This window comes from Hordeum vulgare, chromosome 4H (assembly GCF_904849725.1).
Source record: "Hordeum vulgare subsp. vulgare chromosome 4H, MorexV3_pseudomolecules_assembly, whole genome shotgun sequence".
Classification (NCBI taxonomy): domain Eukaryota; kingdom Viridiplantae; phylum Streptophyta; class Magnoliopsida; order Poales; family Poaceae; genus Hordeum; species Hordeum vulgare.
In genome coordinates this window covers 128,194,052-128,266,140 of record NC_058521.1, presented here as the reverse complement: position 1 = coordinate 128,266,140, position 72,089 = coordinate 128,194,052, and positions in this window count along the sequence as shown.

The window sequence follows — 72,089 nt, the reverse complement described above, 5'->3', positions numbered from 1 at the left end:
CTGTCTTGTCTGGCTTGCATCTTGTGATTTGTAGCTCTTTTGAGGTTGGTCCAATGGAGTTAGTTGTACCCCTTGTGTTTCTCTAGCTTGCTGTAAATTTTCATGCCATTTGGAGCCCTGTAGCTATAGGTTTTGCTGCTGTCAATATTGCTTCAGATTGAAAACTGCACTTTGATGAGGTGTAATTTTCACTAAGTCTGAAATAGTGTGTGAGATGCCATTTTGTGTCTTCTTTCCCTAGTGCTCCTTGCTGCCATGCTAGTTGTTGTTTGTTGTTTGTAGTAGTGCTTCTTGCCCTCTTCCGTGCCATGCCTTGCTTGAGCATATCGGAGTTGAGTAGCCGTAGTTGTGTGTTGTAGAAAATGCTATGTGTCTGATTTTGGCAGATGGTAGTCATTTCTTGTTTTGCTCGTATTTTTTGAACCGTAGCTCCGATTTGATCGTGTCCTACATGAAACTTGCTTAGAATCTCGTGTAGTTTCATGTTCTCTTGCTATTTGTATGTTTTGAAGTGCTCGTGACCGTCGTTGCACACATATTGCATTCATGCCATCTTATCTTGCGGTGCTTGTATCTTTTGAACCGTAGCTCCGTTGGAGATGTTCTTTATGTGTAGATTGCTTGCCTTGACGCGTAGAATCACGTGAACCTATTTGTTTTGCTGTTTAACAACTAATTAAATGCATTAGTTCAGATCTGGACAGAATTGTAAATTAACATGTGAGGTCGTCTCGGAGGTGCTATATGTCATTTCCGACCTCATTTAAAATGCCTAGATAGGTAGATTATTTGCGCTTCACCTCTTGCCATGTTTAATCACATTTAAGATTGTCTTGTATCTACTCGGGATAGAACTAAATAATTAACGTGGAGTTTCGTCAATATGCAACTCGTTGCATATTGAACTTCACTTAATGTGTAGTGTTTGGTTGTGTGATTTGTCATGCCGTGTCTTGCATGTATTCAGTAGCTCATGCATCATTTGTCTTGCGCATCGTGTGGTGAATATCGTGTGTTGATTCTTGTTTCCGGTTTCCTTCGTCTCGTTAGAGTTCCGCAAGCGTGTCGGAAAGTGAGGACTCGTTCGACTACGTCGGTTCGTCTGCTTCACGGAGGCATTCTTCTTCCAAGCGGGATCTCAGGCAAGATGATCATTTCCCCAGATACCATTACTATCATTGTCATGCTAGTTTATCGCTTGTATCGTTTATGTCTCGTTGCCTAACACCTGTTAAATTTCAGCCTCTCAACAATGCCATGATTACCTTCAACCTGTTCGACCTAGCGAACCACTGATTGGCTATGTTACTGCTTGCTTAACCCTGTTGATAGCGTTGCTAGTTGCAGGTGCAGATGCTTCCATGTGAAAGCATGGGTTCCTTGTTATATCACCATATTAATGCTATTTAATTTAATGCACCTATATACTTGGTAAAAGGTGGAAGGCTCGGCCTTTCTAGCCTGGTGTTTTGTTCCACCTTTGCCCCCTTAGTTTTCGGCTACCGGTGTTATGTTCCATAAATGAGCGCTCCTAACACGATCGGGGTTGTTATGGGGACCCTCTTGATAATTCGTTTTAGATTAAAGCTGGTCTGGCAAGGCCCAACATTGGTACTACATTTGCCTAATCACCTAATAAAATTGCATAGGGACCTGCCGGCACCCGCGGACTATTTTAATCAACCCCCGGGCCAGTGCTCCTCATGAGTGTTGGTCCCACCTGAGCGATGTCCGGCGCCCCTCTGGTCACCCGGAGGTTTAGCGATCCCGACGTCTACCTCATCTGTCGTGTTCTAAGAATGAGGTACGCGACTCCTATCGAGATTGTCGACATGTCGTGCGGCCTTGCTGGATTAGTTTTACCTTTGACGAGATATCTTGTGCATCGGGATTCCGATGATGCTTCGGGTAATCTCAGAGTTGAGGTCTTCCACTAGGGAATCCGACGAGATCGCGAGCTTCGTGATTGAGGATTTCTATGCGGCTTGTGGTAATTTGTGATGGACTAGTTGGAGCACCCCTGTAGGGTTAAATCTTTTCGGAAAGCCGTGCCCGCGGTTATGTGGCAACTTGGAAGCTTTGTTTAACACTGGTTCTAGATAACTTGAAGTTAACTTAATTAAAATATGCCAACTGTGTACGTAACCGTGACTGTCTCTTTCGTGAGTTCCTTCTCCGATCGAGGACACAGTGGGGTTATGTCTGACGTAGGTAGGTGTTCAGGATCATTCATTTGATCATCCGTAGTGCCCGTCCGTTATGCGTAGATCTTCCCCCTCTTATTTCTTGTACTCGTAAGTTTAGCCACCAAATATATGCTTAGCCGCTGCTGCAACCTCACCACTTAACCATGCCTCACCCATTAAGCTTTGCTAGTCTTGATACCTTTGGAAATGAGATTGTTGAGTCCCTTGTGGCTCAAAGATTACTACAACACGAGTTGCGGGTACATGTAAAGGTTACTTGACGCGAGCGCGTTGATTGTTCATTTGGAGTTGCTTCTTCTTCTTCTTCTTCATTGATCTAGGATGGGTTCCAGGCCGGCAGCCTCAGATAGCAAGGATGGACGTCGTTCTTATTTTTCTCGTTTGTTTTCGTCCGGAGTCGGACCCTGCAATTACTCTTGATGAATATGTAATGTACTGATGTGACTCTGATGTAGCTTATGGCGAGTGTAAGCCAACTCTTTATATATCTCTTCTTTTCAGTACATGTACTTGTAACGATATCCATTTCTTGCGACACGACGAGATGCGCTTCTATCCCTCACGAGGCCCTCGTGCCAAATTGAGGATAGGGTCGCATCTTGGGCGTGACATGAGTAGTGCATCTTAGGAGCCTTACTGGTCGCAAAGCCACTCGGCCCTAGGGTGCCGGGGCTTTGCCCCGTAAGGAGCAGCCTTGGTAACGGGTTGAGCCTCACGGTGGCAGGGAAATGTGCGAGACTGGGACCTGCAGACATAGAGTGCCAAAAGGGTCTTCACCTCATCCCACTCATGAAACATGAGTTGCAGAGGAAGAACTACACAAGGGACCGACACAAACCCACGAGCTAAGTGCCTCGCAGGCCCTGACCGGGACCCTCTCGCTTTACGACAAACTAACGGTAAATTAAAAACATGCGCACTAACGAAAGGTTGCAGGGCCTAAGGATTCGACGGCAGCAAGGAGCGAGTCCAACACCCAAGCACACGGCGGCACGAGAGGTGCCTCGGGAGGGCATGACTCCTAGAAGGTCACACTTCCCTCGTCGTCCCAAGCCATGACAGGTGCAGCGACGGGCCCTAAGCTTTGCAGCCCGGCCGCAACGACCACCAACATGCAAGCCATCAGGTCAGGAGCAAAAAGAAAAGAAGAGAACATCAAAGGTAATGCCGGAAAAATCTTAATACCCGACATGGCAGAGTTGTTGATCTGCTGTTACAGGGGCAGGCAAACACAAGCTTGGGGCACTAAGGGGAGGGGCTGCTGACGTCACCCATGGCGCCGGCTGGACCGGTGTCTTGACCACCCTCCTTGCTCGAGGCAGGCGCAGGGACGTACCACCCCACTAGGGCATCCACATGCGGGCGGACCTCATCCCGGAGAATACGGTGGGACTCAACAGGCGCCGGTTTGACAACGCACCGGAGGTCGAGCACCGGAGCAAGCCGACGCAGGTTGGAGAAGACGAGTGTCAGGGCAAGGCCTAGAGGCTCGCGCGCGCTAGACGCGCCCTCCTCCTCCACGCGATGGACGCGAGCCTTGAGTGCCTCGACGACCTCCTGGAAGAAGACGAGGTAGCCCCCGTCGCTCCTCACATTAGGCAACGCCGGGGCCTTCCCCGCAAACCGGCGTGTGACGGCGGTCGCCTGGTCGGCGATGTCTGCAAATTGCAGGGCGCGCTGGGAGCAACTTGCACGACGTCCGCCGCCTCCCGAACCTGCTGCGGCCGCCTCCCGGACCTGTTGCTGGAGCGATGCTAGCTCCTCCTTGGCCTCCGCCTCGCCTTGGTGGGAAGCACTAAGGGCGGCCTGGGCGGTCTCAAGCCGGGCCCAAAGCTCTTCCACCTCCTCTTGGAGCTCGCAGAGCTTTGGCCTCTTGGAGGGGGGCACGCTGAAGAAGAAGGAAGATCAACCACAGGGCAACAAGTGAAGTAACAAGCAAAGGAGACGCAACAAAGGACTTACTCATCAGCCATAACCCAGCGGTGGCGGACGCGCGTAGGCCGTGAGGGCCCTCCGTTGCTTCCCCTGGGGGCGAACGTAGGCATAGGAGGCGCCGCACGCTTCCCCCAGCCAGAACCGTCTCCGGGGGAAGCCATGAAGACGAAGGGCGAAAGAGAGAAGAGGTTTTATCACGGCAGATGGATGAAGCAGAGAGGAAGCTCGAGGTTGCGGTGCCCCCCAAGGGGGCTGGGCAAATTTATAGGCGATCCCTAGCCACCAATTATCACGGGAACGTGGGCGTCGCATGCCCCACGAGGGCCACGAGGTGGGCCGACGAAAGCGCTGCTGCCCACGTCGCCTCACTAGTCCACCGACCCGTCACATCCGTGAGGGCCGTTGGGTGTGGTCAAGCCACACCCATGCCAATCAATGAGCAACATGATGGCCTGTGCGACTCTTGGGGATCGCACCGTCGTGGCTTGGCACCCCCCGGGCGCCTCAAGGAGAGAGAGCATCGCCACGCAGCTACGAGACACGTGGGTCCCCTGACCCGCAGGCAAATGGGCCCCATGATGCTTTGGGCCATCTTCGAGGCTTTGCCGAGAAGTCAACCCACACACGCCTTGGGCCCAGGGGCTACTGTTGGCGTTCTAGGAATGCGGGTACCCAGACCTACCTGCCTGCGGCCCAGGGCGGGCCCACTTCATCAACACAAGATCGACTAGCACAACACCCACTACTGGAAAATAGTTTTTTGCCATCTGCCTAGTCTTTGCCGTCTGCTAGCTGATGGCAAAGAGTGTCTTTGCCGTCAGCTTCAGCAAAACAGACGGCAAAGCACTGGCTGATGGCATAGAGTGTTTTTGCCATCAGTCACATCTTTGTCGTCTCCTAGCGGACGACAAAGAGTCCGGAGGCAGACGACAAAGATGTAGATGGGCCCACCTGACCGCGTGGTGGTTAGGTCAAATTGGAGTCCCTTATTTGCCGTCTCCTAGCGGACGGCAAAGAGTCCGGAGGCAGACGGCAAAGAGTCTAGACTCTTTGCCGTCCGCCGGTAGACGACAAAGCGCTAACTCCGTTAACGGCTCCTCCCCCCCAACCCCGCCCCTCTCTCTCTTTGTAACGGCTCACCCCGTGCGCCCCTCTCTCTCTCCCAATCCCCGACGCTCACCGACCGCCGACACCACCATCGCGCCACCGCCCCCATCGCGCCGCCGCCCCTGTCTCCCCCGCCGCTGCCCCTATCGCCCCCCACCGCCTCCCCTGTCGTCCCCGCCGCCACTGTCGCGCCACCACCACCGTCCCGCCGCTGCCCCACCTCACCCCCGCTACCGCTGCCCCACCACCGTCGCGCCGCCGCCCCTGGCGCCCCCGGCGCCGCCCCGCCACCCCCAACACCCCGGCCCCTCCATATCCGCCCCTCCCGGTGAGCCCCCACACCCCCACCCCCCCCCACCCGCATTATTTTTTAGTAGTTTTAGTAGTTGTTATTGTTAGTAGTTTTAGTGGTAGATTTAGTTAGGTTAGTAGTTTTAGTTAGGTTAGTTAGTTAGCTTTGTTAGTTAGGTGGAGGAGGAGAAGAGGAGAAGAGGAGGAGGAGGAGGACGAGAAGAGGAGAAGAAGAAGAGGAGTAGGAGGAGGAGGAGGAGAAGAAAAAGAAAAAGAAGAAGAAGAAGAAGAAGAAGAGTAGAAGAAAAAAAAGGAGAAGAAGAAGAAGAACATGAGAAGAAAAAAATAAGAAGGAGAAGAAGAAGAAGAAGAAGACGAGAAGAAAAAAATAAGAAGGAGAAGAAGTAAAGAAGAAGAGAAGAAGAAGAGAATAAGAAAAAAATAAGAAGGAGAAGAAGAGAAAAAAGAAGAAGAAGTTGATTTTTTATTGTTTGGTATTTAGTGGTAGCTAGATTCTTTTTTAGTTACTTAGTGGTAGATTCTGTTTTTGTTATTTTTTTTCTGTTTAGTGCTATCTAGGTTTAGCGATAGGCTTAGTTAGCTTGTTTAGTTAGGTTAGTTAGTTAGTTAGCTTAATAGAAATAATAGGAAGAAGAAGAAGAGGAGGAGGAGGAGAAGAGGAGGAGGAGGAGAAGAAGAAGAAGAAGAAGAAGAGGAGGAGGAGGAGAAGACTAAATAAGAAGGAGAAGAAGAAAAGAAGAAGAAAAGAAGAAGAGAAGAAGAAGAGAAGAAGAGAAGAAGAATACCTTCTCCTCCTCCTTCTGCTCCTCCTTCTTGATTTCTTCTTCTTCTCCTCCTCCTCCTCTTTCTTCTCCTCTATCTTATTCTCCTTACCTTATTTTCCCCAACAATGAGATAATTAACTCATTTAGCTACAAAATGGCATAAAAACCTTGGTTAGCTCATGAATATTATATTCTTAACTTGTTTTCCTCTAAAATGACATAATTAGAATATTTGTGTTGATCGGGTGGATTTACATGTGATAGTTGTCTCGTCGCTGTGAGGTCTGCTGTGCCAAGACCTTCCCGTGTGTTGTACGAGCTCCGCCCCTGCATTAGTGGGTCAGTACAAATTTCATCTCCTCCCCGCCCCTTCATTTACTGTGGCTCGGTTTCCGGATGAAACTTTCTAGATTTAGGTAATTAAATTAATTTATCAGTATGCGTGACCAGTATGCGTCTCCCGTCCGAAAGGGCGACATCTATAAATATGCATGTCTTTGCATATTTATAACCACCATCCTTTCGAATTGTCCAACATTATCCATGGACATCCCGAGTATGTGTAGATTGGGTTCGTTTTCCCGTATGCTGTGCTCTGGATCCGATGCGGAATTTCGTCAGTGCCTCCCTGTTGTTCTCCGGATGCACATCCTCTCAGTTTATTGCGGAGACGTGTATCACGAGAACAACGGGGAGGTGCTGCCGAAATTTTGCGTTGGACCCGGAGCAGAGCATGGGAAAATGAACCCAATCTACACATACTCGGGTGGGATTAGGACCTATCTTTACCTATTAGCGTGTAGGTTGCGTGGACGTAATAAAAATGGTGAACCTGATTAACCGATGAATATAAATGCTAAACTATATATAAATATATTTCTTCTATCTTTGTAGCTAGGCAAGATGAGTGATCGTGCGTGGATGTATACCGGTCACCCTAGTCAAAAAGAGATGACAAAAGAATGGTTTGTAAAAACAAAGGAATTTGTGAAAGCCGCATTCGCAAATGGCCAGGAAAGAAACTATTGCCCCTGTCCTGGATGGACAACTATAAAAAGACGACAAAGGCTGTAATGATTAAACACCTGCAGAGGAGGGGTTTTAAGCCTAATTATATGGTGTGGACATTTCATGGTGATTCTATACAACGCACAAGAGCTGAGGTGGTCCGTCGTTGCACGGACGAGCATGGTACCGGGATCGAAGACATGGTGCAAGACTTTGATGATGCTCGGGATTCGGAAGATGAGATGGAGGAATCTGCAAAGGCCTTTTATGAAATGTTGGAGTCTTCAAAACATCCTCTCCATGAGCACACTGAGCTCTGTCAGCTGGATGCGATTGCACAAGTAATGGCTCTGAAGGCTCAGTTCAACTTGGGAAGAGAATGCTACGACGCGATGATGACACTATTTGGATGCTTCCTACCCAAAGGCCATGTCATGACTGCAAACCAGTACCAGTCGGACAAAATACTTCGTGTACTTAAGATGCCCTATGAGAAGATAGATGCATGTGAGAAAGGACGTGTCTTATTTAGGAAGGAGTATGCACACTTGGACTATTGTCCCAATTGCGAGTCTTGCAGGTATCTTGTGGTAGACAACGGTATGGGTGAGAAGAGGCAGAACAAAATCGTAGTTAGTGTTCTTCGGTATATGCCAATCGTACCAAGACTTCAACGTATTTTCATGGTCGAAGAGACAACCAGACAGATGACATGGCACAAATTGGGCAAAAGAACCGAACTAGATGCGGATGGGAATAAGATACGCTGGCAAGTCATGCATAGAGTACATGTACCACACATGCATTTTGAAGTTATCTTTTCTAGCGGCATCGTAAGTCCTGACCATCAGTTCAGAAAAGACAAGAAGAACTTTACCAAAGGTAAAGATGTCAAAAACTTGGCACCACCTTTGTTGACAGGCCAACAGATCCTAGATCAGTTAAAAACCCTCGAGCCTGATCCAGAGCGTCCACGGTATTTCAAGGGGTATAATTCAAAACACGCCTGGACTCACAAGCCATGCTTCTGGGATCTGCCTTACTTCAAAGACCTCCTTCTTCCACACAATATCGACATGATGCACACTGAAAAGAATATCGGAGGGGCTATTTTTGGTACATTGTTCGACATAGATGGGAAGACAAAGGATAATACTAAGGCTAGAGTCGATCAAGAGACACTATGTCATAGACCGTTACAAAACATGCGAGAAGGCAAAGGAAAGCAGAAGTGGTCGAAGCCAAAGGCCTGGTTCAATCTTGGAAGGCTAGCTATGAGGGAAATTATCTTGTGCGTCAAAATGCACTTGATGTTCCCCGATGGGTATGCAGCGAATCTAAAGAGGGGAGCGAGTCTTGAAAAATTAAAAATCTTTGGTCTCAAGAGTCATGATTGGCACATATGGCTAGAGCGGGTAATGCCGGTGATGTTACGTGGCTTTATTCCCGAGGATGAATGGCTAGTACTGGCGGAGCTGAGCTATTTCTTCCATGTTCTTTGTGCGAAAGAATTGTCGCCTGGCGTGGTAGAAGACATGGAGGAGTTTGCACCGGAGTTGTTGTGCAAGTTAGAGAAGATCTTTCCACCGGGCTTCTTTAATCCAATGTAGCATTTGATTTACGTCTACCGACCGAGGCAAGATTGGGTGGGCCCGTGCAAGATCGTTGTTGCTATGCAACTGAGAGGATGCAGAAGACCCTTCGAGCTAAATGTAAAAATAAGCGTGGAATTGAACCATCGATGGCGGAGGCATTCATTACTGAGGAGGTGGCAAACTTTGTGACAGCACACTACGAAGCCAAAAATCATCATTTGCATAATCCGAAGCCTCGGCACAATGATGCATACCCTAAAAAGGTGGGTCCAACCTCAGCCTATTTAAAGGGAAGCTCGCACCAGCCGGTGCTTCGAAACCAATAACGTTGGATGTCGAAGAATGGCGGAACATTTCGTTGTATATCTTCAACAACCTAACAGAAGTGCGGTCGTACATCGAGTGAGTTCTCGGCACATTTTCCCGTAAATTCTAATTCATTTGAACTGCTCTTATTCCTGGATATTTCAAACAGCCATTACGTCGCCAAATTCTCGGATGGAGCGGTGATCGAAAATGATTCCGTCGAAGAGTATGAGCTTCTGTCAAAGACAGGCGGCAGCTATCCCGGTTTCATCTCTTGGTTCAAACAAATGGTAATTATCAATAATGGACCATTTCATTTCTTGGCCTAACTTGCGGCTAATGCAACAATCGTTTCGTATTAAACTTGTAGGCTAATTAAGAGTCTATGGACGCCGAATTGAGACAAGTCGCTAATGGTTTTGACTATAAGGTCCGTTCATTTGAGAAATACAACATCAACGGGTATCTCTTTCGTACCTTTGGCAAAGAGTTATCTATGGCTGACCGGAAATCTACAAATTGTGGTGTCTCTGCTATCGGCGAAGGTGTTATCGAGTATTATGGAAGAGTTGAAGCAATTTATGAACTTCAATTCTATGGTGAAAACCACCGAACGTCGTGGTCTTCAAATGTTATTGGTTCCAGCCGAAGGAGACTAGAAGGACTCATGAACATATAGGACTAGTCGAAATCAATCCAAACACCCATTTAGATGTTCCTAATGTCTATATTACGGCTCAACACGCGACCCAAGTTTTCTATCTACCGTGGGCATGACAAACAGATAAGAATCTGGAAGGTTGGTATGTTGTTTATGAAGTGCCGCCACATGTCAGACCACCTCTCCCAAATGAACAGGATTATGAACCTCACATTAACCCAGACACATATGATGGAGAATTCTTCCAAGAAACACGTATTTCCAAGAAACATTTCAAGAACCACCGTGCTTCACCCAAGAACATGGAAGTAGACAGCGATAATGAATCCGACTCCAGCCCTGAGACGGAACCAGAAGACCTGGAACTCGTAGAGGTTACTGATGTGGATGACCTGTCAATGCTTCAACAATTAACGAAAGGCCTTTCACAACTTCACGCCGTTGAACCCGACGAGCACGTCATTCATGAAGACATGCGTGATAGTAATGATGATGATGCATTTATTGATGATGATTATTAGTTTGTAAGATTCACAACTCAAATTATATATTTTTTAATATTTATTATTCATGTACATATTCTTTTAATCTTTATCATGGTAGGTCAGCAGGTGTTGAAAGATGGTGGGCGCTGGTCCAGATCGATCGACGGGTTCTTCCCAGGCGCCCCGCACGAGGGGTGGTACTTCCCTTCCACCCCTATCTCTCCGTAGAGCCTTGGCAGACAGTCTGTCGACACCACCTGTGGGTTCTTCTTTGTCGGCGGCATTGCCCACTAGGAGAGGTGCTGGTCGGGTAGGGAAGAAGGGGAAGGGTACAGGGAGAGGTGGTGGCCGCGGAAGATCCAGGAGGACTGTTGAGCCGTCCTCGCCACCACCACCAGCTCATTCACCCAAGCATAGGACTACTATGGTCGACCTGTTTGTGGAGGAGGCTATGGGGACTCCGTTCCAGGAGCCTGGTGTTGACGGGCATTCGTCCCAAGAGACTCCGGTCCAGGAGCAGCCTCGGGTCGAGGTGCATTCGGCCCACGAGACTACGGTTGCCGAGGCTTCACCCGACGTGGAGAGGCCCGGATGGGAGACCTGGCCGGATCAGACCGAGTTGCCGGATTGGACCGAGGGTCCGGGTGGCTCAGGGGGTGGGGATGGCGGGGATGAGCTTACAGATAGTGAGGGCGATGTGCAGGTGGACGGGGCCACCGTGTACAAGTGTGGTAGTACACGTCTCCCGGTCGTGTCGGCTACCCGCGAGCACAGGCTAGTGATTAAACCTGAAGGAGATAGGTAAGTACATTTACTCTTTTTTTATCTTTTTCCTTCAAGTTTGTTCAAATATCTAATGTGTTGGCCTTATCATACTGCAGGGGATGGGTACACCCTCTTGGAGTCCGCAGGCCGAACTCCGTCCTTGGTGTGCTTTGCCGGACAAATTTCCCGGGCTTTGTCATGTTGCCTGGTGAGGGTCAGGTTCCTACACTAGGATTTTCCTGGGAGCACTACCAGGCTGCGCAGGCCCCACCGGAGGAGATTATAGATGGTGTCTTGTGCCACACAAGAGCCGAGATGGTGATCAAGAGCTTTTGGGTAAATTATCCTTTTACACAATCTAAAATTAACAATATAGCTAATTATTGTACTAATCGGTGTTTTCACGTTTGATTGCAGACCTTCTGTAGGTGTGAGGATGGATATGAGGAGGAGGCAGCCAGGGTTCTCGAGGCCGAGTGTAGGCGGTTACTACAGAACTTACGCCACGAGGCTCGGCCACAGGCTATTCGAGACTACTACGCCACGCGTGGTATTAAGAAGCAGAAGAAGGATTGTCGCGGAAAGTTTCTGAAGGAGCAATACATGAAGGTAATTACCTATTCTTAAGTCCTTCTACATAGTTTTCTTGATTTCATTGATAGGCGTAGCGCTCAAAATTCTTTCTAATAACTTACAGGTGCCCCCGAGATGTTGTGCGGATAAGATGGATTGTTGGGAGGCGTTGGTTGATGAGTGGTGCACAGGCAGCTGGCGAGCCATCCACGAGAATGCGAAGGATCGGCGTAGCCAAATGGTTGGTGTGCCACACCATCAAGGCAGCGCCAACTTACTCCAGTTCGGACGAAACTGGGTATGTGATTTGCTTCATGATTCATGGAATTCATTCTTCATGCTAATATTTTGTTCCTCTCTTTTAGGCGCATCACAATAAGACGGAGATGCCACACTTGTACGACCATTATGGCATGGCCCATACTGCCTCGTACAAGAAGACGAAGGCATTCTATGAGCCTGACCTGGATGATCCCAATAACTTCACCAACATATCATCCCACCAGAAGCTCGTGGCATACAGGGACGCGGGGAAGGCTACGAAAGGGGATGACTTTAACCCTAGCCAAGAACCTTTGGATCCAGAGCTGGTGATGATATCTGGTGGCGGGATGCCCCATGCCTTAATAGCCATTGGAGATGGGATAATACGTTGTCCACTCACTCTCCCGGAGATCAAGGCGCGCCAGTGGAGGAGTTGTCCTGAGATAACGCGTCATCCACGGCCAGTCGATCTTGCCATCGAGGTTAGTTGTACGGACTAAGAACACTTTCATCCATTTCATTATGTGTGTCACCATAGATCATTACTCTGGTAACGAGGAATGGTGTTTCAGGCTGCTCTTCAGAAAGAGAGATTGGCAAACCAGGCTGCTCTTGAGAAAGAGAGATTGGCAAGCTAGGCTGCTCTTGAGAAAGAGAGATTGGCAAGTCAGGCTGCTCTTGATGAGAGGGACCAGACCACGACACGATTGATTGAGCACTACAAGGAATATGCTAATACACGACGCTATTTTTTCGTCGCTACATCGTCATGGTTTTTAATTTATGACGATCTCACGACGAAAAACCAAGCGTCGAAAACGGAGCGTCACAAATGAACAGCAGCGATGTTTTGATCGAAATCGTCGTAACTTTTACGACGATTCCTGGATCATCGTAACCTTCACGACAATCCTAAATCGTCGTTGGCAATTAAGCTTAGTCCTACGTGGCAGTCCTACGTGGAAAAATTACGGCGAAATCAAAACGTCAATGTTGAAATCAGCCCGACCCATTTCAATTGATCACATGGGCTGATTTTATTTTTTGGGCTTTTCTTATTGGGCTTCTTTTTGGGCCTTAGCCTATTTACAGCCACTTTAGTATTTTTTAGAATTTTTTTTATCATTATAATTTGGGCCCTGGCCTTTTAGTGCCCAAATACATTTGGTCCAGTTTCAGTATTGGCCTTTTTTCATTTTTGAATTCAGCAACTTTTTGTTCCGGAACTTGGTTTCATTTCTATTTGTTGGACCTTTTCAACTCAATTATTTGTCCAATATTAAATCCAATACTATTTCATATTAAAATCAAGAAAACTCCAAGTTAAATTAAAATCATCCATCATATAACATCACATAATACATCTTCCAAGTTTACATAACACAATAACTCATCTCATGAATACATTTCCTTACATAGAAATACAGCAAGAACGGACAAAATTGCACAATAAAACAATGGCACATCTCTACTGTCCCAAACCACGCAGGTGTGTTGGGCGCCTGCGATGACCATTGGAATCGGCCGGGATCACCCATCGTCGGTGGCGGCACCACAGTGGCAAAGACAACAAATCAAGAGTTTCGATAGTACATCTGAGTTGTGCTCCAAAAGGATCTTGACAATACTGGGAAATCCTCTAATAGTAGCATCCGTGAGTTGTGTCCCAAGTTCTGACATAGCATGGACATTAGCTCCCCTCGCAAGAAGAAACTTCACTATTTCATAGTACCCTGAAGAGAAGAAAGAAAAAGGTCCTAACATTATTACGAGTACATGAACAAAATCGTTTTAGCACAACAAAGTTTCAATAACTAGTGAGGGAATGATTTTTGTTGGTTCACATTTCTCCGAATAGGAATACCATAATCGGTTAACACAAGAAGGCGGTAACATACTAAATACGTATCTGAGAGCAGAAAATTAGGAATCACTCTTGGTCCTCTAACGGTTCTTCTCTACCAGTAACTAAAATTACATCTATGTCTTGTGGAAGCACTTCAAAGTGTCTAGAAGCTAAACAATCTGCTTCTTGTTTTCTCTAATCTAGAGCAAACTTATTTCAATACATAGGAAGAAACTCCATGAAAGCCAACTATCTCTCCTATGAAACGGCTAACTCACAATTAAGATTGATCGCTTTGCCGACGGCGTTGAACATGAGAAACAAATAAGATCGGGCCACTTCTAATTTATGGCAACAAGAAAAAAGATTATATTAGGCTAGCTTAGCTCTTCATAAAGTAAACCCACTTTTACGACCATGGTAGGTCCAGCACAAAAACAACTTTGAGAAAGGAAAACCTCAAGCACAAAACAAGGGAGCCCAACAAGTGAGAATGGAACCAAGACATATTCCAGCCCAACAAGTAGTGAAGTTCCGTTTCATACCATGAACTACAGCCATATGAAGAAGGGTGATTTTTTCACGTTGTTGATGCAGATCAGTGCCATGATCCAGAAAGGTACCTGACAGCGGGAAGGTGCCCATACATGATGGCATGTGACACGGGTGTAAACTCTAGCATTAAGACACACACAATCCATCTGAATCAGTTCATGATCAGGTCATAAAACTATATATGCTTTAGGAGCAGGAAACTAGGAAAGGCATGCACAAATTATTACCCGAGCGGTGTCAGGCGTGTCGACATCCATCTTCACCACCTCGACAAGATACCTATAGATTGGCAGCCTGCGCCGCCGCCCGCGGCGTGTAGCGCGTTCATGCCCATGTAGGTGGTGCTGGCCACTGTCTTCCGGATCCCGTTCCCCTTCACTTCCAGCTCCTTTGCAATCTCTTCATTTCACACACAGAAAAGGGGACACTTTCAGTCAGGAATAGTGAGAAGAACACAGTACACATAGAGTGCAGTCAGAGTCACAAAAAGGGGACACTTTTAGCTATGAATCAAGACCAGAACATAGTAAGTATACTAGTATATACTATGCTGCAACCAAAATAAAAAAGAAAGCGGCCAATCAAAACGTAGCACATACTATGCTCGTGGTTCTTCACAAGTTGGTCAGAAACCTTTGATTTAACTGCAAGAAGTATCAAGCCCCGGCAGACTCCAACCTGAATGACGAGCGAAATCGACATCCTAGAGCCGTAATCCGCGGCTAGAACGGAATCGAAGTGCACGCAACGATGAAACCCTAAGGTCGTGGCCAGATCTAGCGAGCTGTGATTAATCACCGTTAGGAGGACGGCAGGGAGGGGGAGGGGAGGGGAGTGGGGATTCGGTCCTTACTCTTGATCTCGCTGACATCGCCGTTGTGGGAGGCTTCGGGGAACCTGGCCTCCAGCGGCCACCGTTCGCGCTCTGCACGGCAAGCGGAGCGGACAATGAGACTGCCGATTGGTTTGGGTTGGGGTTGGGTGAGTGTGTTCATCGGTTATCTTCGCCGTGGAGGAGCTCATACATGCGAGGCAGCGGCCATTCCCGCATCCCTATCCTCACCACTCCCTCTTTCTCTTCGCCGGCGGCTGGGGCGACGGTGGCGGTGGCGGTGGAGGACGGGAGCTTCCGGAGTCGTGAGGGGCTCGCGAGAGGGTGTGATCGGATCTTGGCAGGGTGTGAGTGGTACGGGCGCGAGGTCGGGGTGGGTGGCGGAGGAGGGCTCACGGTGAGGGAAGGGGATGGGAGAGAGGAGGAGGGCGTGGGGGAGGCCATGGACGGCGGGGAGCTCCCCCGGAGTGAGGTGGCGGTGGCGATCTGGAAGGAGGATGTGGCGGCGGCGATCTGGAAGGGGGATGTGGCGGCTGCGATTTGGAAGGGAGGAGGAGTGGTGTGAGTGGGAGAGTGGCTAGGGTTCGCTGCGCCGGGTAGAGAGAGGAGCTCGCAGTGGGTGGGTGAGAGTATACCTGGCCAAACGGGCCGGCCCGGCCGAATCGTGCCCGGCACGGCACGGCACGCCTGGGCCCGATTATTATGCGGGCCGTGCCGTGCCGGCCCATGTGCCTGGCTGCCAGGCCCAAGCATGGCACGCGTGCTATTCGGGCCGGCCCGAGGTACGTTTGGCCCATCTCCTCCCGTGATTTTTTGCCACCTCCCGCGCGTTTTCGCCCAGGTCCTGCCGACTCCCGCCCGCTCCCGCCCATCTCCCGCCCATGCCGGCCGACTCCCGTCGAGAAGCCCAGATCCCGCACAGACCATCGCTCCTAATCGTGTCGGGCCGTGCTAGCACGCGGGCTCGGGGTGGCAGCCCGAGCACGGCTCATGGCGTGCTCGTGCCTGGCCCGTGGCACGATTAGGCCGTGTCGGGCCGGGCCCGTGGCGTGCCTGACCTACGGGCTGTCGGGCCGGCCCATCAGCATGGCCCATTTGGCCAGGTTTAGGTGAGAGAGTGAGCGGGTGTGGGCCATTGGATCAGGAAGTATCCGACGGACTTTGATGCTTGACGCACGTGACATGTTTATAGACCAATCAAAACGAAGTAGAGGCTATGAGTATTTAAAATGAGTTTTTTTATGAAGGACCTACCATATATTTGTTTTAAAATTGGACCAAATCATTTTTATAAAATACTAGGACACATTTAATATGCAACTGAACAAATGATTGGGTGTCAAAAGTTTTGATCCACCTCGCGTGAAAAAGATAAATGTTCGTCGAATCAGCTCGAAGAGGGTCAAATTTGAACTTCAACTGCATCATAATTTGCCCTTTATTTTTTACAAAAATCATTTATGGATACACAAGTATCTATTTCATCATAGAAACATCAAAAGTTTTCCATGATTCAACCACTAGCTAAGAACGGTCATACCCGTCGTTTTGATCACATTTTGAAATGGCCATGAAAATTCAAAACGAAATCAAAAAAATGGAAAACCTTTGCATTGTGTCATTATATGTGACAAATTTGTCAGGTAAAATAATAAACTTGTAATATGGCATTTATTTTGAAAAAGTGTTCTTAAAAATGGGCTATCATGTGTGACGATTCATGGCTTTCAAGCCAAATGATCAATCTTATGGCCACATTCATGGCATAGTTTGTTCAAATGATCTCATACTGTGCACATGGGTGCGTATTGGAACGGCAAAAAATGTTCCCTGAGAAAGTTTTCATTTTCTTTGGATGGAAATTTCATTTTCCATTTTTCGAGTAACCAAAATTAGTTTTTTTGTGAAGGACCTACCATATATTTGTTGCAAAATTAGACCAAATCATTTTTTTAACATATTAGGACATATTTTATATACAATTCACCAAATGGTGGGGTGTGAAAAGCTTTTATCCACCTCTCGTGAAAAAGACAAATGCTCGTTGAATCAGTTGGAAGCGGGTCAAATTTGAACTGCAATTGCATTATAGTCTTATTTTTATTTTTTCCAAAAATCATTTCTAGGTACACAAGTATCTATTTCATCAGAGAAACACCAAAAAATTTCGAAGATTCAACCACTAGCTAGGAACGGTCATACCCGCCTTTTTGACCGCATTTGGAAATAGACATGAAAAATTCAAAAAAAAAATTGAAAACCTTTGCATTGTGTCATTATATGTGACAAAGTTACCAGAAAAAATAATAAACTTGTAATACGGCAATTATTTTTTAAAAATGTCTCAGAAATGGGCTATCATGTGTGAAGATTCATGGTTTTCAAGACAAATGATCAATCTTATGGCCACATTTATTGCACAGTTTGTTCAAATGATCTAATATTATGCACAATGGTGCGTATTGGAATGGCAAACAACGTTGATTAAGGAAGTTTTCATTTTCCTTGTATGTAAAAATCATTTTCCATTTTTCAAGTGTCCAAAATGAGTTTTTTTGTGAAGGACCTATCATATATTTGTTTCAAAATTGTACCAAATCATTTTTCTAAAATACTAGGACACGTTTAAGTTAGAATTGACAAAATGGTTGGGTGTTAAAAGCTTTTATCCACCTCTCGTGAAAAACACAAATTTTCATCGAATCAGGTGGAAGAGGGTCAAATTTGAACTGTAGCTGCATTAGAGTTTGATCTTTATTTTCCCCAAAAATCATTTATAGGTACATAAGAATCTATTTAATCATAAATACATGGTGTGGTATCTTGATGTCAAGGTTTGAAAGGTGGTCGAGGGCCCCAACTCCAGAGCGCGTAAACTTGCATGCCACGCACGTGCTCACCGCCTGACAGTTGTGTTGCCACACGCTCGGGGTGGAATAGGCATGTACGGTAGGTTAGAAAATCCCTCTGTAGGTGTTTGGAAGAAGAATACAATAGAAGAAAATATCATGAGGAGACCAAACTGAGCTTAAACATGAAATAGCAGCCAAGTGTTTGATTAGCGGTGCGGGAAATGCACATAGAAAATGGGCCTAAATTTGGATGAGGATGATCATCTACTAAGGACACTCTTTTGGCAAATTTTTAGCTCAAATGGATGAACCTAGGTGACACTTTCTTTGCAAAGTACCACAGTGTGCAAAAATATGAATGTTGAAGCTGAGATCAAATGAATGAATGTATTGAGCTGAAATTTGGTGTATGATGCTAATTTAGGCATATGAAGGCAGTGTAGTTTTTTTATACCATTTGGACATGTTAAAGTGACACTTCCTTCACAATGTGTTAATCTAGACAGAAAATGGTAATTGAAACTGGGCTCACATACAAGATTGGATTGAGCTCAAATTTGCAGGAGGATGATAACTCGGGCACATTAAGGCACTGTAATAATTTCATAAATTTTGGATAAACAAAAATTGTACTTCCTTCACAATGCTCTCTACTGAACAGAATATTAGGAAAAATATTGACGGAAACTGGCAGAATTAAATGAGCTAAAATTTGGTGGAGTTATGTTATATGGTAAGTTCTATTCCGTGGTAAATTTTCATCAACTATAAAGCAATATAAAATGTAGTTGCTTCACAAACTGAAAATATTACTAGAAACAAAGATTGGATGCTGAGCTCACATGGATTGTTACATGTGGCTGAAATTTTATGGAGAGCTATGGTTTTGGCATATAGAAGATGTGGAAAAAATTCAAATCATCACGATATTCCTAGCTAGTACTTGCTTCACAAAGTTGTGACCTGAACACAAACTTTGGAAATTTGCTGAGAAAGATTTACTAGGAAAATGATTATGAAAGTTTTCATGAGGCAAATATTTGGATAGGAAAGAGTTCCCAACAATTTTGAGGGCAATCAAAAAAATCGAAATAGCACTTCCTTCACAAAGTGTTATTCTGAACAGAATAGGAAAATGAATATTGCTGAATTTTTTTTGAACTATGGAAGGAAGGGTTTTCACATATTTGAGTAATATATGGTCCAAAGTATTTATGAGAATTTTTCGAGAATTTTTGGAATGATAGAATAGTAGGTTGCTTCACAAATTAGGCGGGTTTGGCACGTGACATAGAATGGACCCACGAGTGACATGTCAACATAGTTAGAAAATGTTACGACATTTTTATAATCGTCGTAAATGTTATGACGATCTCATCTTATGCGGTTACGACGTTTTTGACTCACATCGTCGTAATTTATATGTAGATTTGATCCCCTCAAACGGTTTACGACAATCTCGGATGAAATCGTCATAGATTTATGATGAATTCATCAACGGCGTCTTAAAAAATGTCATGTATGAGCATATTTCTTGTAGTGGAGGAGGAGAGGTCCCGGAATGAGGCGGGTCAACGGGCCCTGTACGAGCTTTTTGTGGTAAGTTTTTTTCACATTAGCCAAATCATGTGTGTAATGTCTGTTTCATTACTAACTAATACGACCCACTCTTCACGGTCTGTGCGAGAAGAGCGGTCAAGTCCCTCCGCCGATGCCCGTCTTCTCTTCGATTGGCACGGTGAGTTTCATTACAAACTAGTATTAGTAATTGAGTGTCATCATGATAACTGAGACATTGCAAAATATCTATTCTGCAGAATAACTCCCGAGCGACATCGCACGACCCTTCTCCAGGTGTTTCTCCTCCTTGATGACCACTACGGTAAGTTTCTCTTCTCCTCTTTCATGTTCTCCTTGCCTTACTTTCCCCAACAATGACATAATTAGCCCATTTAGCTCCAAAAAGACAAAGTTAGCTAATTTAGCTCCAAGAAGAGGAGAAGAGGAGAAGAAATAGGACCTATGAAAAGAAAGAAGAAGAAGAAGAAGAGAAGATGAAGAAGGAGGAGGAGGAGGAGAAGAAGGAGAAGGCCAAGGACCTTCTAGTCCTTCTCCTCCTCCTCCTTCTCCTCCTTCTTTATTTCTTCTTCTTCTCCTCCTCCTCCTCTTTCTTCTCCTCTTTCATATTCTTTTTGCCTTAATTTCCCCAACAATGACATAATTAGCCCATTTAGCTCCAAAATGCCATAATAAGCTCAAAATGGCATAAGAACCTTGGTTAGCTCATTAATATTATATACTTAGCTTGTTTTACTCTAAAATGAGATAATTAGCCCATTTAGCTCCAAAAAGACATAGTTAGCTAATTTCGCTCCAAGAAGAGTAGAAGAAATAGGAAAAATGAAAAGAAAGAAGAAGAAGAAGAAGAGACGAAGGAGAAGGAGGAGGAGGAGGAGGAGGAGGAGAAGGAGGAGAAGGCCAAGGACCTTCTAGTCCTTCTCCTCCTCCTCCTCCTTCTCCTCCTTCTTCTTTATTTCTTCTTCTTCTTCTCCTCCTCCTCTTTCTTCTCCTCTTTCATATTATCCTTGCATTAATTTCCCCAACAATGACATAATTAGCCCATTTAGCTCCAAAATGCCATAATAACCTCAAAATGGCATAAGAACCTTGGTTAGCTCATTAATAATATATACTTAGCTTGTTTTCCTCTAAAATGGGATAATTAGCCCATTTAGCTCCAAAAAGACATAGTTAGCTAATTTAGCTCCAAGAAGAGGAGAAGAGGAGAAATGAAAAGGAAGAAAAAAAAGAAGAAGAGAAAGAGAAGAGAAGGAGAAAGAGAAGAAGGAGGAGGAGAAGAAGGAGAAGGAGGAGGAGGAGGAGGAGAAGGCCAAGGACCTTCTAGTCCTTCTCCTCCTCCTCCTCCTTCTCCTCCTTGTTCTTTATTTCTTCTTCTTCTCCTCCTTCTCTTCTTTCTTCTCCTCTTTCATATTATTCTTGCCTTAATTTCCCCAAAAATGACATAATTAGCCCATTTAGCTCCAAAATGCCATAATAACCCCAAAATGGCATAAGAACCTTGGTTAGCTCATTAATATTATATACTTAGCTTGTTTTCCTCTAAAATGGGATAATTAGCCCATTTAGCTCCAAAAAGACATAGTTAGCTAATTTAGCTCCAAGAAGAGGAGAAGAGGAGAAGAAATAGGAAAAATGAAAAGAAAGAAGAAGAAGAAGAAGAGAAGGAGGAGGAGGAGGAGGAGGAGAAGGAGGAGAAGGCTAAGGACTTTCTAGTCCTTCTCCTCCTTCTACTTTATTTCTTATTCTTCTCCTCCTCCTCCTCTTTCTTCTCCTCTTTCATATTCTACTTGCCTTAGTTTCCCCAACAATGACATAATTAGCCCATTTAGCTCCAAAATGCCATAATAACCTCAAAATGGCATAAGAACCTTGGTTAGCTCATTAGTATTATATACTTAGCTCGTTTTCCTCTAAAATGGGATAATTAGCCCATTTAGCTCCAAAAAGACATATTTAGCTAATTTAGCTCCAAGAATAGGAGAAGAGGAGAAGAAATAGGAAAAATGAAAAGAAAGAAGAAGAAGAAGAAGAGAAGAAGGAGGAGGAGGAAGAGGAGGAGAAGGCCAAGGACCTTCTAGTCCTTCTCCTCCTCTTCCTCCTTCTCCTCCTTCTTCTTTATTTCTTCTTCTTCTCCTCCTCCTCCTCTTTCTTCTCCTCTTTCATATTCTCCTTGCCTTAATTTCCCCAACAATGACATAATTAGCCCATTTAGCTCCAAAATGCCATAATAACCTCAAAATGGCATAAGAACCTTGGTTAGCTCATTAATATTATATAATTAGCTTGTTTTCCTCTAAAATGGGATAATTGGCCCATTTAGCTCCAAAAAGACATAGTTAGCTAATTTAGCTCCAAGAAGAGGAGAAGAAATAGGAAAAATGAGAAGGAAGAAGAAGAAGAAGAAGAGAAGGAGGAGGAGGAGGAGGAGGAGGAGAAGGAGGAGAAGGCCAAGGACCTTCTAGTCCTTCTCCCCCTCCTCCTCCTTCTCCTCCTTCTTCTTTATTTCTTCTTCTTATCCTCCTCTTCCTCTTTCTTGTCCTCTTTCATATTCTCCTTGCCTTAATTTCCCCAACAATGACATAATTAGCCAATTTAGCTCCTAAAAGACATTATAAGCTCAAAATGGCATAAGAACCTTGGTTAGCTCATTAATATTATATACTTAGCTTGTTTTCCTCTATAATGACATAATTAGCCCATTTAGCTCCAAAAAGACATAGTTAGCTAATTTAGCTCCAAGAAGAGGAGAAGAGGAGAAATGAAAAGAAGGAAGAAGAAGAAGAAGAAGAGAGGAAGAAGAGAAGGAGAAGGAGAAGAAGAAGGAGGAGGAGAGGAAGAGAAGAAGAAGGAGAAGGAGGAGAAGAAGGAGAAGGAGCCCTCCTTCTTCTCCTTCTTCTTCTCTCCTCCTTCTTCTACTCCTTCTTCTCCTTCTTCTTCTCTTCTTCTTTTTTCTTCTTCTCCTCCTCCTTCTCCTTCTCCTTCTCCTTCCCCTCCTCCTCCTCCTCCTCCTCCTGTCCTTCTTGTTTTTCTTCTCCTTGTTCTCTTCTTGCTTCTTCTCTTTCTTCTTCAATTTAGCTTATTTGTCGTATGTATGTTGTTCTTCTTCTTCTTCTGACTTTCTTATTCCCATTTTGCAGATTGGATGTACTACTTGCATGGAAGCGGGCATAGGAGTGCTTTAGTTTCTGTTTTTATTTGAGTTGATGAACAATGTGGAACTATATGTATATGTATATATGGATGAACAATATATGTGCAACTATATGTATGTATATATGGATGAAACTTTGCATGTGTTGGTTCTTTTGATATATGGGATGTACGTTGATGAACAAATGGCATTGATGAGCTTTATATGTATATCATATATGTGTTGTGACCTATTTATCATATATGTGCTATGAATTATATGTATATGTGTTGTGAAATAGAAAAAATAAGCAAAAATGTGACAATATAGGCTCTTTGCCGTCTGCCAGCTGATGGCAAAGGCCTTTGCCATCAGCTCGCCGACGGTAAAGGTGCCACGTGGCGCCCAGCTGTGCAACTTGGGCAGTAGCACTTGGCCATATAGTATCTTTGTCGTCTGCTTCTAGGGGGGCATACGGCAAAGAAGAGGGCAAAGAGGAGGAGGTGGAGGAGGTGGAGGCTGACGGCAAAGAAGAGGGGAGGCAGACGGCACAGAAGAGGGGGGAGGCAGACGACAAAGAAGAGGGGGAGGCAAACGGCAAAGAAGAGGGGGGAGGCAGACGCCAAAGCCTACGTTAGCCCCTAACGGAGGCAACGCTTGTCGGCTGCCGTCTCGACCACTTTGCCGACTGCTCCTATGAAAAGATGACGGCAAAGTTATTTGCCGTCCGCTTTGGGGAGACAGACGGCAAAGAAGCTACAATGTCGTCATAAGCTGACGCAGAAATTTAGCCAGCCATAAGATTCTTTGCCGTCTGTGATATTCTCTTTGCCATCCAGGATTTACTCTTTGCCGTCTGTGATGGCAGACGGCAAATAAGCTAATTCCTGTAGTGAGCACCCTGGACAAGGACCTCGTGAGGGCCAAGCCTCGCGAGGAAGAGCGACATCAAGACCCACAGGGGGCCTCCTCAGGGCCCCTCCGGAGCAGCGGATATTTCGAGGCAAGGCCGGGGCTCTGGAGTCAAGGGTGATGCCATGGAACGACAGGCGAGCAGCAGATGGTAGGACGGGACAGTTTCCCCTTTGGTGCAAAGGAGGCGGGAGCATACAGGGGCTCCCAAGGCATCTTCCAAAGGTTTCCCTTCTTGTGCAACAAAGCCGCCGCCGCCCGCAAGTAAGGCAAATGTCACCCCCGGGCCCATCTCTACAGCACAGAAAATTACTTTGCAGGCGAAGACCACCTTTGGGCAGGGCAGCATGTTCCCTTGTTCCCCTTCAAAATTGGCCGTTGTGGGATCCCTTCCCGCCGAAGCTATGAGGGAAGAGGACCCGGTCCTCTGCTATAAATAGAGAAGGTAGGATACTTGAGAGAGAGAGAGTTCATTGGGATGGTAGCACAATACACCTAGCCACTTGGCCTCCGGAGGCTCGAGAGCATTGTACTAATTCATCCACCACCTCCGCGAGAGGCAGTCCACCAAAAGCAGGAGTAGGGTTTTACGCTTCATAGTGGCCCAAACCTGGGTAAACTGTTGTGTTCAGTGCTATCCTCACCATCGAGTGAGTCCTTCGTCTTCTCCATCGAGTAGTGTGCTAGGCAAGGCCGAGTAGGGAGAGACCTTCGTACACGCCCCTGTGTTTGAATCCTTAGGGTTTTGCGGAACCTGAAATCCGACAACCCGGGCCTCCACTATAAATAGAGAGGGTAGGATATTTCTTAGGGGGAGGAGTTCATTTCTCACCCTTGAGAAATACACAAAGCCACCCAACCTTCGGAGGCTCGAGAGAATTGTACTAGTTCATCCACCAACCTCCGCGAGAGGCAATCCACCAGAAGCAGGAGTAGGGTTTAACGCTTCACAGCGAGCTAGGCGAGGCTGAGCTGAGAGAGATCTTCGTACATGCCCCTGTGTTTGAATCGTTAGGGTTTTGCGGAGCCCGAAATCCGACATTTGGCGCGCCAGGTAAGGGGCATGTGAAGGTCTTCTCCGAGCTTCCTCCTTCCCAGACCCACTCCTTCGTTGGTCGGCGACCAACCAACTTCTTCGAGCCTCGTCGAGCTGGTCTCTAACCGCCACATCATCGTGTCGGGAAGCGCACATGTCGGCATTGTGGTATCAGGCGGCTTGTACCAGGTCGTCAACATTGTTTTCCACCGTGGCGGCCACCCGTGACACCCCGGCGCACGGCGGCTGGGCGGCGACCCAGGCACCCGCAGTGCGCCGCATCAACTTGGGGGACCTCGGCCGACACGACGCGTTGTGGATAGCAAGAGAGATGCTCCGCCAACGACCGACGCCAGGGTGCTTCGACGCCTGGGCAAACCACATCATGGAGTTGATCGCCATCGCCTAGAAGACCATCCAACCCAGTGCTTCTTCAAGGTCACAGGCATCGGGCGCAGGGGGCTCGCACCGCGTGCCACTCCCCGGGCCTGCAAGGATTGGGGCCCAACCTGCGCTGACGGGGTTATAGCCCTAGGGTAGGGTCATAGGCCTGATCTATAAGTCCTACCAAAGGGCACCTCATTATTAGCTTAAGGATCACAAGATACTTACTGACTGGATTAAGACAACCTCTGATCCACTCGGTAAAGAACCACTCGGAAGATTACTTCCACTCGATAAAGTCCAGAAGCCAGTCGACATAGAAGACGAGAAACCACTCCAGCGAGGCTAACGGTCAGACGTTAGACTAATGTAGTTAATGTCATTTATGGCATACGTTACCTGTAGTGTATGCATTCAATCTCACTTATTGCACCCTTGAAGGTTGCACACTTATGAGGGGCAGCGCACTCTATATAACCGACGCCTCCCCTCTGGCACAAGGGTTGGCATTCTGTAACATTCATATTCCACTCGACACTAAAGCTCCAAGAGCACTGAGATGTAGGGCTGTTACCTCCACCGTAGAGGGTCCTGAACTCATACAACATTGTCGTAGCTAGGACTCTGCCCCTCTACTTTCGTACCCTACACATCTACTGTCAGTCTTATATCCACGACAGTTGGCGCCCACTGTGGGGCTTGCGTCTAGGCGACTTCCGGCAAGTTTGCGTTTTTTTTCTCTTCACCATGTCTTCCGGCGGTGATTTGTGCCTGGGCCACGAGATCATGTTTGTCACACTCGTCTTCATCACCGACGATTCGACATGGCTTCGGGAGGCGCCTCTCGACGTCGAGGCGCTTCTAGTTTGCAGAGCGACGTTCTTCCGCGCTAGTTCCTGCGGAGTCCTTCTTCACCAACCATCAACTCCATCGTCGACTGTGCTCCCCCTAGCACGTCGCAACAAGCGATCCGGTCGCTCACGGTTCGAGCGCTGGGTGCGTCATGCACTCACACGTCAAGCATCTTCGCTGCAGGTGGCAGCCATTGAACCTGCTACACCTCTGTGTGCTGCATCTTACTCGGTGTCAGATCCGTCTGGCTCTCCTTCCGAGTGCGAGAATCGCAGCCCTGCGGCGGATGTCTTCATGGACAGTTCACACAAGAGCCCGCCAAGAGCCAATCGGGACAAGCAGGAAACCGGAGAAACTTCGGGGCGTGTCATCATCAGCACCCTCCAACATCCGATCGGTGTTCCCATCACGACAACATCGAGGTATTCCACACGTCTATCCTCAACTTGGTTGCGGCTGCAAGGATTACAGACTCCATCCAGCCGTCAAATTCATCAACGGGCAGAGGAGTGCATCAGATCTGTGCCCTGTTGCAGGCAATACAACAGCAGAATTCCGTTGTATCTCAGTCTCACAATAGACTGCACAACAACTCCGTCCGAGCAGACACAGTTTAGTCGGTTTACAGCCTAGGTTCTCCGCAGCGTCGTAGAGGAGGATATCACCAGGAAGATCGGTATAGAGACCAAAGGCGGAATCCGCTTCCCCCCCCCCCCGGTTCAATCGTGAAGATCGCCATCGCTCACGCTCTCCTCCGCGAAGTGGTTCGTACGCGCCCCGACGCAATGACGAAGGCGATTGGTGGGAGACGTCCACGACCAGAGGCGTGATGTAAGGGACTATCTCACTCAGAAGAGAGTTGATAGAGGCCGAGCCCATCGTGACGGATACGACGGTGATCGTCCGAGTGGAAGTGGCTCCGTCATCTCCTGACCCGATTGTTTCAGCCGAGCGATCCGCTCTGCTGATATTCCCCCCAACTTCAGGTTGGCGGCCGGAATAACCAAGTTCACTGGGGGAATCCAAGCCACAGACGTGGCTAGATGAGTACCGAGTGGCAGTTCAGATCGGCAGCGGCAATGACAATGTCGCAATGAATCACTTGCCCCTGATACTAGATGGTTCGGCCCGTGCTTGGCTGAATCAACTAGCTCCATCAAGCATATACTGTTCGGCAGATTTGGCCCGAGTGTTCATCAAGACCTTCAAGGGAACCTGCAAGCACCCTGCTGGTCTCTCAGAGCTACAACATTGTATCCAGAAGCTGAGTGAGTCTTTGCACGATTATATCCAGCGCTGGACCACTCTTCACCACACTGTGGAGAACGTCACCGAGCATCAAGCAGTCTACGCGTTCAAGGCAGGCGTCAGGTACCGCGAGCTGTACTTGAAGTTCGGTCGGACAGGAGATATGTCTATGAGCAAGATGATGGAGATAGCAACCCGCTATGCCAATGGAGAAGAAGAAGACCACCTCCGCAGCGACAAAGGCAAAGCAGTCGACGGAGATGCCAATTCCAACCGAAAGCAGAAGCAGAAGGTGGAACACACACCGCCGGCAGAAGCAGCCGCTCTGGGAGCGGGAAAGTTCAAGGGAAAGGGAAAGAGCCAATTCCCCCAAAGAAATTCAGGAAGCAGTCGGGACCAGATGTCCTTGATCAGCCGTGTGCGATTTTCACGAAGATAGATGAAGAAGGCAACACCATCGTGCCTGAACATACCACTTGGCAGTGCAGACTGTTGATCCAGAGATTTGGAGAGGATCAGTCAAGTGAGAAAGACCAGGAGAAAGAGGACGAAGAACAAAACGACCCCTTTCCAAAGGTCCATGCCACTCTGATGATCTTCGCTGATGTCGAAAGCAAGAGTCGACTGAAAGTGGTTAACCAAGAGGTCAACATGGCAGCTCCTTCCGCTCCGAGGTATCTCAAGTGGTCGCAGAGTGCCATCACCTTCGATCAGTCGGATCACCCGACCCATGTCCCCACTCCGGGACGTCAGGCTCTTGTTGTCGACCCGGTGGTAGAAGGAGTTCGACTCCGCAAGGTGTTGATGGATGGATGGAGTGGTTTGAACATCATGTACGCCGACACTCTCAAAGGGATGGGCATTCTAATGTCCAAGCTCAGCGACAACAATATGCAGTTTCACGGAGTGATCCCATGGAAGAAGGCCAAATCACTTGGCCGGATCGTGTTAGATGTCGTCTTTGGCTCTGACAAGAACTTCCGCAAGGAGAAACTCACGTTCGAAGTGGTGGACTTCTAGAGTGCCTACCATGCCATACTTGGTCGACCAGCGTATGTACGTTTCATGGCCCGACCATGTTACGTTTATTTGAAGATGAAGATGCCAGGACCGAAGGGAGTCATCACCATCACTGCCGATCGACAAAGAGCAGAAGAATGTTTGCAGCAGGGCTCCAGGATTGCCGACCAGCAGATGGGAATGGCAAAGCTCGATGAGCACCGGCAGATAGCTGACCCCACCGAACTGATGCGCGTGAAGAAGCCAGCTTCCAAGTCGGCATTCTAATCGGCAGGCGAAATGAAGAAGGTTAGCATCCACCCGACGGATCCTACAGCTGCCCCGACCAACATCTCAACAACCCTGGATCCTAAATAGGAAGCCGAGCTCATCCAGTTCCTCCGTGAGAACTAGGACATCTTTGCATGGAAGCCCGCTGACATGCCTCGTGTACTCAGGAAACTGGCTGAGCACCGACTGAGAGTCGACCCCAAAGCTTGACCTGTCAAAGAACACATGCGTCGGTCCGCCACGCAGAAACGGAAAACAATCGGCGAGGAAGTGGCTAAGCTCCTAGAGGCCAAGTTCATTCACGAGGTTTAACACTCCGAGTGGCTCGCGAATGTCGTCATGGTGCCTAAGAAGGACAAGTCACTTCGAATGTGCATCGACTTCAAGCATATCAACCGGGCCTGCCCGAAAGACCACTTCCCACTCCCCCGCATAGATCAGATTGTCGACTCTACTGCGGGATGTGAGCGATTGTCTTTTTTAGATGCTTACTCTGGGTACCACCAGATCCGTCTGTATGGCCCAGATGAAATAAAAACAGCCTTCATCACCCCATTCGGGTGCTTCTGCTACATCACTATGCCATTCGGTCTCAAAAATGCAGGAGCCACTCTTATGCGCATGATTCAGAAATGCCTCCTCGACCAGATCAGTCAAAACATGGAGGCATACATGGACGATATCGTAGTCAAGTCACGCAAAGGTTTCGACCTGCTGACTGACTTGGCTGAAACTTTCGCCAACCTTCGAAGGTACAACATTAACCTCAACCCAGCCAAGTGCACCTTAGCGGTAAGTTACTCGGTTTTCTCGTTTCCGAACAAGGAATCGATGTTAAACCCGTAAAGGGCAATCGTCCGAATGAAAATCCGTGTGCGAGTGCACGACGTCCAGAAGCTTACAAGATGTTTGTCAGCATTAAGCAGATTCATATCTCGACTCGGAGAGAAAGCCTTACCATTGTACCTTCTAGTGGACTCTCGAAGCAGAAGTTGCATTCGTCGAGTTAAAGACTCTGCTATCCACCCAACCGGTTCTTGACACTCCATACACCAAAGAGCCACCCTCTTATACATAGCGGCTACAAATCAAGTTGTCAGCAAAGTCCTAACAGTCGAGCGAGAGGAGGAAGGCAAGGCTTACAAGATTCAGCGCCCAATATATTATGTTTCTCAGGTATTGACTCCTTCCAAGCACATATATCCCCACTATCAGAAGCTCCTTTATGGGATTTATATGACTGCGAAGAAGGTAGCTCATTATTTTCAAGATCACTCGGTGTCTGTGGTCAGTGATGTCCCATTGTCAGAAATCCTTCACAATCGGGATGCATCATGCCGAGTGGCGAAATGGGCAATGGAGCTATTATATTGTGACATAAAGTTCAAAGCCAAGAAAGCCATCAAATCTCAAGCTCTTGCGGATTTCATGGCCGAATGGGTGGAACAACAGCAACCAAGCTCCAACTCACTCGGCACATTTGAATTATGTTCTTTGACAGCTCTAAGATGCTGAGTGGTTCTGGTGCGGGCGTACTTCTTATATCCCCGAAGGGTGACAAGATCAGTTATGTATTGCAGATACACTTTGATTTGTCTAACAATGAAGCAGAGTATGAAGCTCTCCTTTATGGGTTGTGTATGGCCGTTTCACTCATCGTCCGTCGCTTGATGGTATACGGCGACTCGGATCTAGTGGTTAATCAAGTAATGAAAGAGTGGGATGTGAGAAACCCCGCCATGACTGGATACTGCAACGCAGTAAGAAAGCTTGAGTGAAGGTTTGGAACTTCATCACGTGCCTCGACTGAAGAATCAAGCTGCTGATGAGTTGGCAAAAATCGGATCCACTCGGAAAATTGTGCCTAGCGATGTTTGTGTGGAGCACATACATACCCCTTTAGTCCAAGAAGATCCATTCACTGAAGAACCTTCTCAACCTACAAGTGTAGTTGATCCGACTGAAGTTGAAATCCCGGCAGTTGTCGACCTGATCATGGAGATTCGAGTAGTCACGCCCGATTGGACAGTGCCGTATATTGCATATATCCTGAGGCAAGAACTACCCAAAGACGAAGATGAAGCTAGACAGATTGTTCGCAGATCAAAAGCTTTCACAGTCATGGGAGATCATCTCTATAAGGAAAGTGTGTCTGGCGTAGCTCAACGGTGCATCTCCCCTGAGGAAGGCCAACTGATTTTTGGAAGAAATTCATTCGAGAATCTGTGGTTATCATGCATCCTCCGAAGCCATCGTTGCTAAAGCGTTCCGAGCTGGATTCTTCTGGCCAAGTGCAGGTGAAATGGCCAAAGAGCTTGTGGACCGCTGTGAAGGATGTCAATTCTACTCCAACAAATCGCATAAGCCGTCATCTGCTCTGAAGACAATCCCCCTCATACGGCAATTTGCCGTGTGGGGCTTGGACATGGTTGGACAATTTCGTACAGGGCAAGACGGATTTACTCATTTGCTAGTTGCAGTCGACAAATTCACTAAGTGGATAGAAGCCAAGCCAATCAAAAAGCTAGATGCTCTCACTGCAATCAAATTCATGAGAGAAATCACTGTCAGATTTGGAGTCCCACACAGCATCATCACTAACAATGGATCAAACTTTGACTCGGATGAATTCAAGATTTTTGCTCCAACCAAGGAACCTGAGTCGATTACGCATCCGTTGTTCATCCTCAAACAAATGGACAGGCTGAACAAGCGAATGGACTCATACTTCAGGGGTTAAAACCTCGTCTCATGAGGGAGATTGGACACGCTGCAGGTGCTTGGGTCACCGAGTTGCCTTCTATGCTCTGGGGGCTCAGAATGACCCTGAACAGGTCGACTGGGCGGGCTCCATTCTTTCTTGTGTACGGTGCAGAAGCTGTCCTTCCGAGTGATTTGCTTCACAATTCCCCCAGAGTTGAGCTCTTCTCAGAAGGCGAACCTGAACAAGCCCGACAAGACGGAGTTGATCTCTTGGAAGAGGAGCACGAAATGGCTTTGATCCGGTCAACGATCTACGAGCAAGACTTGCAATGTTTCCATTCCAGGCACGTCAAGAGTTGGTCATTCCAAGCATGCGATTTGGTGCTCCGAGTGCATCAGCAGAGACCACACAACCGGCCCCCGCCTGGGAAGGACCCTTCATCGTCTACAAGGTCCTGAACAATAGAGCATACATACTCTACAATTTGGAGAAGAGGATCGACGAGCCGCGAGCATGGAACGGAGACTTACTCAAGCGTTTTTATACCTGATTTACGACTGTTTTGGTGTAATGACCAAGATTCCCTAAAGAAATTTACTTGCCAGAAGTTTTGATTACCACAGTATATTTGTCGACTCCGGTCTAGCAAACTTCTCTGAGTGATGAGCTACCCTCTCACTCAGAGGCTTAACTGCGAACCAGATTCGCCTAAGTTGAAAAACTTCTCCGAGTGAAGAGCTACCCTCTCACTCGGGGGCTTAGCTGCGAACCAGATTCGCCTAAGTTAAAAAACTTCTCCGAGTGAAGAGCTACCCTCTCACTCGGGACTTAGCCGCGAACCAGATTCATCTAAGTTAAAAACTTCTCTGAGTGAAGAGCTACCCTCTCACTCGGGGGCTTAGCCGCGAACCTGATATGCCTAAGTTAAAAAAATTCTCCGAGTGCAGAGTTAACCTCTCACTCGGGAGCTTAACTACGAACAAGATTCTCCTAAGTTAAAAAAACTTCTCCGAGTGAAGAGTTACCCTCTCACTCGAGGGCTTAGCGGCGAACCAGATTCGCCTAAGTAAAAAAACTTCTCCGAGTGAAGAGCTACCCTCTCACTCGGGGGCTTAGCCGTGAACCTGATTCACCTAAGTTAAAAAACTTCTCTGAGTGAAGAGCTACCCCCTCACTCGGGAGATTAGCCGCGAACCAGATTCGCCTAAGTTAAAAAACTTCTCCGGGTGAAGAGTTAACCTCTTACTCGGGGGCTTAGCTGCGGACCAGATTCGCCTAAGTTAAAAAACTTCTACGAGTGAAGAGCTACCCTCTCACTCAGGGGCTTAGCCGCGAACCAGATTCGCTTAAGTTAAAAAGACTTCTCCGAGGTAAGAGCTGATGACCCACAAGTATAGGGGATAAATCATAGTACTTTTGATAAGTAAGAGTGTCGAACCCAACGAGGAGCAGAAGGCTCTGATAAACGGATTTCAGTAAGGTAATGACTGCAAGAACTGAAAGTAGCGGTAACAAGTGATTGTGTAGCGAGGTGAAATGTAGCGAGCAAAAAGTAACAAGTAACAAGTAGTAGCAATGGTGCAGCAAGTGGCCAAATCCCTTTTGTAGCAAGGGACAAGCCTGAACAAAGTCTTATAGGAGGAAAAACGCTCCCGAGGACACACGGGAATTTCTGTCATGCTAGTTTCATCAGGTTCATATGATTCGCGTTCGTTACTTTGATAGTTTGATATGTGGGTGGACCGGCGCTTGGGTACTGCCCTTACTTGGACAAGCATCCCACTTATGATTAACCCCTCTCGCAAGCATCCGCAACTACAAAAGAAGAATTAAGACAAAGTCTAACCATAGCATTAAACTAGTGGATCCAAATCAGCCCCTTACGAAGCAACGCATAGAATGGGGTTTAAGCTTCTGTCACTCCAGCAACCCATCATCTACTTACTATTCCCAATGCCTTCCTCTAGGCCCAAATATGGTGAAGTGTTATGTAGTCGACGTTCACATAACACCACTAGAGGAAAAGACAACATACAACATATCAAAATACCGAACGAATATCAAATTCACATGACTATTATCAGCATGACTTATCCCATGTCCTCAGGAACAAAAGTAACTACTCACAAAGCATAATCATAATCATGATCAGAGGTGTAATGAATAGCATCAAGGATCTGAACATAAACTCGTCCACCAAGTAATCCAACTAGCATCAACTACAAAGAGTAATCAACACTACTAGCAACCTTACAAGTACCAATCGGAGTTGCGAGACGAAGATTGGTTACAAGAGATGAACTAGGGATTGGAGAGGAGATGGTGCTGATGAAGATGTTGATGAAGAGGCCTCCCCTCCGACAAGAGGAGTGTTGGTGATGATGATGGCGACGTTTTCCCCCTCCGGGAGGGAAGTTTCCCCGGCAGGATCGTCCTGCCGGAGCTCTAGATTGGATCTGCTCAAGTTCCGCCTCGTGGCGGCGGCGAAACCACGAAAAAGCTCTCGTCTGATTTTTTCTGGACCAAGAAGCTTCATATAGAAAAAGAGGGGGGCTAGTGGACCACCAGGGAGCCCACAAGCCCCCACTCCGCCACTAGGGGAGTGGCGGTGTTAGGGCTTGTGGCGCCCTGGCAGCCCCCCTCCGGTAGTTCTTTTGCCCAGTATTTTTTATATAATCCCAAAAAAATCCACGTAACTTTTCACGGCATTTGGAGATGTACAGAATAGTGGACTAAGATTTTCTCCTTTTCGAGTCCAGAATTCTAACTGCCTGAATTCTCCCTCTTCAAATAAACCTTGCAAAATAAGAGAGAAGAGGCATAAATATGGTACCACAAGTAATATAACAGCCCAAAAAGCAATAAATATCAACATGAAAGCATGATGCAAAATGGACGTATCAAGAGCTACCCTCTCACTCGGGGGCTTAGCCGCGAACCAAGTTCGCCTAAGTTAATTAACTTCTCCGAGTGAAGAGCTAACCTCTCACTCGGGGGCTTAGCCGCGAACCAGATTCACCTAGGTTAAAAAACTTCTCCGAGTGAAGAGCTATCCTTTGACTTAGGGGCTTAGTCGCGAACCAGATTCGCCTGAGTTAAAAAACTTCTCCGAGTGAAGAGCTACCCTCTCACTCGAGGGCTTAGTCGCAAACCAGATTCGCCTAAGTTAAAAAACTTTTCCGAGTGAAGAGCTACCCTCTCACTCGGGGACTTAACCGCGAACCAGATTCGCCTAAGTTTAAAAACTTCTCCGAGTGAAGAGCTACCCTCTCACTCGGGGGCTTAGCCGTGAACCAGGTTCGCCTAACCGACAAAATCCCTCCCAAATCCCTGCCCAACCGCGAATCAAGCTTCGCTTGGGTGAGACGACTTTGTGTATGCCCAGAGCATCCCCAAAAAAGAAAAAGTTCATTCGACAAAGATAAACTCAAATTCAGTTGAAGCAAGCAAATTAACATTACCCGACGCAGATCAAGGTTATCCGCGCATGACAAAAGTACTCGGGTTATTACCCAGACGAGGTTATAAGTGTTTACAAGAACCACTCGGCATACCGACGCAAATAACTGTTTTTCTCACGAGTGATCAACTCCCTTACGGCTCACCTGGACTAGCTGGCTCCACAAAGGTATCGAGGTCGATGACATCGGCGATGCGAGTTGCGACAACAATGAAGGTCTCCATGAAGTCTTCAAAACGAAGCTTCTTCATGTTTGCAACCTGCAACGCCTTCAGCTTCTCCTCCTGAGTCCCCTTGCAGTGGACCCTGACGAGAGAAAGAGCCACATCAGCCCCACACCGAGCAGCTGATTTCTTCCAAGCTTGGACTCTCTCAGGGATACGACCTAGGCGCTCCATCACAACATCCAGACCGATGAGAAACGTGTCTTCAGGCCATAGTTCTTTGTCGATTCTTCCCACAACAGCTCGCAGGCAAGTGAAGTAACCTTGGACTTTAACGAGGCGGCAGTTGAGGCGATACATATCCACGACCACGTATGGCTCCACCTCGAACGTCTCTTTCTTGAAATTAGGACATAATTCTGCAGCAGAAGACCAGCAAAATATCAGCTGCACGTCAGTCGAAAAAAAATGCAAAGACACACTCGGTAAAGGGAACATACCAATGAGAGACTTAAGCATCTTTGCTAGGAAGTCTCTTACAAAACTTTCTAAGGCATTTCCTATTTTCTAAATGGAGTGGAGTTTCTTCGCCCATTCGTCTCTTTCGGTCTTCATCTGTTCATTTTCTGCCTTCAACTACTCAACGTCTGCCAGCTTCAATGCATCAGCTTCGGATTTCTTCTTCATATCCGCAAGGACCACATCCTTGTCTTCCAGCAACATTTTCATGGCATCACACTCCAGCTTCAGCTTGTTCCTCTCAGATTCCACCTGGGTGTACTACGACCCAATCTCGCAAGCTTTCTACAAAAAAATACGAGTGGAAAAATCAGTTTCACTCGACACGCGTATTCTTCTACTTCCAAGTGGAGAAATACAATTCATTTGAAAAATAATGCAAGCATTCAAATCCAGACTCCGGATGATGGTGTCATAAGCACCTCTTGCTTGTTGCGTCATCAGTCATGCGTGGATCATAGCTTCCTTGGCGGCACCAGTATGATCTTCAGGGACACGACGCATGGCATACACGGTCGCGGGGGACATCAATCCTAAAGCCGCAGTAGAAACAACCAGAGCATTCAACTGCAATCCAGTCAGAGTCGTGGTGACAACGACTGAACTAAAAGGAGGAGCACTCACAACAGCAATTGTCGCCACAGGCACCTTAGACACAATGGGTTCCACCGTCGCAGCTGGTTGCCTTTGATTGTCGTCGTCCAGCTGAATGACTTCTCTCGCTGCAGGCACAGCTGGTGCACAGATACATGAGAATTTACAGTTAGGAAAACGTACATATGGAAGAGTGACACGGAATGAGAAATCAGATTCATACCTAGTTGTGAGGTGGCTGCGTTCGCGGTGTCAACTTCCATGAGATATTCGTCTCCTCACAACGGCAACATGACAGAAGTGGCGGCTCCGTCAGGACAATTTCAGTCAGTCGTCAGCGACCAAAATGTTCACTCGGATAAGAGCATAAGATCAAGCACTTACGCGGAGGCGACTGGAACGGTAATCCTCATCCTAGGCAGGGCCTTCTGAGGCTTGGGTCCGTTGGGCTTGGACACCTTTGCGGTCTGTTCCACTGGTTCTCTAGATGATCCCCTAACGCGCTTGGCAATCCTGCCACTCGACACCAAAGGTTTACTTGGAGTGCATGCGGGGTCATGAAACTGCTTGGTCCGAGGCTCAGGGTGAGGAGGAGACGAATCTTCCTCCTCACTCTCCTCCGACTGCTCCTCCTCCGTCTCTTCATTGTTGTCGACGTAGTCCTCACTCTCTGCACTGTCCTCCATGCTCCCCTCGTCAAGGTCAAGTGAGTTGCCATTCGGGGCCGAAGAATGTAGGTTCGTCCACTCCTACAAGATACAATCCACAAACTCATTCGACAAGGAAATCACAAGCACTCAGTTCGAACGCAACAATGTTTAACAGAGCATAGCTAACCTTGTTGGTCGGCGGATTGTCAGCTGAGAAGGGAAGGACCCTTTTTGCCGCCATTGGATTATCACAACGACCAGCTATTCCGCGGTCCACTTTGCTACAATGTCTTCACCCAGTTCCTCGGGATGAGACCGAGTGGAGTCTTCAGGACTAGTGTAATGCCACATGGTGTAGTCCCGAGCCTGGAGAGGCTCGATGCGTCTACCAAGGAAGGTCTCTGAAAGATCCATTCCTGTCACTCTGTTGCGGACCAGCCCAATCAGTGCTTTGATCAAGGGATCAACTAGAGTTTTCTCCTCCTTCGTCAGTGTTAACGTCCTCGGGGCACTCGGTCGCTCTAGAGTAAAGGGAGGGAGTCCACTCGACATGTTCGGACAAGCTACATCATTACAGTAGAACCAACTAGATTGCCAATTATGAACCGACTCGGGAAAGGTCATGGCAGGATAGCTACTTTTGGCTCTTCTTTGAAGCCCTAAACCCCCACACAACTGGATGACATTAGTCTTGTCATCAGTTGGATTAACTTTCTTCACCGACTGAGATCGCACGGTGAAGATGGATTTGAAGAGTCCCCAGTGAGGAGGACACCCCAAGAAACATTCACACAAGGTGATAAAACAAGAAAGGTGGGCAATAGCATTCGGTGGAAAGTGATGCAACTGTGCCCCAAAGAAGTTCAGAAAACCCCGAATGAAAGGATGGGGTGGCAGAGAGAAACCTCTTTCTAGATGGATCAGGAGGAGGACCCGCTCTCCCTCCCGCGGTTCAGGCTCAGCCTCATCTCCACGAAGGCGCCAAGATTTGTCCGCCAGCATGCCGTGCTCGACGAGGTCGAGGAGATCTTCCTTCCGCACAATGGAATGGAGTAAATCCCCCTGGATCCAACCCGGAGGTAGAGCTTGCTTCTTCGACTTGGCGACACCCTTATTCTTCGCCTTCTACAGCTTGCCGGTCTTCCCTTTCATCATAATGGCAGCGGCGAGATTGGTCTCTTGGTTGTGTGCTGGTGGTTAAGGAGGAGGAAGAACAGAAGAGAGGAAGAAGACGATGTTGTACCAAACCCTAGCGCTGAAGGCCTTTATAACCAGCCGACTGAGTCTCTGGCAAGTGGACCTTTGCTATATCTCTTCATGATCCACCGCAAGATATGTGGCGGAGATTAAGGCGCAGGAATTGAGGCGACGGGATCCACTTGATGGCGATGACGTCTCCACCGCGTAATGCGCGGCAACCAAAATTTTCAAATCCCAGAAATCCAGAACTAACACGACGATTGGTCACATCAAAAGATCATGATAGACACGCCGTTTCGTCTGCTCACTCGGATCTTCGAATCCACCCAGATATTTTTTGCCAAGAAGAATTGATCAAGGCAACTAACGAAGATTGCAATCGACATCCAGTTCAACAAAACTTCGAAGAGCGTTCAAATGCAGTCTGTCGTATGAGGATTTACAATTACACCTTCACCACTGGAACCTCGATCCATTCGGGGGCTAATGACGGGGTTATACCCCTAGGGTAGGGTCATAGGCCTGACCCATAAGTCCTACCCAAGGGCGCCTCATTATTAGCTTAAGGATCACAAGATACTTACCAACTGGATTAAGACAACCTCTGATCCACTCGGTAAAGAACCACTTGGAAGATTACCTAATGCTCGATGAGTGGATTATAGTCGGTAAAGACCAAAAGCCAGTCGACATAGAAGACCAGAAGCCACTCCAGCGAGGCTAACGATCAGACGTTAGACTACTGTAGTTAATTTCATTTATGGCATACGTTACCTGTAACGTATGCATTCAATCTCACTTATTGCACCATTGAAGGCTAGACACTTATGAGGGCCAGCACACTCTATATAAGCCACCCCTCCCCTCTAGCATAAGGGTTGGCACTCTGTAACATTCATATTCCACGCGACACTAAAGCTCCAAGAGCACTGAGACGTAGGGCTGTTACCTCGACCTCAGAGGGGCCTGAACTCATACAACCTTGCCATAGCTAGGCCTCTGCCCTCTACTTTCGTATCCTACACATCTATTGCCAGTCTTATATCCATGACATGTGTCGGGCGGGGCCGAGAGAGATGTGCTTCACGCTGCCCTCCTCCTTCTCGAGACCCCATCGACCGGCCCCGAGGCGCACCACACCGACAACCACTAGGGGCGCGAGCAGAAAGGCGGGACGACCGATGCACACACTAGTGCGCATCACGAAGACCAGGTCAGCCCTTGACAACCCGGGGCGGCTAGACAGGAGCGCTTCCTCCGGCGCCGCCAGCAGAGGGAGGAGGTGATGACGCGGGCAAACTACAACAACTGAGGCATGCCAGGGCACCAAGCAGGGAATCAACACCGAGTGGTGCCAGGGCTGACCAACGGCAGAGGAACAAGCGACTTCGCGCGGAGGCCTTTCGTAGGAAGAACTCCGAGAAATACTGCCAGGGAGATCCCCCTCCACCACCAAGGGGGACCGCCACCATCGCGTTGCTGAACAGCTTCGGAGGACGGGTGAGCGCCTACATGGAGCCCTACGTGTCGGAGTATGCGGCATCACCTAACCCCCCCCCCCCCCCCGACGAGGAAGAGCTTCAAGCGTCCCCCCGGGCGCATATCCTCCTCAGTAGTAAGGAACGCTTCGGGGGGCTCCTTGAGCCGGGCCCAAGAGGCGCAGACAGGGAGGCACCCTCGAGCCGCGGGACGTGGCGCCAATCGCCTTCCCCATGGAAGAACTACGTAGGGTAAAATCCTAGGCCTCAGGAGGACGAGTCAAGTGTAACGACGAGACGCAAGTGGCGCGGATCTCCCGCGGCAACCACGACGCAGGTGTAGGCACCGAGGGCCAGGATTCACGAGACGCTCCTCAGGTGACAAGGAGCCATTCGAGGTAATTTATTGGATTTACTGCCTTAGGAAGTGTCTGCTAACTCAGCAACTTCAAATACTCAAGGCATGCTTATTCCCGTCGTACCGTTTGCACAATCTTTTATAATTTCTGTTGCATCTTTGGGCGACTTGACACACTGCCTTGCTTTCATGTTTTGGCGATCTACCTCCCTCGCTCGGGGGCTCCGGCCGGTACGCGTCGCCCCAATGTGGGGACTAGAGAAGCCCCGCGGCTCCCCAGGACCACAATCGACAAGATAAAATCATAGTCGCTTGAGCGTCAAAGGGGGCTCCTGAGCATCGTGCCTCACGGGCCTTACCGGTCACAAGACTACCTGCCGCCCTTGATATCATCCTTGGTTATCCGGTCGTTATCGGGGGTAGCAGGCCTTGACCCTGTAGCTGAGATCGTTCACTTGGTCGCAAGCAGCGGCGGTCGGGAAATGTGCGGGACCGGGTCCTGGCGACGCAGAGTCGCTTGAACGTCAAAAGGGGGCTCCTGAGCATCGTGCCTCAGGGGCCTTACCGGTAACAAGGCCACCTGCCGCCCTTGACAGCATCCCCGGTTAGCCGATCGTTATCAGGGGTGGCAGGGTCTGACCCGTAGCTACATCCGTTCACTCGGTCACTCGTGACGGCGGTCGGGAAATGTGCGGGATTGGATACTAGCGATGTAGAGCCGCTCGAACGTTAAAGGGGGCTCCTGAGCATCGCGCCTCGGGAGCCTTACCGGTCACAAAGCCACTTGACCACCCTGGTGCCGTTCAGGCTTGGTTGGTATCGGGGGATGTTGGGGCCTTTCCTCGTGAGGCGCCTCACGACGGCAGGGAAATGTGCGGGATTGGGACCTGTCAAAGTAGAGCCATAAAAGCTCTTAACATGCCTCTAGGGAAGGAGCACGCAGGACATGCATCAACCGGTCGCACCTCTACATCGTCCTTCAATCCTTCCAGAACCTACTTCATCTCGTGATACTGTCACGTAATAACGAGCCAAGGCTGTATACACCCTGGGCCCCCCCAAGGGCGCGGAAGGGGTCCACCCTGCGCCTAGTGGAAGACCTATGCTCCATGCTGGGTACATATGGAGGAAATCAACACAGTCCACCAATGACTTTTAAAATCAGGCGCCTATGCCTCGGGGGTAGGGACACTCGCGAGGCCAAAGCGTCCTCGCGACCTCCCATATACACCCCCACCGTGACACTCTCACATAATAACGAGCCGAGGCTGTATACGCCCAGGGCCCCCCGAGGATGCGGAAGGGGTCCAAACCACGCCTAGTGGAAGACCTTAGCTCCGCGCTGGGTACAAAGACGAAGGCAATCAACATGGCCTGCCAATGACCATGCTCGCAGCTGGCAAGGAAACCCATATAGTCCGCCAATGACTATGCTAGCCTAAGTGCCGGACACGGCATTTGCTTGATTTTCTTGGATTTTGAACTATCTTCTGCTGAGTTTAAACTGGCCGATTTCAAAAGTTGGTTTTTTCCAATCTCAATGCCCGGCGTTTGAAAAAAAAGGGGGGGAAACTTTCTCTGGCATTTCTTATTTCACTGGCTTTGAAACCTCCCATCCAGAGGACATGTTTGGAGATGACCGCTCCGCACTGCCCCTAGGAGTCAAGGAGCGTGAAAGCAAGAACTTGCCACCCCAGGGGCTAATGTTTTCAGTAGTCAACCCCAGCTCAGGGGTCCGGACCGAAACTTGATACCACCACAAAGAGTCTCGGGATGCTTCTGGCCCCCCTGGGGCGATGACCAAAGGAACGAAGTGAGGAATCGCTCGGGCACCAGAAAGGGGGCTCCTGGGCACGCCTCAGGAGCCTTACCGGCCGTAATTCCACTCACCACTGTTCGCTCTGTTCGGGAGCCCCGGACGGCGTCAGGAGTGGCGAGGACCCGCCCTATCAAGCGCGATCCTAACGGCGGTGGGGAGATGTGCGGGGCCGGGGCCTGACGATGCAGAGCGGCTTGAGTGTCAAGGGGGGCTCCTGAGCAGCGCACCTCAGGAACCTTACTGGTCGCAAAGCCACTCGCCTCCCAGGGCGCTGGGGTTTTGCCCCGTGAGGAGTAACTTTGGTAACAGGTTGCACCACACGGCGGCAGGGAAATGTGCAGGACCGGGACTTGCAGACATAGAGTGCCAAAAGGGCACATGAGGGACTACGCAAGGGACCGGCACAAACCCACGAGCTAAGTGCCCCATAGGCCCAGACCGGGACCCTCTCACATTACGATAAACTAACTGTTAAATTAAAAACATGCACACTAAAAAAGGGATGCAGGGCCTAAGGATTCGACTGCAGCGAAGAACGAGTCCATCGGCCAAGCATGCGGCGGCATGAGAGGTGCCTCGGGAGGGCAGGACGTCCTGAGGGTCCCGCGCCCCCTGATACGTCCATTTTGCACCATGTTTTCATGTTGATATTTATCGCTTCTTTGGCTGTTATTTCACTTCACGGTACAATTCTTATGCCTTTTCTCTCTTATTTTGCAAGGCTTACATGAAGAAGGAGAATGTCGGCAACTAGAATTCTGGCCTGAAAGTGGAGCAAAGTTGAGATACCTATTCTGCGCAACTCCAAACGCCGTAAAAATCAACGAGGATTTTTTTTCCCGATTTATCAAAAATACTAGGCTGAAGAAGTGCCAGAGGGGGGGCGTGCAGGTGGCCACAAGCCTGCACGGCGCGGTCACCCCCAGGTCGCGCCATGAGGGCTTGTGGGCACCCTGCAGGCCCACTTGCCCCCTCTTTTGCTATATGAAGGGTTTCGTCCAGGAAAAAATCAGAGAGGAGCTTTTTCATGGATTCGCCGCTGCCACGAGGCAGAACTTGAGCAGAACCAATCTAGATCTCCGACAGGACAATCCTGCCGGGGAAACTTCCCTTCCGGAGAGGGAAATCGTCGCGATCGTCATCACCAACACTCCTGTCACCGAAGGGGACTCGTCACCATCAACATCTTCATCAGCACCATCTGATCTCCAAACCCTAGTTCATCTCTTGTAACCAATCTTCATCTCGCGACTCCGATTGGTACTTGTAAGGTTGCTAGTAGTGTTGATTACTCTTTGTAGTTGATGCTAGTTGGATTACTTGGTGGAAGAGTTTATGTTCAGATCCTTGATGCTACTAATTACCTCTCTGGTCATGAATATGATTATGCTTTGTGAGTAGTTACTTTTTTTCCTGAGGACATGGGATAAGTCATGCTAATAGTAGTCATGTGAATTTGGTATTCGTTCGGTAATTTGATATGTTGTATGTTGTTTTTCCTCTAGTGGTGTTATGTGAACGTCGACTACATAACACTTCACCATTATTTGGGCCTAGAGGAAGGCATTGGGAAGTAGTAAGTAGATGATGGGTTGCTAGAGTGACACAAGCTTAAACCCTAGTTTATGTGTTACTTCGTAAGGGGCTGATTTGGATCCACTAGTTTAATGCTATGGTTAGACTTTGTCTTAATTCTTCTTTCGTAGTTGCGGATGCTTGTGAGAGGGGTTAATCATAAGTGGGATGCTTGTCCAAGTAAGGGAAGTACCCAAGCGCTGGTCCACCCACATATCAAACTATCAAAGTAACAAACGCGAATCATAAGAACATGATGAAACTAGCATGACAGAAATTCCCTTGTGTCCTCGGGAGCGTTTTTCCTCCTATAAGACTTTTTTCAGGCTTGTCCCTTGCTACAAAAGGGATTGGGCCACTTTTCTGCACCGTTGCTACTTTTGTTACTTGTTGCTTGCTACGAATCATCTCACCACACAATCACTTGTTACCGACAATTTCAGCGCTTGCAGAATTTACCTTGCTGAAAACCACTTGTCAGATCCTTCTGCTCCTCGTTGGGTTCGACACTATTACTTATCGAAAGGACTACGATTGATCCCCTATACTTTTGGGTCATCAAGACTCTTTTCTGGCGCTGTTACCGGGGAGTGAAGTGCCTTTGGTAAGTGGAACTTGGTGAGGAAACATTCATATGGTGTGCAGAAATTTATTGTCACTTGTCACTATGGATACTAATCCTTTGAGGGGCTTGTTCGGGGTATCTTCACCTCGAACGGAAGCACAAAGAGTTGCTCCTCAAGTTTCTGCACCTACTAAAAATATTTGCTTTGAATTTCCTTCGGGTATGCTTGAGAAACTGCTGGCTAATCCTTTTACAGGAGATGGAACATCACATCTAGACTTGCATCTAATCTATGTAGATGAAGTTTGTGGTTTATTTAAGCTTGAAGGTATGCCCGAGGATGAGGTCAATAAGAGGTCTTTCCTTTATCTTTGAAGGATAAGGCGTTGACATGGTATAGGCTATGTGATGATACTGGATCATGGGACTACAATCGGTTGAAATTGGAATTTCATCAGAAGTTTTATCCTATGCATTTAGTACATCGTGATCGGAATTATATTTACAATTTTTGGCCTCGTGACAGAGAAAGCATCACTCAAGCTTGGGGGAGGCTTAAATCAATGTTATATTCATGCCCCAATCATGAGCTCTCGAGAGAAATTATCATTCATAATTTCTATGCTCGGCTTTTTCATGATGATCGCACTATGCTTGACACTTCTTGTACCGGTTCTTTTATGAAGAGAGATATTGACTTCAAATGGAATTTATTGGAGAGAATTAAACGCAACTCTGAAGATTGGGAGCTTGAAGGAGGTAAGGAGTCAGGTATGAATTTCACGTTTGATTGCGTTAAATCCTTTGTTGAGATAAATACCTTTAGTGATTTTAGTGCTAAGTATGGACTTGACTCTGAGATAGTAGCTTCATTGTGTGAATCCTTTGCTGCTCATATTGATCTCCCCAAAGAGAAGTGGTTTAAATATCCTCCTCCTTTAGAAGTCAATGTAGTTAAACCCACTCCAGTTGAAGAGAAAGTCATTGCCTATAATGATCCTATTGTTTCCAGTGCTTACATTGAGAAACCACCTTTCCCTGTTAGGACAAAGGATCATTCTAAAGCTTCAGTTGTGATACGTAGAGGCTATATTAGAACACCTACACCCCCTGAGCAAATTAGAGTTGAACTTAGCATTGCTATTATGAAAGATCTTCTGTCTGAAGAAGTTGAGCGACATAATATTCATTTCTGTGAAGATGCTGCTAGAATTGCTAAACCTCACGCTAGAGACAAACATAGGCCTGTTGTTGGCATGCTTGTTGTTTCTGTTAAGATAGGAGATCATTGTTATCATGGTTTATGTGACGTGGGTGCTAGTGTTAGTGCAATACCTCAATCCTTATACGATGAAATCAAAGATGAGATTGCACCTGTTGAGATAGAGCCTATTGATGTCACTATTTAGCTTGCCAATAGACATACTATCTGCCCTGTGGGAATTGTTAGGGATGTTGAAGTCTTATGTGGTAAAACGAAGTATCCTGCTGATTTCCTCGTTCTTGCTACCGCACAAGATAGCTTTTGTCCCATCATATTTGGCAGACCTTTTCTCAATACCGTTAATTCTCATATTGATTGTGAGAAGCAAATTGTCACTGTTGTCTTTGAAGGTGTGTCACATGAGTTCAATTTGTCCAAGTTTGGTAGACAACCTCATGAAAAAGAGTTGCCTAGTAAGGATGGAACTATTGCCTTAGCCTCTATTGTCGTGCCTCCTACTGATCCCTTAGAGTAATACTTGCTTGAGCATGAAAATGATATGCATATGGATGAAAGGGATGAGATAGATAGAGTTGTCTTAGAACAATATCCTATCCTTAAGAATAATCTGCCTGTTGAACTGCTTGGGGATCCACCCCCACCAAAGGGTGATCCTGTGTTCGAGCTTAAACAATTGCCTTATACTCTTAAGTACTCCTATCTTGATGAAAAAGAGATATATCCTGTTATTATCATTGCTAGCCTCTCTGAGCAAGAAGAAAAGAAGTTACTAAAAACTCTAAGGAAGCACCGTGCGGCTATTGGATACACTCTTGATGATCTTAAGGGCATTAGTCCTACCCTATGCCAGCACAAGATTAAAACTGATCATGATTCCAAATCAGTTGCTGATCATCAACAGAGATTAAATCCTAAGATGAAAGAGGTAGTAAGAAAAGAAATACTAAAGCTCCTGGAAGCAGGTATCATTTATCATGTTGCTCACAGCGATTGGGTGAGTCCGGTGCATTACGTCCCTAAGAAGGGAGGCATTACCATTGTCCCTAATGATAAGGATGAATTGATCCCACACATGATTATCACTGGCTATAGGATGGTGATTGATTTCAGGAAACTGAATAAAGCCACTAGGAAAGATCATTACCCTTTGCCTTTTATAGATCAAATGCTAGAAAGGCTGTCCAAACACACACACTTCTGCTTTCTAGACGGATATTCTGGTTTCTCCCAAATACCAGTTGCACAATCTGATCAAGAGAAAACCACTTTCACCTACCCTTTCGGTACCTTTGCTTATAGACGTATGCCATTTGGCTTATGTAATGCACCTGCCACCTTTCAAAGATGTATGACGGCTATATTCTCTGACTTTTGTGAAAAGATTGTCAAGGTTTTCATGGATGACTTTTCCGTTTACGGGTTTTCTTTTGATGATTGCCTCAGCAACCTTGATCGAGTCTTACAGAGATGTAAAGACACCAATCTTGTCTTGAATTGGGAGAAGTGCCACTTTATGGTTAATGAAGGCATCGTCTTAGGACATAAAATTTTCGAAAGAGGTATTGAAGTCGATAAGGCTAAGTTTGATGCGATCGAGAAAATGCCATACCCCATGGATATCAAAGGTATAAGAAGTTTCCTTGGTCATGCTGGTTTCTATAGAAGGTTCATTAAAGACTTCTCTAAGATTTCTAGGCCTCTTACCAATCTCTTGCAAAATGATATTCCTTTTGTCTTTGATGATGATTGTGAGGAAGCCTTCGAAATACTTAAGAGGGCTTTGATAACCGCACCTATTGTTCAACCACCTGATTGGAACTTGCCGTTTGAAATCATGTGTGATGCTAGTGATTATGCTGTTGGTGCTGTTCTAGGGCAAAGAGTCGATAAGAAGTTGAATGTTATTCACTATGCTAGTAAAACTCTAGACAGTGCCCAGAGAAACTATGCCACTACGGAGAAGGAATTTTTAGCAGTCGTGTTTGCATGTGAAAAGTTTAGGTCTTACATAGTTGATTCCGAAGTCACTATTCACACTGATCATGTTGCTATTAAGTACCTCATGGACAAGAAGGACGCTAAACCTAGACTTATCAGATGGGTTCTCTTGCTACAAGAATTTTATTTGCACGTTGTCGACAGAAAGGGTGCTGGTAACCTAGTAGCAGATAACTTGTCTAGGTTGGAGAACGTTCTTGATGACCCACAACCTATTGATGACAGCTTTCCCGGTGAGCAATTGAGTGTCATCAATGCTTCACGGAGTGCACCGTGGTATGCTGATTATGCAAACTATATTGTTGCCAAATATATACCACCTAGTTTCACGTACCAGCAAAAGAATAAATTCTTCTTTGACTTGAGACACTTCTTTTGGGATGATCCTCACCTTTATAAGGAAGGAGTAGATGGTGTTATTAGACGTTGTGTACCTGAGCATGAACAGGGACATATCCTACAAAAGTGTCACTCTGAGGCCTACGGAGGACACCATGCGGGAGATAGATCTGCAAACAAGGTATTGCAATCAGGTTTCTATTGGCCCACTCTCTTCAAGGATGCCCGTAAGTTTGTCTTGTCTTGTGACGAATGTCAAAGAATAGGTAATATTAGCAATCGTCAGGAAATGCCTATGAACTATTCGCTTGTAATTGAACCATTTGATGTTTGGGGCTTTGATTATATGGGACGTTTTCCCAAATCCAATGGGTATACTCACATCTTAGTTGTTGTTGATTACGTCACTAAGTGGGTCGAAGTATCCCCACTAGTAGTGCTGATCACAACACCTCTATCAGGATGCTGAAAGAAGTTATCTTCCCTAGATTTGGAGTCCCTAGATATCTAATGAGCGACGGTGGTTCACACTTCATTCATGGTGCTTTCCGTAAAACGCTTGCTAAGTACGATGTCAACCATAGAATTGCGTCTCCCTATCACCCTCAGTCCAGTGGTCAAGTAGAGCTAAGTAATAGAGAGATTAAACTGATTCTGCAAAAGACTGTCAACAGGTCTAGAAAGAATTGGTCTAAGAAGCTCGATGATGCACTGTGGGCTTATAGAACTGCCTATAAGAATCCCATGGGCATGTCTCCGTACAAAATGGTGTATGGGAAAGCATGTCACTTACCTCTTGAGCTAGAGCATAAAGCTTATTGGGCAATCAAAGAGCTCAACTTTGATTTCGAACTTGCCGGTGAGAAGATGTTATTTGATATTAGCTCACGGGATGAGTGGAGAACTCAGGCATATGAGAATGCCAAGCTGTTCAAAGAGAAGGTTAAGAGGTGGCATGATAAGAGGATACAAAAGCGTGAGTTCAGTGTAGGTGATTATGTCTTGCTATATAACTCTCGTTTAAGATTCTTTGGAGGCAAGCTTCTCTCTAAATGGGAAGGTCCCTATGTTGTTTAGGAAGTATATCGTTCCGGTGCTATCAAGATCAACAACACGGAAGGTAATAGTCCAAGAGTGGTAAATGGGCAGAGAATCAAGCATCATATCTCAGGTACTCCCATAAATGTTGATAGCAATATTATCAATACCATAACTCCGGAAGAATACCTAAGGGACATTTATCAGCCTGTTTCAGACTCTGAAAACGAAGAGGTATGTGATTCAGTAAGAAAACAGAGTCTAAAACTTTTCCAGTAGGAAATTTTCTCCGTTTTGGAATATTTGAAAAAATAAAAAAAATTGGAAGTAGTCCGGAAAGTGCGCGAGGAGGCGACAAGCCTGCATAGCACGGGCCCACCCCCTGGCCGCGTCGTGAGGGCTTGTGGCCACCTCGTGCACCTCCCGGACTCCGTTTTCGTGAGGGATACTCCTTTTGGTCTGAAAAAAATCATTATATATACTTCCGTTAGGTCTGACCCCTGCATCACGCAGATCTCCTGTGTTTTTCGTTTCGAACCTGTTTCTGTTGCAGATCTAGATCGCCATGACTTCCCCAAAAGCTCTGAAGGACAGGATCTTCGAGAAGGTCATCAATCCCTACCTCATGGGAGTGCTGCAACACCCTCAATCTATCGAGATGCGTGAGGGGATGTTCCACATCCGTGATGTTGAGGGGCCTAAGAAGACCGGAAGCATGGAGACGAGGCTCGAAGCAATGGAGAAACAAGTCTTCAAGTGCCAAGGGATGGTGGAGCGTGGACTCAACGCCAACCACATGATGATCACGGAGTTCACCAACAAGCACAGGATTGATGCCAATGACATTGGGAAGCATCTCTCCAGGCTCTATGACAGGATTGATCAACTCCAGGGCCAGATCTATGACCTGCAGAACAAAAACTGTGAGTATGAGTATAGATTTAAATCAATACGGTTGGCTGCAGATTTGAGGATTCCAGAGACTCGTTCATCTTTCCATGATGGAGCACCTATGCCTTGGAAGACGGAGGATCAAACTCATGTTGCAACAACTCCACCATCACCACCAAAGGAAGACAACTGATCATTGGTATGGGCAATCCCCTTGGCTTTTGCCAAGCTTGGGGGAGTTGCCCCGGTATCGTATCGCCATCACATCTTTTGCCTTTACCTTTGTTTTAGTTTTCCTTTTCAGTTTTCTCTTTCTCTAGTAGTTTTAAAAGTCTTAGTGTTTTAGTCTTGATATTTGCTTTGTGCCACCCCCGATGTATTCGATCTCGTGAGCCATATAATAAAGAGTGTCTTAGTTGAAGGGCTTTGCCTCTTGCCATGATCAAAAGAGTGACAATAGAACAAAAGCATGAAAGATCATATAATGATCTTATGGGAAGTGATGGCTTCACATATAAAAAGAATGAGGATTGAAACTTGTTGAGGGTAGGCAAACGTAGACCTTGGTCATTGTTGCAATTAATAGGAAGTGATAAAGAAGGAGAGGTTCACATATAAATATATCATCTCTGACACCATCTATGATTGTGAACACTCACTAAACTATTACATGCCTAGAAGTAGATGTTGGACAAGGAAGACAACATAATGAATTGTGTTTGCTTGGCTCTCAACAATGTTATATGATTAGAGATCCCTTAGCATGTGACGATTGCTTCCACCTCACATTAGCCAAAACTTCCGCACCAAGTAGAGATACTGTGGGGACCCCAACTTACGTGTCGAGATCGCCGTGCTCAGTGATCCCAGAGATCAATGCTCACCGAACACAGATACCGAATAAAAGAGTCTTACATCCATACATACCGTTTGATACAATAAATGACCACTTCGATCGAGTCTTACATATATAGGGCCTTAACGGCCAACGCTCCAAGATGGACCAATAGCGGAATTATTGGTTGAAAGCGTGAACCCATGCCATCAACCTTAACCTACAGGCATTCTGACTGGGAAGCATCCTAGCTCGCAAGAACGTCACGGGGTTAATCTTCACCATATCCTGTTCTTTCACACCTGGTCAATGAAATAACCAGTGGCAAGCCAATGAGTACTTTGAATGTACTCGCAAATAGCCCACGATATAATCAACGAAAGTGAAGGATAACAAAATCATGCATCTCTAGTGTAACTCATCTGGTTGGAATGATCGTGAATATGCATCAAGTTAAAGAATTACTCTTGAAGAACAGGTTACAGATATCAATATATTTGTCGAGGGTTGAACCATCCGGGTTCACCCTATATGCCAAGTCACCAAACTTGGTCATATCATTGCTATCATAGCAACACCTTTCTCATCATCACACACACACATACTCACACACACTTGGTTTATGCGGAAATCTGTGGACGTAGTTTAAGAAGGATTACCCAACTGTCCTTGACCGTGGACACGGCTATTCGAATAGTTTACACTCTACAGAGGTAGTACGCTGGACCCACGAGATCCGGGAAACTTCTGTGTCATCCACGACTCGCGGTATATCACATACCCGAGGTAATTACCCGATCAATGCCTTTCCCCTGACGATACTAGACAAAGAGGTCCACTCAATTGGTACCCAGCCCACATGTTGTATGTCTTACGAGCACCAACTCTGGACTATACCAACCATGCGGGGACCAACGGTGTGACTGGAACTCATACAAATAGCATAGTCGTCCTACCCGGCACGACCCCATCACGAGAGTGACCACACATCACTCCCGCCACTAGCATGTGGCTCTTTTCTAGCACCGACCAGAGTAATTAACATAGCGCCGTCCCTTAAGGGGTAACGTGGTCATACTAGTAAGGTTGGGACGGTCGACACATCATAAATCTAATCCCATTTTTGAAACCATACTCACGCAAATACCGGGTGCATCATTTCACTAAAAGTGACCACCTAACTCATCATCACCCTCGGGCATTAGTGGCACTCGACGGGGTTTTCATAAACTCTTGCTTTATGACAACATCATGCTCATGATAGTACTACTGTTATCTTTATTTGTCAACATGGTATTAGCATGACCCTCAAGGGGTGGGGTCAAGCTCAATGCATGCGCTCCAGGGGAGCTTTTGGTAAAATCATAAGAAATGATTACCGGCACTTATGATCATATGCAACGGGAATACTTGCTATTTAACATGCAAAGTAACATATGCTCAGTCATGGTCAAAGGGCTGCTTGCCTTGCTCACGTAAGTCCTCGGGGTCTTTGAGGTCTTCCGCTCCATCTCCGAATACTCCGTCTACTCGTAACTATCATCGGAAACAACCACAGTAAGCCACATAGCAAGCGGAATAAAAGTGTTCTAAAAATAGAAGTTTTATTTTTCTTGGACCTCTGTGGTCATAGGAAAAATAACTGTAGCTTGATATAGGATATTTGGATCATCAGGGAATTTTGAATGGATGAAAGGAGGAATAGGTGACCATTGAAGAAGCCAACAGAATTCATCCTGTTAAAAATGAGTGGAGGCACCCATTTAACAGAGAATGATTTTAGAAATATTTAGGAAGTGGTTTCACTGGATTTGGAGTTGGTATGAATATTCTAGGAATTTTCTACCATGGAGTAAATAGCAATAGGAAGCTATTTATTATAAGCAACGGAATGAAGCTTGATAAAAATGTTAACCAAGGATATAAAATTAGTACATGATATAAGAAGGCTCTGGAAATTTGAATCACTCCAATTGCAGTTGATTTGAATCCTCTAGGAATTTGCAAAGGTGGTGTTTAAAATATCTAAATGGGCATTTAGATATTATTATCAGAGAGAAGTATTTTGGAAAAAGGTGCAATGCTCAAATCTGGATAGAGCAGGATTTAAGAAACCTGCAGAATTTTCAATCAACATTTTTGGAGTTAGAATGAATTTATGGGAGATTTTTGAAGATTGCAGATAAATGAAAAAGACAAAATGGGCCTCCAGACTTGGCTATCCTATACACTAGGCGCTAGAGAAGGAGGTGGGCCGGCCCGGTTGCCCAGACCGCCTGGGAGGCCTGTTGACACCGAAGGCATACTCCTGCTAACGCGCCTTCGCGTGTGGGAGGCGCCAATGGTCAGGGCGCCGCCACTTAAAGCCGGGGGGCCGACAGGTGGGGGGCTGACGCGAGGGCCCCGCCTGTAGGGTCGTCCCCTTCCTCTCGCCGGCACGGGAGAGCAGCGGGGTGGAGGTTGCCGCGCGGGCGCCTCGTCTCGGGCCACCCCCTGCTCAGGTGAGAGCGTCGGCGAGCTCAGGAGGCTGCGCCACCTCCATTCCCACACACGGCGCCCACGGAGGGGCTGCAATAGGGGAGCCGGCGGCGCATCTGTGGGAGGCCGACGACCTCTCCAGCTCCGGCTCTAGCAACAAAGGGAGGGAGATGGAGGCGAGGGGGAGGAGCTTCTCCGACCAGGAGGAACTCCAGGAGGTCTAGAGGCGAGGGGAATCCCCGTGGTTGGCCGGCTCTGAGAGGAGGCCTCCGGTGGGGCTTCGGCCATGGCAGAAAGAGGAGGGAAGGAGGGAATGGGAAACTCGAGGAGGACCCGGGATGGATCCCAGGAGGAGAGGGAGAGGTTTTGGGAGGCTCAGGGCGCTTGGGGAACGCTCTAAGTGGGGCAGGAGGAGCTGAGAAGGATCTCAGAGATCTCTGGTGCACCCAGGGCACGGCGGCCACGCGTCCCTGACCCACTTTGGAGTCTTGCTAGTGTCGAGGAGGGGTCAAAGGAGGAGGAGGGGATGCTCTGGCGCTCTGGGCACACTGCCGCTGCGGAACATGAGCAAGGAGACGAAGAAATGGTGCAGAGCACCATTAGTGCAGGCTGACAGCGTGGTCACCAAGTCCACGCGCGTCCAGGGTGACTATTTGACCCGACAAAGATGTCCTTCGTGCAAGGCATGCTTGCCAGAGGTCACTGCTGGAGTTTGGAGCCAAGTTAAGGAGGTTTGAATGGGTTTGGACTACGATTAAGTTTGCAGCAGCAAACTTAAGGCTAGCAAAACTGGTTTCCACAGAGGGTTAATTGAGGTGAAACCTTTTCTAGGAGTGTTTTTAATAGCAGGACTACAAGACTGCAAAGTTTCAGCTCAAGAAAGCAAGTGAAGCTAGTACTTGTTGTACAAAGCCACATTTCAGCCAGAATCAACTTGAGGAGGTGCTGCTCATTTTCTCCACATGATCAAGCCATATCTTGGTTCTAAATGAAGCTTTGGCATAGAATAGATGCTCTCGAAAGAATTGGGGCTTTGGGTTAAGCAGAAGCATGGGAAGAGAGGTAAAATAGTGATCCAAAGGTGAAAATGAGAGAAAGTTACAAAGGGTCTTTCCCCAATAATTGACCAGTGGCCATGTGAATGTTAGTGGAGGTAAAATATAACTATGTGAGGCTGTGGTAGAAAGTTGAGCTCAAGGGAGAAAGGGGAAGGGGTCAAAGAAGCCAAATTAGTGAGTGCACACAAGGTGTTTGATCTGTGGTTAGGCTACCAGATGGATTCCAATGGCTATGAAACTTAACAGGATCAAATAATAGATGAAAATAAGCTTGCACACCAAATTTGGGATTTACTGGAGAAGTTTTCCAATGTTGATTTGGAAAACTCATGAAATAGGCAGAAATGGCTTTCTGCTTACAACCCCATTCAAATCAATTCCCACAAATCCAATATTTGGTGTAGGGGCATTATTTGAGCATTAAGTCATGCACAAAAAGTTTGAGGTCAATTGGAGAAACTTTATAATGTAAAGTTTACAAAAGTCAGAAATCAACACAGAGGGTTTTGAGGGTCTTAGGACAAGTTCCTCTATTCTCCTTGATGTACCACCTGGTGTGGATTCCTTATTGGAGTATTAAAACATGTCCAGCAAATTTGAGCATAATTGGAGACACTTCACAATGTAGAGTTGCTCAAATTTGAATCTGGATAGATAGGGTTTTAGGATAGTTAGGGGAGTCAAATCAACTTGGATTGAGATGAAATTTGGCAAGATCATCAATAATGCCATAGATGACATGCAAGAATTTTACTGGAATTTATTGAGTATATTTCTTATAGAAATATTCCAAAAGCTTGAAATAGGCAGGAAGGGTTTTGGAGGTTTTAACCAATATTTTGAACGTGACCATGTGTTGAAACTCATATATATGGAATAAATATATCCATTGAGCTTCCCTAAATTTTCTTAAATATTTTGAAAGCAATAAAAATAACTTCCCTTCATAAGAAACCATTTCTGGCCTCACAGAAAGGCATTTAAATAAAATAATAAAATAACTTTTAAAATAATAATATGGTGGTTTTCGGAAGACATATTGATAATAGGTTTTAAATAAAATAATTGGTGCAAAAGAATTTCCCTAATTTGAGGACTTGTAGTACAAACCTCATCTGAGGGGTTTGAAAGTTTAATTCAAAGAAATGTTTTTTGGTGAATATAATATTTGGTGAAAATAGATATTTATCCTAAACACATGGCATGATCATTAGGCAGGAGAACATGGGATGAGGAGGTGATTAGGAGGATGGCAAGAATTAATGGGGAGCAATCACATGCATTCAAGTAAACAGGCAACAATTGTCACTCCAAGCATCACAAGCATTCAGAATTTTTTTAATTGGTCCTAAATTTTGAAATAAGTTAATTAGTCAGGAAGGCTAAACACAGGGTGTTACAGACCTTACCCCCTTAAGAAAATCTCGTCCTCGAGATTTCTAGGCTAGGGGTTGGTGAGATACAAAATCTTGAGTTGGAGGTAGTCTTCATGTCCACATGTTGTTGTGGTCTCGAGGTGCTTGATGATACAACTTCGAATGTTTCACACGTACTTGCCCGATCGTGGGTGGGGTCTAGCAATAAGTTATGCTTGACAGGGTCAAGGGCTTGGTGAGCTAAGTCTGTGCAAGGTTCTGGCTTGCAAGTGTATTCTGAAGTCAGAATACGTGGCAAGATGGTGTGTCCGGTTTCTGGTCCTGGGGCTTCGCATGCCGGTTAGTGACATCGAGATGTCTCATGTTAGAATGCACTTCCCAAGTCTTTGGGTAGCTTCCCGCTTACAGGAAGGTCCTTGACATCCTTTCGGCAGTCAAGCTATGGTCGCAAATAGTCTTCGAAGGCTTCTCGTGGAAGGGTCCGGGTTGGGTCTCACCTATGAGTCTAAGCTTGGAGGCTCAGAGTCCAGAACAGGTCCTGCCATCTCGGGGGCTTGCGAGGGGTTTTGGATAAGCTGGCTACCCAAGAGTATAGACCAGTCATCCATTCCCAAGGTCTGCGACTCGGTGAGCGGGTATCACCTTTAGAAGGTTTTCTGATCCTCTCGCTTGTCCAAAGGTTTCATCGTCTTGAATCGTCGAGGCTTCTAGACATCGTTGATGTAGTCGGTTGACGTCTTCTGCTTCTTCCTCGTTGCCATGGTTTCGCAACCATGACGGTCCTTTGTCGTGTCTTGAGTAGGGGTAGACTTCCGTTGTTTTGGGGCTGCTTCGAGAAGCCCACCTTCTCAAGATAACACTGTACCCTTAAGAGGCATAACAATCGGCGTTCCTGGGGCTCGTCCAAACAGGACTAAGGTGGTATTCCTCTTACTGGGTGAGTAAATATGTCATCAGTGAGGATGACCAGATACTTTCCCCTAAACAAGACATAAGCACAATGCTCAAGAGTCAGGTGAGGAGAACGGAACGTTCTATGTGCAGGTACTGGCCATATTTCAAGGTGTTAGAGTCGTTTTCCTATGGTCGTAATCCGTCCATCTTATGGCTCAGCGAAGCTTTAGGGTCTCAAGGAACTTAGGATGTGGGTGAACAGTTATCATATCATCTCTAAGCACATTCCTTAGATGCCAATAATTCGACCTCTAATCTCGGGACGATATCACCTCATCTCATCAAAGATACCGTTCCACGTGGGTCGACCCCACACCGCTCATGCTAGTCAACTCCGGGTTGAGGGAAGATCTAAACCCAAACACTACAAGCATAGTGTAGCTATGATGCACATGCATTCCTATGCAATAACCTCGCGAGGCATACGAGCTCCTATGATTGAATTTAAGACACAACAAATCCAGATGTCCATCTAAGTCATCCAATGGACAGGGTACTACATTCCTATATTAAGGAAACACATAGTATACCAATCCAATATCTTGTTTCCTTTCTATGAATCTGATCAAGTGATCCATCATTCCGATCCATCATTACTGGACATGTCACTCCTACTAATCCAATATTGACGGTGTTCTACATAATCTCTTAGAGTCCTCATAATTCACATATTACTGCAAGGATTACGTCATCGTATAACCACCAACTTCAATAATCATGGTCAGCTAATCTCCAAGGCCAAACCACATAGGTTGTAAACCAATCTGACAACTCCAAGTACACGCACTCTATATCCACCGAGAAACATGGTATCAAGATCAAGATTATCGGGCTAAATCCAATTTACTCCGAACCATGTGGTCTCTGTCATCCTCGATGTTCTATTAATATTACTTATTTAAATCCAAGACTCAAATCCAATAAGAATTCTACTTGATACTCCGAGTCATCCTGATATTTATCGCCAAACCAATGCAACTACTTGCTAAAGTCATGTATACCACCAAGAATAACGTTCGCGATCATAATTGTCCTACTAAATCCAATCTTACTCCAGATTATGTAGGCTATGCTACTATATCTATTTGTTCCACCAAATTCACCTACCTTCATTAGGGTCTCAAGATCCACCAAGATAGTCTAGCTATATCCTTAGGACACATATCATCAAGACAATCTTTAGTCTAATACTCTATATCCGAGAACGATCCTCTTATGGCATCAAGGTTACAGTGCTAGCTTAAGATTGAAGGATACTTGTTCACTGCGATCACTTGTTCCATACGGAACCCGGTGCTAAGCGGGGTTCATTGGGGACCTACACGTGTTCTGGCAAGTCCGTGTACTAAACACGTGACCAGAAAATTTTGAGCCGGAAAGGCTTGTGGAGGTTAGTCTGGTCTAGTGTGGTTTCCCAATCTAGAGGAAAAGCACACTCCTGCAGGTTGCGTCCGATTAAGCATAGCACAGTCAGTGTCTTCAGTGTGAGTCGTCCTTCGAAGTGGATCCTTGGTGCATCTTGCCTTGCCGTCTTCAGTTGTCAGAAGGGTGAGAGAGAGAGCATAGAGGGGGTGGCTAAGGGTCTTAGTGCAATCAAACAAGCGTTGACAAGTCAACTCAAACAAGTGCCAAAATCATTTTGATCATCAAAATAAGACGAGTGATATAAATGCATGCTTGTTGCCTAAGCAAAAGTGCGACTTATATCAAAGCACAAACAACAAAAATGAGCAACACACAACATGGTCCATCCGAACCATTTCACGGACTCGACTTCGCATGGGGAATTCACGACTCATCTTAACCTAGGTTCTTGGACTCGACAGTCGTGCTTTCTTCATGCTCCGGAGAGGAGTCCGCTAATTCTTCTGGACCTTCTCATGGTGTTGTCACGCCTCTTGTTGTCGCTTGCCGAAGCAATTCGCTTGAGTTGTAAAGAACTCTTGTTGTCTTCTCGTCTGGGAAGTTGCTGACGAAGGTGGTTCTTCATGGCTGTCATTGACAGGGTCTTCTGTTGTCTTCATGATCCTGTCATCGCTTCTTGTCTTCTGAGGCCTCGAGAGCCTCAAGTGGACATCTTCATGCACCGATATTTGCAAGACATGATGGAGTTTTGATCTGCCAATCATACTAATCGCGATATCGACACCTAGAGCGGGGGATGAAGAGAACCGTTTTCCTGCTCACTAAGGTGAGGCGGACCAAATGGCGAGGTTCTCATCCACCGGTGGTGCTCAAGACAATTCCTTACAACTGACAGGGTCGCTCTATTAGTGATGCAGATCAAGGTTTGCATATATTATGTCCAGATTATCGTACGCGAAAGTGGCATCACTCTGGAGCAGTGCCCAGGGTTTCACCATCTTCTAAGCCTCGATGTCCTTGTTCCTCATGGAGGTACTTCTGTTGGTGTCGTTTGGTCGCAGAGTTATCTTCTCTGTCTTTCAGCACAGGTGTTTGCCTGGAAAGGTTACTTCCTTCCGGGCTGCCCACGAGGATTTCAATTTATCCCGTGGTCAGAGGGCATATGGTACTAGCGACCATTTGCAAGTTTGAATAAGTAGACGAGGAGTGTCAAGAAAATAAGGGTCGAGGGCTAGAGCATAACCTTCAATTTTCTTTGAAGATTTAGGAGAGTCGAGAAAATATATAGGTTTTGTAAGTATTTTGAAGGATCTCGAAAGCAGTTTTATCCTAACTAACGTCCGTGCTAACTAAGGGCTTCCTACAATCAGGATGGCCCTGATACCACCTCTGTGGGGACCCCGACTTACCTATCGAGATCGCCGTGCTGAGTGATCCCAGAGATCAATGCTCATCGAACACAGATACCGAATAAAAGAGTCTTACATCCATACATACCGTTTGATACAATAAATGACCACTTCGGTCGAGTTTTACATATATAGGGCCTTAACGGCCAACACTCCAAGCTGGACCAATAGCGGAATTATTGGTTGAAAGCGTTAACCCATGCCATTAGCCTTAACCTACAAGCATTTTGACTGGGAAGCATCCTAGCTCGCAAGAACGTCACGGGGTTAATCTTCACCATATCCTGTTCTTTCACACCTGGTCAATGAAATAACCAGTGGCAAGCCACCGAGTACTTTGAATGTACTCGCAAATAGCCCACGATATAATCAACGGAAGTGAAGGATAACAAAATCATGCATCTCTAGTGTAACTCATCTAGGTGGAATGATCGTGAATATGCATCAAGTTAAAGAATTACTCTTGAAGAACAGGTTACAGATATCAATATACCTGTCGAGGGCTAAACCATCCGGGTTCACCCTATATGCCAAGTCACCGAACTTGGTCACATCATTGCTATCATAGCAACACCTTTCTCATCACCACACACACACACATACTCACGCACACTTGGTTTATGCGGAAATCTCAGGACGTAGTTTAAGCAGGATTACCCAACTGTCCTTGACCGAGGACACGGCTATTCGAATAGTTTACACTCTGCAGAGGTAGTATGCTGGACCCATGAGATCCGGGAAACTTCCGTGTCATCCACAACTCGCGGTATATCACATACCCGAGGTAAGTACCCGATCAATGCCTTTCCCCTGGCGATACTAGGCAAAGAGGTCCACTCGATTGGAACCCAGCCCACATGTTGTACGTCTTACTTGCACCAACTCTGGACTGTACCAACCATGCGGGGACCAACGGTGTGACTGGAACTCATAAAAATGGCATAGTCATCTGATACGTCTCCAACGTATCTATAATTTTTGATGGTTTCATGCTGTTATGTTGTCATACTTGGGATGTTTTATTTTCCTTTTATATATTTTTTGGGACTAACCTATTAATTCAGTGCCAAGTGTCAGTTCCTGTTCTTTCCGTGTTTTTGACCCTTTTTCAGGCGGAGTCCAAACGGAATAATTCTTTCGCGATGATTTTTTATGGAAAATATCAAAAATACGGAAGAAAAAGATACCGGAGAGGGGTCCCGAGGAAGCCACAAGCCCTGTCGGCGCCCCCAGGCCACATCAACCAAGCTTGTGGGCCCCTCAGGGGCCCACTTGACGCAACTCCACCGCCATCTGGTCCTATAAATCCAGAAACCTCCAGAAATAAACCTAGATCGGGAGTTCCGCCGCCGCAAGCCTCTGTAGCCACCAAAAACGAATCTGGAGCCCGTTCCGGCACCCTGCCGGAGGGGGAATCCATCTCCGGTGGCCATCTTCATCATCCCGGTGATCTCCATGACGAGGACGGAGTAGTTCTCCCTCGGGGCTGAGGGTATGTACCAGTAGCTATGTGTTTGATCTCTCTCTCCCGTGTTCTTGAGATGTCATGATCTCGATGTATCGCGGGCTTCGCTACTATAGTTGGATCTTATGATGTTCTTCCCTCTCTCCCTTCTTGTAATGAATTGAGTTTCCCCTTTGAAGTTATCTTATCAGATTGAGTCTTTGAGAACACTTGATGTATGTCTTGCACGTGTCTATCTGTGGTGATCAACTTGCGGATTTGTGACATTTGGAACCTATGCATATGAGTTGGAACACGTGGATTCATGTGAGTACTTGATGTATGTTTTGGTGATCAACTTGCGGGTTTGTGACATTGGGAACCTATGCACAGGGGTTGGCACACGTTTTGACTCTCTGGTAGAAACTTTGGGGCACTCTCTGAAGTTCTATGTGTTGGTTGAATAGATGATTCTAAGATTGTGTGATGCATATCATATAATCATACCCACGGATACTTGAGGTGACAATGTAGTATCTAGGTGACATTAGGGTCTTGGTTGATAAGTATCTTAAGGTGTTATTCTAGTACGAACTCTATGAAAGATTGAACGGAAAGAATAGCTTCGTGCTATTTTACTATGGACTCTTGAATAGATCGATCAGAAAGAATAACTTTGTGGTGGTTTCGTACCCGACAATAATCTCTTCGTTTGTTCTTTGCTATTAGTGACTTTGGAGTGACTCTTTGTTGCATGTTGAGGGCTAGTTATATGATCCAATTATGTTATCATTGTTGAGAGAACTTCACTAGTGAAAGTATGAACCCTAGGCCTTGTTTCCACGCATTGTAATACCGTTCGTGCTCACTTTTACCATTTGTTACCTTGCTGTTTTTGTAATTTCAGATTATAAAAACCTATATCTACCATCCATATTGCACTTGTTTCACCATCTCTTCGCCGAACTAGTGCACATATACAACTTACCATTGTATTGGGTGTGTTGGGGACACAAGAGACACTTTGTTATTTGGTTGCAGGGTTGCTTGAGAGAGACCATCTTCATCCTACGCCTCCTGCGGATTGATAAACCTTACGTCACCCAGTTGAGGGAAAATTCCTACTGTCCTACAAACCTATGCACTTGGAGGCCCAACAACGTCTACAAGGAGATGGTTGCGTAGTAGATATCAAGCTCTTTTCTGGCGCCGTTGCCGGGGAGGTTAGCGCTTGAAGGTATATCTTTAGATCTTGCAATCGAATCTTTTTGTTTCTTGTTCTTTCGCTAGAAAACTACAAAAAAATGGAATTGAGGATGCCTCATATGCTCCATCTTTTCAATGTCTTTCGTTAGCATGATGGGAAGGAAAATTGTGATCAAGTGCTGAAAGAAGAATTACATAGAATGCTTGTCATAGAATATGTGAATGATGAGCATGATTGCAATGTTGTTAGCACAAATTCTTCGAATACCCATGATGCTAATGATATGCAAAGCCACAAGCTTGGGGATGCTATATTTGATGAAGATGATCTTTTTAGTTCTTCCACTTTGAATGATCAAAATCATTTTGATGAAAGCATGCCCCATATCTATGAAGATTATTGTGAGGATACTTATGCTTTGAAGAAGAGGGATGATAAAACTTGTCATACTTTCGAAAACCCCTTTGCTAAACCTTGCTTTTTCATTGTGGGGAGGAGGAGGAGGAGCTCTCTGGTGCACCCAGGGCACGGCGGCCACGCGTCCCTGAGCCACTTTGGTGTCTTGCTAGCGTCGTGGAGGGGTCAAAGGAGGAGGAGGGGATGCTATGGCGCTCTGGGGCACACTGCCGCTGCGGAACATGAGCTAGGAGACGAAGAAATGGTGCAGAGCACCATTAGTGCAGGCTGACAGCGTGGTCACCATGGCCACGCGTGTCCAGGGTGACCGTTTGACCCCGACAAAGATGTTCCTCGTGCAAGGCATGCTTGCCATAGGTCACTGCTGGAGTTTGGAGCCAAGTGAAGGAGGTTTGAATGGGTTTGGACTATGATTAAGTTTGTAGCAGCAAACTTAAGGCTAGCAAAACTGGTTGGCACAGAGGGTTAATTGAGGTGAAACCTTGTCTAGCAGTGTTTTTAATAGAAGTACTACAAGACTGCAAAGTTTCAGCTCAAGAAAGCAAGTGTAGCTAGTAGTTGATGTACAAAGCCACATTTCAGCCAGAATCAACTTGAGGAGGTGCTGCTCATTTTCTCCACATGAGCATGCCATATCTTGGTTCTAAATGAAGCTTTGGCATAGAATAGATGCTCTGGAAAGAATTGGGAGTTTGCGTTAAGCAGAAGCATGGGAAGAGAGGTAAAATAGTGATCCAAGGGTGAAAATGAGAGAAAATTACAAAGGGTCCTTCCCCAATAATTGACCAGTGGCCATTGGAATGTTACTGGAGGTAAAATATAACTATGTGAGGCTGTGGTAGAAAGTTGACCTCAAGGGAAAAAGGGGAAGGGGTCAAAGAAGCCAAATTAGTGAGTGCACACAAGGTGTTTGATCTGTGGTTAGGCTACCAGATGGATTCCAATGGCTATGAAACTTAACGGGATCAAATAATAGATGAAAATAAGCTTGCACACCAAATTTGGGATTTGCTCGAGAAGTTTTCCAATGTAGATTTGGAAAACCCATGAAATGGGCAGAAATGGCTTTCTACTTACAATCCCACTCAAATCAATTCCCACAAATCCAATATTTGGTGTAGGGGCATTATTTGCGCATTAAGGCATGCACAAAAAGTTTGAGGTCAATTGGAGAAACTTTATAATGTAAAGTTTACCAAAGTCAGAAATCAAGAGAGAGGGTTTTGAGGGTCTTAGGACAAGTTCCTCTATTCTCCTTGATGTACCACTTGGTGTGGATGCCTTATTGGAGTATTATAACATGTCCACAAAATTTGAGCATAATTGGAGACACTTCACAATGTAGAGTTGCTCAAATTTGAATCTGGACAAATAGGGTTTTAGGATAGTTAGGGGAGTCAAATCAACTTGGATTGAGATGAAATTAGGCAAGATCATCAATAATGCCATAGATGACATGCTAGAATTTCACTTGAATTTATTGAGAATATTTCTTATAGAAATATTCCAAAAGCTTGAAATAGGCAGGAAGGGTTTTGGAGGGTTTTGCCCAATATTTTGAACATGACCATGTGTTGAAACTCATATATATGGAATAAATATATCCACTGAGCTTCCCTAAATTTTCTTAAATATTTTGAAAGCAATAAAAATAACTTTCCTTCATAGGAGACCATTTCTGGCCTCACAGAAAGGCATTTAAATAAAATAATAAAATAACTTTGAAAATAATAATATGGTGGTTTTCGGAAGACATCTTGATAATAGGTTTTAAATAAAATAATTTGTGCAAAAGAATTTCTCTAATTTGAGGACTTGTAGTACAAACCTCATCACTGGGGTTTGAAAGTTTAATTCAAAGAAATGCTTTTTGGTGAAAATAATATTTGGTGAAAATAGATATTTATGCTAAACACATGGCATGATCATTAGGCAGGAGAACATGGGATGAGGAGGTGATTAGGAGGATGGCAAGAATTAATGGGGAGCAATCACATGCATTCAAGCAAACAGGCAACAATAGTCACTCCAAGCATCACAAGCATTCACAAATATTTTTAATTGGTCCTAAATTTTGAAATAAGTTAATTAGTCAGGAAGGCTAAACACAGGGTGTTACAGATACTACTTGTGCATCCATAAACCATCAACCCAGTTTTGCCATGTGAGTCCACCATACCTACCTATGGATTGAATAAGATCCCTCAAGTAAGTTGTCATCGGTGCAAGCAATAAAAAATTGCTCGCTAATATGTATGATCTATTAGTGTGTGGAAAATAAGCTTTATACGAACATGTGATGAGGAAGACATAAAAGCGACAAACTGCATAATAAAGTTCTTTGTCACAGGAGGCAATATAAAGTGACGTTCCTCCGCACTAAGAGGACACGCATCCAAACCTCAAAAGCGCATGACAACCTCTGCTTCCTTCTGCGAAGGGCCTATCTTGTACCTTTACCTTTTACCCTTGAAAGAGTCATGGTGATCCTCACCAATTCCTTATTTCGCCTTTGTCTTGGCTACCGGCACATGCTTGGGAAAGATCTATATTCATATGTCAACTTGGAGGTAAGTATTCATGAATTATTATTGTTGACATTACCCTTGAAGTAAGCAGTTGGGAGGCAAAACTGTAAGCCCCTATCTTTCTCTGTGTCTAGCTGAAACTTTTATCTCATGAGTACCACGTGAGTTGTAGCAATTGTAGAGAACGAAAGAATGATTGAGTACGTGGATTTGCTTTACGAGCTGTTATTTGACTCTTTCTGATGTTGTGATAAATTGCAATTGCTTCAATGACTAAAGGCTATTGGTTGTTACTTCTCGGTAAGGTTCTTGATCCATGCTTTACTTTGTGAAGGAATTATCACTTTAGCATGAGAGATTATATGTTGGTATTGCTGTTCTGATCTTGATCATGATGCATGCATGTTCTTATCTTGTTTTGTCGACACCTCTCTCCCTAAACATATGGACATATTTATTGAGCTCGGCTTTCGCTTGAGGACAAGCGAGGTCTAAGCTTGGGGGACTTGATAAGTCCATTTTGCATCATGTTTTCATGTTGATATTTATCGCTTCTTTGGCTGTTATTTCACTTCACAGTGCAATTCTTATGCCTTTTCTCTCTTATTTTGCAAGGTTTACATGAAGAGGGAGAATGTCGGCAACTGGAATTCTGGCCTGAAAGTGGAGCAAAGTTGAGATACCTATTCTGCGCAACACCAAACACCGTAAAAATCAACGAGGATTTTTTTCCCGATTTATCAAAAATACTGGGCCGAAATAGTGCTAGAGGGGGGCGTGCAAGTGGCTGATACGTTTCCATCGTATCTACTTTTCCAAACTCTTTTGCCCTTGTTTTGGACTCTAATTTGCATGATTTGAATGGAACTAACCTGGACTGACGCTGTTTTCAGCAGAATTGCCTTGGTGTTATTTTTGTGCAGAAATCAAAGTTCTCCAAATGTCGTGAAAATCTATGGGGAGAAGTTTTGGAAAATATAAAAAATATCTGCGCCAAGTTCCACCTGAGGGGGTGGGCCAGTGGGCCACAAGCCCTAGCTCCGCCACCACCCCCTGGTGGCGGTGGGCAGGCTTGTGGGGCCCACACGGCTCTGCCGCCCCAACCTCAGGTCTATAAGTCCCCTTTCGTCCCAGAAAAAATAAAAAGAGAAGTTTTCGTCACGTTTACGATATGGAGGCGCCGCCACCACCTATTCTTCATCTGGAGGGCAGATTTGGAGTCCGTCTTGGGCTCCGGAGAGGGGAAATCGTCGCCATCATCATCATCAACCTTCTTCCCTCTCCAATTCCATGAAGCTCTTCGTCGTTCGTGAGTAATCTATTCGTAGGCTCGCTGGGCGGTGATGAGTAGGATGAGATCTATCATGTAATCGAGTTAGTTTTGATGCGGATTGATCCCTAGTATCCACTATGTTCTGAGATTGATGTTGCTACTACTTTGCCATGCTTAATGCTTGTCAGTAGGGCCCGAGTGCCATGATTTCAGATCTGAAATTATTATGTTGTCACCAATATATGTGTGTTTTAGATCCGATCTTGCAAGTTGTAGTTACCTACTATGTGTTATGATTCGGCAACCCCGGAGTGACAATAACCGGAACCACTCCCGATGATGAGCATAGTTTGAGGAATTCATGTGTTTACCAAGTGCTAATGCGTTGGTCCTGTTCTTTATTAAAAGGAGAACCTTAATATCCCGTAGTTTCCTTTTGGACCCCGCTGCCACGGGAGGGATGGACAATAATGTCATGCAAGTTCTTTTCCCTAAGCATGTATGACGACACACGGAATGCATGCCTACATCACATTGACGAACGGGAGCTAGCCACATATCTCTCTGTGTTATAGCTGTTGCATGATGAATATCATCCAAACAAATCACCGACCCATTGCCTACGAGTTTGTCCTACTACTGCTGTTACTTGTCTTGCTCTGCTGCTACTACTGTTGTTACTTGTCTTGCTCTGCTGCTGCTACTACTGTTGCTACTGCTGTTACTTGTCTTGCTCTACTGCTACTATTGCTACTACTGTCGCTTGCTACTGTTGCTACTTGCTACTGTTGTCACTACTGCTTTTCCTTGCTGCTGCTATTGCTCGTTACACTGCCGTTACTCGCTACTTTGCTGTTACTACTTTGCTTGCAGATACTAATCTTTCAGGTGTGGTTGAATCTGATGAATTCAGCTGCTAATACTTGAGAGTATTCTCTCACCTCCCGTTGTGCGAATCAACAAATTTGGGTCGAATACTCTACCCTCGAAAACTGCTACGATCCCACGCGCTGGTGGGAGTCAACAGCATTCTTCTAGTTTCGATTGCTGGAGAGTGCTAACAACATTTTTCTGGTGCCGTTGCAAAGGGGAAGAACAGTTGACTTCAAGCATTTTTCTGGCGCCGTTGCCGGGGAGGTATTGCTATATTCTCTGAGTCACTTGGGATTTATATCTGCTGATCACTATGAAGAATCTGAAGGATCCGAAGACCAAAGTCTTGCCCTCAACTACGAGGGGAGGTAAGGAATTGCCATCTAGCTCTGCACTTGATTCACCTTCAGTTATGAGTAAGTTTGCGACATCACCTCCTGCTAGAAATCTTGATATGTCGCCTGTGCTCGATGATGCTTATGATGCTACTGCTAGAGATGCTATGCTTGATACTATGCCTGATGATGCTATGCTTGATACTATGCCTGATGATGCTATGCTTGATACTATGCCTGATACTGCTAGAGATGCTATGCTTGATATTGCTAGAGATGCTATGCTTGATACTATGCGTGATGATACTATGCTTGATACTGCTAGAGATGCTATGCTTGATACTGCTTTGCCTGATGATGCTAGAGATGCTATTTTGCCTGATGATGCTATGCTTGATACTGCTAGAGATACTACTTTGCCCGATGTTCCACTAGGAGTGTTCCTTGATGCTCATATTGCTAGAGTTACTACCAATGCTCGTGATGCTTCTGATACTACCGATACTATTGAGATAGAACCTGCTTTTGCTCCTGCTAGATCTAGCTCTCCTAGATATGAATTGCCTGATATACTTGAGGGTTACGTTATGGAGGGAGAGATAGCTGAGGATTTTCTTGCGTGTAAGGATGCCTATGACGCTTAGAAATTACTTCTCAAGTGGAAGGAAAAATCTCTGAAAGCTAAGATGAAATATGACCCGAAGTTTGCCACTTCACCTATCTTTATCACCGATAAGGATTATGAATTCTCTGTCGATCCTGAGATGATCTCTCTAGTCGAATCTGATCCTTTTCACGGTTATGAGTCTGAGACGGTCGTAGCCCATCTTGCCAAACTACACAATATAGCCACCCTTTTCACTAATGAGGAGAAGATCCGTCACTACTATATCCTTAAGCTGTTTCCTTTCTCTCTAAAGGATGATGCTAAAGCCTGGTTCACCTCTCTTGCTCCTGGATGTGTGAGTAGTCCCCATGAGATGGTCTATTACTTGTGTGAGAAATATTTCCCTGCCCATAAGAAGCAAGCTGCCTTGCAGGAAATATACAACTTTGCTCAACTCCAAGAAGAGAGTCTTCCACAAGCTTGGGGGAGGCTCGTCCAGCTACAAAATGCTTTGCCTGATCACCCTCTTAAGAAGAACGAGATACTTGATATCTTCTATAACGGACTTACTGATGCCTCTAGAGACCACCTAGATAGTTGTGCCGGTTGTGTTTTTAGGGAACGAACTGTAGAACAAGCTGAGACTCTATTGAATAACATCTTGATCAACGATAATGCGTGGACTATTCCCGAACCACCTCCTAAGCCAACTCCTAAGAAAAGAGGTATTCTATTCCTCAGTCTCGAAGATATGCAAGAAGCCAAGAAATTTATGCAAGAGAAAGGCATTAGATCTGCAGATGTCAGAAATCTACCACCTATCGAAGAGATCCATGGTCTCGATAACCCGATACAGGTAGTAGAAGTGAATTCTCTGCGTAGGTTTGATGAGAGTGATATTCCTTTTGATAAACCTGCTAGCCTATGCTTTGATGAATTTGACAACTTTGTTGCCAAACAACAGAGTTTCAATGATTATGTTAGCAGACATTTGGAACAAAGTACTCGTATGCTTAGCCATTTAAGTGCTTGTGTAGACATAAATGTCAATGATCTGAAGCTTCTGAGTAAACATGCCTCTATGATTACTACTCAGGTAGAACAAGTACTTAAAGCTCAGAATGACCTGCTCAATCAATTAAATGACAACTCTGTCAGAGTCATTACTAGAGGAGCCAAAATGACTCGGGAACATTTGTATCCTGAAGGCCATCCTAAGAGAATTGATCAAGATTCTCAAGGAATTAATGCTGATACACCTAGTCATCCTAAGGAGAATAAGAAGGATGATAGAAACCTACATGCCAGTTCACCAAATACTGTCACACCTGAAGAACCTAATGATATTTCTGCGTCTGATGCAGAAACACAATCTGGTGATGAACATGAACCTGGTGACAGTATGGACAGTGATGTTCATAATAATGCTCAACCTAGCAATGATGAGGATGTGGAGATTGAACCGACGGTTAATCCTGATAACCCACAGCCTAAGAAATATGATAAGAATGACTTCACTCCTAGGAAGCATGGTAAAGAAAGGGAGCCATGGGTTCAGAGACCTATGCCCTTTCCTCCTAAGCCATCCAAGAAAAAGGATGATGAGAATTTTGAGCGCCTCGTTGAGATGATAAGACCCGTCTTTCTGCAGATGCGGTTAACTGATATGCTCAAGATGTCTCCGTAAGCCAAGTACATGAAAGATATCGTGACTAATAAACGGAAGATACCAGATCTTGAGATCTCCACCATGCTTGCCAATTACACTTTCAAGGGTGGAACTCCTAAGAAACTTGGTGATCCCGGAGTGCCCACTATACCTTGCTCCATTAAAGGAAACTATGTAAGAACTTCCTTATGTGACCTTGGAGCTGGTGTTAGTGTTATGCCACTCTCTCTTTATCGTAGAATTGAATTGGATAAGTTGACACCCACTGAAATTTCTCTGCAAATGGCTGACAAATCAACTGCTTTCCCTATCGGCATTTGCGAGGATGTGCCTATTGTGGTTGCTAACACCACTATCTTAACAGACTTTGTTATCTTGGATATTCCTGAGGACGATGACATGGCTGTCATCCTCGGAAGACCCTTTTTATACACTGCAGGGGCTTTTATAGATTGCAACAAAGGCAATGTCACTTTCCATGTCAACGGTAACGAGCACACCCTGCACTTTCCGAAGAAACTATATCAAGTACATTGCATCAATGTTATCGAAAAGACTTCATCGATTCTCATAGGGAGCTTTGAATGCCCTATTCCTCGTGTCAAGATGAATTATGATTTGCTTGTTGGGGAGATACATATCCCCATTAAGGTGAATTAGTGGCTATTAGAAAATTCTCCGTCCTCTCTTGCGATTCGAGAAGGTTTTGTCATGAGGACTTGATCAACCCCATTGACGGATTTCTTTCGATGACCATGAAACGGATGAATCAAAGAGTCACATACCTCTATTTTGAGTTTTCACTTTCTTATGCTTAGAAGAATTATGATAGAATTAGTTTAGTTTTTCCTGTTTTCTATTTTAGCGTCCCAGAGAAAAATACCTCGAAAATAAAAGTTCTCCGATGGTCCTGAAAATTTATTATGATTTTTTCTGGAGTTTTTGAAAATTTCTGGGCCTGAGAGCTGGCCTGGGGGCCAGACCAGTGGGCCACAAGCCCTGCCACCGCCACCTACCCCCTGGTGGAAGGGTGCAAGCTTGTGGGGCCCACAGGCACCCCCTCCACTCATTCCAGCTCTTAGCCTCTTCTTCCACCTCCAGAAAAAATTGTTTCGCAGCTCAAACCTGTGTTCTTGCTCATTTGGCTGTGATTCTCGATCTCCTTGCTCAAAGCACCATTCTCCGAACCGTTTTGGGGAATTACTCCTTGGTAAGTGACTCCTCCATTGGTCCAATTAGTTTTTGCTCTAGTGCTTTATCCTTCGCGAATTCTTGCTACCTTGGTGACCCTGTTCTTGAGCTTGAAAAGTTGATTTTAGCTGGTCCCAAGTAGTTTTAGCGCGTGATACGGTCTCTAGGCACTAGTAGGAGTAGTTGCTACAAGTTGGGTTAATCTTTATTCGCTTTTCTTTCGAAGTCTCTAAAAATTTCAGAAACTTTCAGAGCTAGAAAAAGGAAAAGATGAGGACGTTCTTGAGAGGCTCTTCAAGCCATAACCCCAAGGAGGATGAGAAGAACCACCCCAAGTACGTAGTCCCTCGAGTCACGGAAGTTCGAGCGTGCGAGTGGCCAAGTGATGAAATTTTTGCGCGCCGTCGGACTTTATGAAGACTTTTATTACTTGGTGGAGAACGCAGGTCTTACTGCGTTCGTTGAAGATAAATGCCCACAATACCTCCTCCTCATCAATATTTTCGTTCAAAGCTTAAACTTTTATCCAAGGAAGAATCCTCCCATGCTTGAGTTCATGATATACGATGTCCCCCAGTGCATGACGCTGCAGGATTTTTGCAATGTATGCAAATTACCTTATGTTGGGGATATCCGTGACCCTCGTCCACGGGACTTGGAGGATTTCATTGGTTCTATTGCTGTTGGAGAGGAGAGAGGAGTGTCTCGCGCTAGAATTGCTAGCATACATTTTCCTGTGCTTCGGTACTTCTCACTATTTGTGGGAAAATGTATGATTGGCCGTGGGGAGGCTGGATCACTTAGTTCTCCAGACCTTGCGGTTTTGCGCAAAGGCCTTTATAACGATAAGACTTATAGCTTGGGCGCTATAGTAGCTCAACGGTTGAACCTGAACCGTTCTAAAGGTGTTGTCTATGGAGGTATCTATGCTACCCGTCTTGCCAGACACTTTGAGATACCCATTAGACTGGGAGAGGAAGGAGAGATGCTTCTCCCTGAGAAATATCTGGATTATGACAGCATGGTTCGCCATGATTTTCTGGATAGAGATGCTAGTAGACGGATGATTTATAATCTGGTATTTAGTCAGGGTACTCGAGAGACTATTACTTTGCCTGCTCCTTCTTTGTTCGATCTTCATGCAGGCAGGTACACTATTATGCCCGCGGACATCTACGCATATTGGCGCTTGGCCCAACCACAGGCGCCCGTGCCCGAGCCGCCAGTCGAGTACCAGACGCCAGTTTATCAGTGGGAGCCACAGGAGCTCACATAGCAGTGGCATCCACAGTCTGCTCCGGAGTATCCTGGAGCTGGTTATTTCCCACCTTGGGAGTAGACCAAGCTAGGCCAAAAGCGTAAGCTTGGGGGAGTACGTGTTCTCACCGACTTCACATTCATGCTTATGCTTTCACCTTGTTAGCCGGTGTTTACACTTTGCCACTGTATTATCCATGCTAGTTTATTTTCGTTTTCTTGTTTTCTTGTTTTGTGTCCTTTTGAGAAAACCCAAAAAGATTTTTCTTTCTTCTTTTGCTTGTTGGGAGCTTTCCCGTGTAAATAGTTTTCTTTTTCTTTGTGTCAAGGTAGAAGATATTGGTTACAATGTTTAGTGGTTCTTACATGCTTACCTGTTTAGCTTTCAAAGAGCCATATTACTTTGTCTTCTCCTTTGTGTTTGCCTGCAGATTCAGCTTAGTCCAATGCGCTTATTATCATTTTCATCGTTCGATCATGCAAATGAAAGGCAACAATGATGATATATGATGAAGTGACTGAGACTGAAAAGCTGGTATGAACTCTATCTATTTTGTTTTTGTAAATATGACTAGCTTGTCGACCCATATTTAGCTTTGTTGTGAGAGAACCATGTTTGCAATGACAACTTAGAGATCATAGTTTCTGATGCCATGCTTATTTAGCTAAGAGCTTATAATGGTTTGTCTTGAATGCCAACATAGATTTTGAGATGACTATGATGTAGTATGATAGG